Here is a 72,089-nt window from a genome sequence, read left to right as displayed (position 1 = left end):
ACAGAGGACAAGATGAGGCTATTCGATAAAGCTGAGGGAAAAACGCTGAAATACCTGACCTGACAAAAAATGACAAATGAGTTGATGATGCACTGGCATAAAGTGTAAGGAAGTTATCTTAATTAAAGAAGTAGACAATAGACCTCTCCGCGCCTAGAGCCAAGAGATGGACGAAAAGACTACGTCCACATGATGGATATCGCGATGGCCCGTCTGACACTCCTGCTCTGTATTTCCCCTTTTCTTTTTTTCCTTTCAATATCTGTGTCCTTCTCCTCTCTGCACACACACACACACACACACACACACACACACACACACACACACACACACACACACACACTTGAGGAGAGGAAGGTCGTTAGGCACACTTGAGGAAGTTTGTGGAGGTCGGAGCTTCTTAACTTACATCTTGTCTGTGCTATCCTCCATTATCTTTTGGCAAAAGACTGAGGCTAATGTCAAAAATAACTCATGGTCCCTGTAAGCCATGCTGTTCGTTAAACACCCAGTGCTTGATATATGCTTCGTAGCCATGTCATGGAGACAGTATTTTACACTGTAACAGTGCTCGTCGCTCGATGACTACACTTTCTTTTGCTACATCATTAAATCATACTTTTGTCCTTCTCGCAAGGACTCTGAATTGAAAGCTCGGTCAGGAGTAATAGACGGACAAATGAAGGTTGAATAAAAACCTGAAAAAAAAGGGTCTGGTAATAGGAATGTCTTATGGGTGCCTCTCTCATTCAGGCTGGCTTGTCCTTATTGGCTGTCCGCTGCTTGGACAGACTGCACAGTGCACAGGTCAACAACTGCTCCCCCCCCCCCCCCCCCCCCCCTTCTTCCCATTCCAGCCAATCACTCTGGCTGGGGCTCTTCAACAGTCACGTGTACAGTGGTCTGTGTTTGTCTTTACACCACGATCTTATGCTTACAACCCTGTCAACACAAGTGACATGCATACCCCGTCCCTCCTTTTCCTCTCTCTCTCTCTCTCTCTCTCCCTCTCTCTCTCACTTATGTAGGACAGAGAGCATATATAGATAGATATTTCCAGTGTCTCGGTCCCCAGGACGATTCACTGGGAAACTTCCAAGGAACAGACCGCCCCACTTTTGCGCCACTAAACTGGAGCGGCCAATTTCTCTCTCTCTCTCTCTCTTACACACTCTTTCTCTATCTCTCTCTCTCTCTGTTACACATGATTCTACAAAGTGGCAGAGGTTAAAGGTGTTTTTTGGCACTACATGTAGCGTATGGCATGTGTGTGTCTGTGTGTGAGTCACCTTCACCTCAATTGGTCTCCCCACTCCAGGCCTTTTCTACCAAAACAAAAACTCAAAACCGACCGACCAACACCGCAGTTCTGACCATGCGGGTGAAATAGATTGACAGATACCAAAGATACCAGTCAGGAATACGGACATCCATGTTATTGTGTCTCAACATGTGACCAGAGAGAAGCACTCAGCACACTCACTAGACTCCCAGAGACCCTCATCATCTGAGCAAGCACACCCAGTAGGGAACTGACCCGAGGTGGCGCGAGCTAAGGCACTGGCAAATACTGAGCTGAGAGATAGCGAGCTCCATTTGCATTTTAAGATCACACTGGCGTAAGGACTCTTAGAGAGACCACATGGGGTAGATGGAAATGATGAATGGATTTGTGCTATTGGTCTCCCTGAAGCCCTGACTAAACACGCGGCGATAATAGCGGCCACTGTATTGCGGCTTATTCAATTTCCATTTACAACGGACAGAGCCAGCCATTTGTGTTTGTGTCTGTCTGTGTGTTCAAAGAGCCTTCATTCAAAGAGCCTTTCAAAAGCGGAGGGAATGAAGGGTCCAGCCAATATGGACTTCACTGCTGTGATTCTTTGTGGCCTTCCAATGCTGAGCAAAACGGTGGAGACCAACAGGGTCTGGCAGCGGGGCCTTGTAGTTTAGTGGGCCTTCAGAAAATGCCAGAAACCCAGACCCCAGGGAGTGGGATTGGCGAGCACAAAGAATGAATCCATGACGCCTTGCAGTTTAGTGGGCCTTCACAAAATGAAACAAGCGAGTCGGCTGTGATAAGAAGCCGCCACAGCGCACGTTTCAGAAAATTCAAAATTGATTATTTTGTCGTTTGTTTAATTGCTTAATCTACACTGATTCGTTTACACCTCAAATCTGACATGCTTCAGTGACGTTCTCAAAGGTATTCCAGGGAAGCACGGCAGGAAATCTGAAATACTATGCTGACTGACTACAGTCACTGACACAGCTACAGTTTCCTACAGTGGTTTCATCCACCAAAAACTAAGATATGGCTAGCAGGAACCACTGGATGATCCATATTACAGTAGCATCTATTTATAACACAGGATATGTGAAAGATTTAAAAGTAAATCACGCAAGTAGACAGTGGACCAGAGCTCCATTTTATACCTCCATTACCTAAAAGTAGAAATATGATAGAAGCGTCACCACACCCATCTCTATCATTAACTGTGCTCTCCTAATCTATGTGAAGGAGAAGCCTTCAAACAGAGTTTTTGTTGTGTTGGTTGAAATGCTTTTCATACCATACAAGTGCATTTTTAATGGGCTTTGCTAGTACAAAGGCAGACAATCCACTGCTATTACAAAGTCTTGCATCTTCACCACTGTGACAGGTGGACAAGGGAAGAACACAACGTTCATGCAATTGTTAAATCATTTTACATTTCCTCTCTGGGGTTTGCAGGTCCGCTTCTAATACTTTCCACATTGCGAGTAAGACGCACGCAGCAGTACTTTCAACTCTGGCAGTTGTAGTGTTGCGTAACAGGAGTTAGTTGCATGTCTTTTTGGAGTGACAAGACCTCATTTAAAGAGGCGCAGCCACTGCTTTTAAAATGTCCGGCAGGGAATAATGACATCACGGCCCTCCTTGGCGGAATGGGCCATTAGGCAGCAGCGGATGGACCCTGCTCATGAATATTTAATGTGGGAGTTGCTGTAGGGGGCGGAGACTGAGCATACGAGAGCGCTGAAATATTTAAGGGCAGTGCTGCTCAACCGCCCCAGGCAGTGTCAGCCATGTGATTCTCTCTCTCGCTCTTTCCCATTCCCATATTCTCCTTTCTCCTTCTCCTCTCCCGCTCAGTTCTCTTATAAGTTTCCCGATTCGCCTCAAGTTCTACAGGAGCCTTCTGGAGTCCCTGCCAGCCCAGCGTTCTGAGAGAAAAGACAGCATTTCATCTTGATTTTCCCCTAAGAGCTTGCAGGTGCTAACGATGAGATGAGTTTATATATAGGCAGGAGGATAATTTCCTCTATGTACCTGACCGACGTTTGGGAATACTTTTTTGCGGGGGAAGGGGGGGTGGGGGGGGGGGCGAATCATCCACACATCATAAAAATAGGGACAAAAAGGCTTAATGTATATCATGTGTCCTTAGTACAATAAAGCTGATAGGTGTGTATTCAACAATACTAGGTCGTTAGATGATATGTTTCTCTATTGTTTCTTGTTAATAAACACATTCCTCGACCTAAAGCTAACCATAATGCAGAAGATCTTTGTAATGACACCTTAGTGTTACATAGGTACATAGGACGTACAGACAAAATAGACAATTTATTTGATGATTGCCATCACTTGGTTCACCGGACATTGTAATGGAGAAAATCTATTATATGATTTTCCATTAGCCAATGTAGGAACAACATGTCACGAGACTACTACAGTCCTGACAGGCTCAAGCCGAATGCTGACATTTGGAGTGTTTTGGTACGCTTTATCTAGTCATGCTTCACATGTCTCTTTGTGTTGATTTCAGTGCACATTTAACACTCCTCAACTGCACTTGTCACTGTGAGAGCAACATTATTACAGAGGGCTTAGATCATGGCTATGACTAATCCTGGGCAAGGACTGAATTTCATTTTAAACTGAAGATCCCTAATCTTTATCTCAGTGTCTGTCCCAAAAAGATTAAAACCAGATCCCGTTAGATTAGATTAAACCGGAGACAGAGAAATTATACTATATGAGCTTGGAACTTTTGACCTGACTTTTACTTTCTGTAACATTTCAACACATGACCTCTGATTGTGTTTGGGGGGTGCCACGGCTGCACTAGCCTGGATACCAGCCTGAACTCCGCCCACAACATTTTTGGTCTGGGAGATTCAGTCTGGAATCGAGCTAGTTGGGAGAGATTTAACGTTTCAAAAAGGTTGAGAAAGCAATCTAAACCAATCAAATTGTAAGGGCGGGCTTTATACGTTGATGGACAGATATAGATAGAATATACCGGAATATACATCGAACAAAGATGGCGCCGTCTCGGGAGCTTAGTGGGACATATTTTATATGATTTAAGCTATCTACATGACTTTTTTATGTCTACATTGACTCGGTTAGTTGTGTATACGCAAAACGAGTGTTGCCGAGGATTTTAGGTCCTAACTAAAGCACTCTAGACCATTATTGATCGGTTATGCTAACGCGTTGGCCAAAAAAATCATTGAAACTAATGGTAGCTTCTAGCCTTGAGTGCTAATTAAGTAACGTGAGCAGGCATATCTCAACAGATATTGACAGCGCATTCATTTTGAAAGAGGAACAGAGAAACGCGATCAAGGCATTTGTCGATTGAAAAGATGTTTTTGCCGTCCTTCCTACGGGATCAGGTAAAAGTTTAATATGTCAGATGGTAATACTACGTTGCTCTGATTGGTTCTAGGTATCCAATTCAGCGAAGAGGAATTTTCTTTCCTGGTTCGTTGAAACACGCCCCATAATCACAGCTCAAGAGTTCGGTCTCAGACTCATATTCTGACTAGAATTATGAGTATGACATCGTCAGGCTACGGCTGCACATGAATAGTTCAGAATTAGGCCTCGCAAATTAGTTTGTTCTGTTTTGTGTGTCTCATTGATTTTGTATTGAAGTATTTCATGTGTAGTCATTTTCAGTTGTATGCTTTACATTTTATTAAATGACAAAGAGTCCCAAAAATACTAATATATCCTCTACTGTCAGGCTAATGGCTGAAACATACTCAGATGTGTGGTTGCCTTGACAGGAACAACTGACAATTACTGCATCCAGAGTCAGAGAATATTACTGCTCATTTTTACTTGTATAGTGCTGACTGAATGTAAGCCCTGGGGGTTCCGTTCCTTTGGAATAGATCTGCGCTGTGGAGACAGTGGTGGAAACTGAATTTTCTCAGCTCACTATCAGACAAAATTGTTAACGTCAGGGAGGGTATATTTGATAGCAGCAGCAGCTCTTTCGCTGGGATATTGCTTTTTTAAGGTTGGCTGGCACTCACACTAGTCTGAGAGGGAGAGACACAGTTGGTTGGAGCAGCGGTTTGGAGAAGGAGAAGGGAAGACAAGTATCTTGAGTCCAGGCGGTGAAGAAGTGACAGACCTAAGTGAAGCTGAGGTGGTTCCCTCAGGTATGGACCAGGGTTGATTCTGCACTATGTGACAGGAGCTCAGCACTGCCCCCCCCCCCCCCCCCCCCCCCCCCCCATCACAGGGCCCCTGAATGGGTCTCATTTGGTTTGTGTGTGTGTGTGTGTGTGTGTGTGTGTGTGTGTGTGTATGTGTGTGTCTTTGGTTGAGTGTGAATATGTGTTGTGTCCGAGAAAAAGAAGCCTCGGAGAGAGTACATACATGAAAGCCAGTGTTTCATACAGGAGGTAGTTACATTATGGCATAAAAGTATGTGCATGTGAGTACACGTGCTCTCACATTTGTACACCCATGCATGTCTGTGTCACTGCGACGACAGTTATGTAAAACAAATGCAGTAGGATACGCTCTTTCATCATCTTTGACCTGATTGTAGTGCGAATAGATCACCAAATTACACGCATTTGTGTAACTCAGTCTAATAGTCTCCCCATCTTCCATATAATGAAGCCCACTCCGTAGAGCCATAATGATAACCTAAAACTGTCATCTCCATTAAGCTAATTATTTTCCCAACATATTTAGGCTGGTTTGTTTGTAAATGTAGTGACTATTAAGAAACCTACTGTATTACGCAAGGCTCAGAAATGAAAAGCAGTCGTTTGATGTCTATTAACGCAGATAATTCATCATCAGTGATAACTTTGTCTGCCATCGGGCAGTGGATTGAACGTGTCTGATGCTGTGGCAGGGCGCCAGGGTTTCTTGTTCGTTTTGGTTTGTTAGATAAGTGACGTGAGGAAATCAAGAGAGGGACTGGAAGCCATAGATCGTATCTGCCTTAATGCATGCAAACTGTGGATGACAGAGGAAGAGATGAGGAGGGTTTTTCTCATTGTCTTAATCTATTCTATGTAGGCCAATCAATATGGCTCCACTTCAAACAGCTTTTTCACCCATCCCTTCCTCTCTTTCTCTCCCTCTACCCCTTTCTCCTTCTACTCCTGATTTCTCTCCCCTATCTCAACCGCTTATATCTGCACTTCTATTTTCCCCTTACTACCCCCCCCCCCCCCCACCCCACACACACACTCTTTTTTAACCTCATTACCATCGCACTGCACCAGTGAACCCTCTCCAACATTTTACATTAACTTCCCTGTCTTCCCTTTGCTCTCCTCCCAAACCCTTCCTCCCCACTCCCTAACTTCTTTAGCCCCCACCTCATGACCCCCCTCCCCATGTTACATGCACTTCACCTCTTAATTGTGTTTGTGTTTTAAATAATTCAGCGTGCTGGGAGAGCGGAAAAGACACTCAAGCTGTTTTTTTCCGCCTTGCTGGATTATGACTCCAGAGAGGCGGGCATATGAACCACTTGCTGCAAAAGCTACAAGGCGCTCCCATACGCGTTTGAGATCTCTTGGCACCATTTGACAGCAAGAAGGAGCTGCCATTTCCTACAGTAGCTCTTGAACAAAAAAGGGAATGTATAGGACCACTTGGCTCCGGTGTTGTATGCCAATGGCGTACGGTTTGAAGCTTTGCTGAGAATATCAAAATTGGAACTCTGAGTAGGGCACCCTAAATAAATCGAAGGGGTCATCGTTTTTAGATTAAATCATTTTAGTGGTGTCAAAAAGGAGAGGGTTGAGAAACGGCACTTAGCAGGTCTCAAGTAGCAGATTGACGATGCTGACCTCTGCCAGGAGACACTATGAGCTTTATCTTACTTACACAAAAGGCCTAGAAGTGCATATAGCACACTTCACAAGACACTGGACACATTGAGTGATGATATACAGTATTCATGCAGTAAAATTTACTTCTTACATCAGATTAAAAATTATGCTTTATTTTATGCATGCACATTCATATTTTTTGCTATCCACTTAAAATACTGTATACTGTGATCATAGTATGTTTGGACATGCCTTTTTAAGAAACTATTTCAGAATTGTTTTCCAAAGAATCTCTGAATGAAATGTATTTGCAGAAGTTGAACTTCTGAGACCTCCACCTTAGCTAGTTTACAGAGAAAGTTTTAGAAAGAGAGGCTGGGGAGGGAGGGAGGGAGGAAGAGAGAGATTTGAACCTGTCAGGATGATGAAAAGAAACCAGGTTCCAGCCAAGAAAAAGTCTGAGGTAAACTTCCTGTCTCATTCAAACATGTTTTGCATCTATTTCCACAATTCTGGAGACATGAGAGCAGGCAGAACCGTGCCATTTGAGAATTAAATATAAATCCAGGCTTTGAATAAAACATACACTCAGAGAGAAGACTCGGTCCCTCAGTCACAGCCAGAGAACGTCAGCTTCTTTATGAGGTGTGGGCTTTCAACAGCCCAGAGCAGCCATTAAGCATCACCCTTGGTCAATGCAGACAAAACTGGCACATCCTGTGAAAAGAGATTATGTTGTGTTTCTTTATGTTTGAATAACTGTCTCTTTTTTTCTTTGTCTCTGACTTGCTTTTGCCCTGTCAGTGTGTGTATGAGTTAGGTTTGCCTTTGTTTGGTATTAATCAGTGTGTCATCCTCCTAACTAAGTTGAAAGTAGAAAAGGCATTAATGAAACGGGTTTGTGCACTGGGGTATAAATGAATGGTTTAGATGTCTCAACTGAGGTACGGTCATAGTAGTAGAGATAAAATGCATATGAGTGTTGTGAGGTACGTAAACAATGCTTTTTATGTATATGAGTGTGTGTGTGTGTGTATGTTTACATCCTCTGGCCATGCTGAAACAAGGCATTATGTGGGAGATAAAAAAAGGAAGGTGTATGAGTGTGTGTGCATACAGAGGTGAATCTATTTGTGTGTGTGTGTGTGTGTGTGTGGACACAGGATACCTGTGTGATATCCTCAGGACAAGTTATTGCAGAACGTATGCGGGAGACAAAAGAGGACAGTGTGTGTTTTGGTAATGTGTGTGTGTCAAATAGTAAAGGCATGTATGTCTCTGTGTGTAAGATGTCATAAATAATGAGTGTGATGTAAGTGCAAGTTTCTGTGTATTTATGTCTCCATCTATGTGTGTGTGTATGACGTGTAAGCAAGGGCATGTGTGTGTATGGACTGTAGCTATGTGTGTGTGTGTGTGTGTGTGTTTGTTATAAGTTTGCATGTGTCTGTTTATATGAGTGTGTGTTTGTGAGCATGCGAGCATGTGCACCCAAACACTGGGGCACACGTTGCCCTCTGTTTCCCTGCAGCTGTTAGTCACAGCGGGAGCGAAGGCGGTAGAAGGGCGGGGGGGGGGGGGGGGGGGGGCGGAGCATCCGCCCTGCACTTCCTGCCTGGCCTGGTGGAGGAGCATCGATCATACATCATCTCTCCCATTCACAGCAGCGCCAGCTCGCCTCCCTGTTGCTATAAATACAGCCAGCACGCTGGCGCTCCATCATTAATGCGGCACGCCACCGCGGTCAATCCCGCCAGCTCACTGGCTCAACCGCTGACTGCTATCAGCTAACCCCGGCTCCTTCCAGGCTCCCGCTGGGTCCATAGCCAGCTGCTGTTGCCCTGAGCCAACCTTGCCAAGGACATCGGATGAGGAGTCATAGGATGGAGGGAAGCACACCAGTACAGATTAGGGGGACCGGATGCAAAAAGACCAAATGTGTGAGGAGTAGTAAACTTGTGTGGGACGATGTGGGACATGTAACTAATGCTGCGAGGTAACCTAAAACTTTGATATAATGTCTCACCGAATAAGAAACATTTGTATTCTGCCACCTGTGTAAGTTGGGACGTATTAGAGGATTTTACTGGCCCACAGTCTGCACAGTTTGATTGACAGCTGTCACAGCCTCTTATTAACGGCTCTCTTATCACTGCTCTCTTCTCAGCCATTGGATGACAGCCAGGCTTTCTTGAGAAGCTTGGCTATGTTGCATTCAGATGAGCCAGACTGCTGCTTTCTGACATAGCGCTATTAAATAAAGTAGAAACATAAGCAGCTCTTGTGCCAGGCGGGGAAAAGAACACATCCATGTGTTCCTATTTCTGACTATTTAAAACCAAACGGCCAATGAAAATGTGGGACATTATCTCAGTATTCGAAATGCGAGGTCAAAGGCTGAAAGTGCTGTTCAGTACAACATGAAGCGGGACACCTGGTCACCCTTGTACAGGCAGAAGGGTGCCTGGATAAGTGATGGAAGAGCTGACATGCTGGGATAAAGCCATGGAGAAAGCCACACTAAGCCCACCAAGGCTGGATCTTAGTTTCAAGTGGTAGATAAGTCATGCCTATCTGGACAGAGGCGGGGGGGGGGGGGGCAAGGGGTCCATGAAGCCCATATTTAGACCCAAACCCAGCGGAGAGGAGAGTAGGGGTGGCTGGGTAATTAAATAAGGCCTGACGTGATTGACAAAGGGCAGAGAAGCAGGTGTGACTGGCATCAAGCCCATATTATCCTTTGAATCACTCATTAAAATCACTGAGTAGTGTTATTGCGTCAGAAACACAAACGCCCTCGAGAAGAAGAGATAGCCATCACCAGCTTTTCAAAAGCAACACCCTCAGTGCTCAGGAGACATTTGCTACAGATATTACATTAAGGACAAAATAGAGCAGCATGATCATATAAAGAAGAAAGCACAGGGAATCCAGTACAGAAGCACTGTTAATTGTTTTTTTTTTATTATTATTAGGATTATTGTTATTTATTGCTTTTTGTAGCCACAAAAAAATTAAACGAGTAGGTCTTAAGAGTACAGGCTGCAGAGCATGTGCGTACAGACTTTTTCTACTTGCCTGTACCTGTACCTCTTATGTCAAAGACCGTAAGAACTCTCTCTCTCTCTTTCTGTCTGAAACTCTGTTCAGCATTGTCTGGCCCTCTGAGACTGAAACAGCCGTGTTACCTGTCGGGGTCAGCACTGTGACAGATATCCGTGGTGCTTAGCATTCACACGGATCATGCTGGCCTGGGCCCAGACGGATCTCCACGGGAGCTGACATGAAAGCATACTTCCACCGCCGAGCCCAGCATGGGAAAGAGAGACATTTAGATAAGTCTGAGCCACCGAGATGGCCTCTGATGACCCGGTCATTATTCAGCATAATGATTTAATCAACATCAAAAGCTCCAAATTGACCTCAGTTTGCTTACCGTCTTCAAGTGTCGTTTTTCTTGGAACAGTTTTTACCTTTTAAGCTGTTTTAGTGAGATGCCAGAAAACTGTTTTAAACATCAGGACCATGTTCCCCCTGAGCGATCCTATGGCAACAGTGTCCAGGGAAACTCTGGCACGCTACCCAGCCAGGACCATCCGTGTGTTTCAGAGCACTGAGCAGTCATGATAAAGAGTCAAAGTTAACGGCCAGTCATTGATCATGTGGCTCGGCCCTGTTGTCATTCTGTTTAGCACGTTGAACGGGCTAAAAAGGGCACGGTAATTAGTCCGGTTATGGCCGAGAATGTGAGAAGGGTTTAGCTAACCGTCAATGATTGATATCCTTCTTGCAGGTGTGCTTTCTGTTCGGCTTCAGCTGAGGCGACATTGATTGACCATTCTTGCGGAGGCACCCCTGATTTACTGGCTGGTTTTAAATGCATAACAGGGAGAGAGAGAGAGGGATGTGTGGGAAAAGGAGGGAGAAAGATAAGAAAGGGAGACATTCCAAGTCGATCGACCGGTCTTTGCTGTCGCAGCCCCTGCTGTGTTCCACTGACCACATGGTGTGTGTGTGTGTGTTTGTGTGAGCGTTTTGGGGAAGGGAAGTGGCCACCCGTCCGGCGCAGGACTGGCACAGAGATTTATGGACTGCTGGGCCAGCAGCCTCGTGGACTGCAGAGACCTCCCTCTGCCTCCCACGCTCGAAGCCCCTGCCAACGCAGCAGACACAGGCAAACACATCCAGTAGAGGCATACGTCCACAGAGCCATGCAGAGCCTCGAGGAATCCCCTTACTCATCTTGACAGTAGGAGATCAATGGCAGAGATAGCCACTGGCCAGTGCAGCTGTATCTTGAGGGCTTTCCCTGGATGTCTAGCGGCCAGATTCACATAACTAGAATAAACTGAGGTCTCTGCCAATGTGATGTTAGCATTTCTTGCTAACTTCCACCAGACGCAGCCACACTAGGAGCCCAACCACCCCCTTCAGTGTTTGCACTTAACACAAAATAATTGGCAAGATGAGATGTCTGTCTCTTTGGAAGCTTCCTAATTAGTAGAGAAGTTGGGGGGAGTTGAAATTTAACTGCTTACTGCAGAGGTCAGCAAAGTATCAGACCATTTATCTCTCAAATCACATCTCCCTTTGTGAGAGCTATTAGAACATAACGCCAGCTAGCTTTAGCCATATATATATACATATATATATATATATATATATATATATAAGAAAATGCTTACAGTAGCTCTAACAGTTGATTTGAAATCAGCTCTCTAGTGGTTAGCCCCAGTCTTGAGCATCATGAAGCAAGCAGCATCCCTTGCCCAGGATCAGTTGTAAGGGCCATTAAGTGCTGGCACACGCTCATGCTTCCCTGCCTAGGCCAGCCAACTCCCTTGCTGAGCATCTGTTTCTAAAAATAGCCCTTCTTTGATGGTGCACTGGTGACTGCTGGGAGACTTTGCATCCCATTCCCTCTCTCTCTCCCTCCTTGCTCTCTCTCCTTCTACCTCTCTCTTCTCAATGGCACAATTAGCACTAATAAAGTCGGTTGCAGTCCACAGGAGCTCAGGAGGCACGGGCCAATCCTTCACTCTAATTAACATAAATGAGATCATTGCCATGCACCACACGTGCCATGATGTGTGTCTCTGTGAGCGTGTGTATGTGTGTGTGTGTTGGGGGGAGCTAGAGGGTGGATGAGCTTCTCTCTTGCAGTAGAAGAGGGAGAGGAGGGGGAATATGAGAAGCTCTATATAGGAGTGGGGGGGCTTGAGTAGATGGGGGAAATGCCGGTGCCAATGCTGCTGGTTTTGGAAGATATCAACCACACACCCCCCTACACATACATACACACACACACACACACACACACACACACACACACACACACACACACACACACACACACACACACACACACCTGCTGTGACAAATCCCCATGGCCTGTCATCTCTGGGGCTGACACCATCATGCTGTTTCCGAGCCCGAGATATCAGTGCTAGACTCATCACTCACTCCTGGGTTGAACCACACTCCCAACATCCTCATCATGTTTGCACATGAGTCAGAGGCAGCCGCTGGGAATGGTGGTCTGGCACAGGCTGACCCCACCACCTGGCTCGTCTAATCAAAATCTCACACTCATCATTTGACAGCCATGTGCACAGTCACATAACTGACGGGCGCACAAAAACGCGATTCAGGATGTTTTGGGCTCACCAAAAAACACCCTCTATCAGGGCTGGAAGAAGTATTCAGATCCTTTACTTAAGAAAAACTACCAATACAGCAAAAGTCCTGCATGAGAAATCCAACTGAGTCATATTTGCAGCAAAATATTGTTATAAGTAAATAATGCAGTAAAAGTACTGGTTTGGTATAGTGATATATTATTACATTAAATTGTTCATACTGAAGCATCAATGTAACTGCTGGAGGTGGAGCTAGTTTGAATAATTTTATAAACAGTTATATATACAGGGACAGGGGTGTTCAGTATTCTGACTTTTCTGTAATCTTTGATTTTTGGTGAGATATTGGATCATTCGAACATTTATTGAAATTAAACCAAGTGAGAAGTTTAGAGAAAAATCCCCGTTTGGTGGAGCTGTTAACTAATAGACATTTGAAATGTGACCCTGCCTACACACTGATTTTTGTATTTTAAAAGTTTGTTTTTGTGTAAAATCTTCATCTTAAAAGTAACTACTAACTAAAGCTGTCAAATAAATGTAGTAGAGTAGAAAGTACAATATTTCCCTCTGAGATGTAGTGGAGAGGAAGTATGAAGTAGCATAAAACGGATATACTCAAGGAAAGTACAAGAACATCAAAACTGTACTTAAGTACAGAAATTGAGTAGGGATACCCAAATCTGAATACGTTATCTGGGAAAGCACAAATAATGCAATAGAAGCACAATTTATGAATGGACACAAGATAAGAATGCAACATAGGACTTTGCAACATAGGACTTTGATTTCACTAACTTTTCGTTTCATTTTACTACTTTAGTCAAGTATAAGTACCTTAAACACAGTACTTGAGTAAACCCACTTACTCTCCACCACTGCCTCTATGTGTTACAACAGCAAGTGTGATGGTGATTCTGAATTGTTACTCTGACTGTCCTGCAAAGGTGAGTTGAAGGTACCCTTGATTTGAGACGGTTGTACAAAATTGAGGCAATTAAGCTCACAAGTGATCATCGTTCAATCACTGGTGCAAAAACTGTTGTCAGAAAAGGATGGTGTCATGTCCCCAGACCCCTACACCCCCCAACAACCATTCTATCACAGGGACAGAGAGCAACACAGACTGAGGGCATGAGAGTAGAAGAGACAGATGGAAAGGAAATAGGAAAGAGAGAGAGAGAGAGGGAGAAAGAGAGAGAAAGGACAATGTTGAAGTAGGCCAGAGCGCAAGGGAGGCCGTCTGTCCCAGATCAGTCGTTTACCGCGGGCAGAATGAGTGAGAGATTTTTCTTTAAAGGAGGGATGGAGAAAGAGAGAGGGAAAAGTGAGCAATGGAGGAAGAACATTAAATGTGTGGGCTAAATATGTAAAACTATAGAACCCCCCAACCCCCCCCACCCCCCCCCCCCCCCTCATGAGCCAACACAGAAGCAAATACTGGCGGAGACTAATTCCAACATCTCCTAGTCTTCTGTAAGGACACATGAGGCCAATTAAGACATAGAATCCCAGTCTCAGCGAGAGAAAGACATGCAGCTCCATGGCAAACCGCCGATCTCCAATTAATAACATTAAAAATTCAAACTGACAGAAAGGAGAGAGGGAGACAGAGGGAGGACAGATGGACATACTCCCTCTCGCTATCTCTCTGTGACACTCTCTCTCTCTCTGATGCTCTCTCTCTCTCTCTCTTTCACTATTCATTAAGAACCACATTAGGCCTATAGCAGTCCACAGCATATCAACCTTATTGAAGTGGATCCATTTATATTGATGCAGTCAAGCTAAGGACCAGCAAGACCACTGATTGCTCCCAGTCTGGCATTTAAAGTTAAGTCATTAGGTCGAAGCAATGTCTACACCATATCCATTCAGCTGCAGTTTGACGGCAAGGATCATGTAACACTCAGTTGAACATACATATAACATATCATACATTGAAAAGTGAGTGTTATCTGGTGCAGGAGTCATGCAAATAGGCTTTATGCAAACAATTCTCCAAAGACATCTGGTATCTGGGTGGAATTTCTAGCCACACATTTACATGTGAAAATTACAATGTGCAAATTACAGTGTTTCAGTGAAATTTAAATTATGACATTTCCAGTGTTCACAGGAAGTCAGACCCTTTCTTAACGCTTAAAGGTAGACGTGTGATAAAGTCACATGAATTTCACACCTAACACAGCGTATTACAGCAAGCTCAGCTGTCTATCAATCTGCCCAAGTCATACAATCAACACGTCAATCAAACTGCCAATGTGTAATATACACTGCATCTGATTGACATCTAATCATGTGGTGGGACTTAAATGATATGGCTGGTGGTCTCCATCAAAAAGAGCTTGCCTGCGCCAGTCCATACCGGCCAATTATATCACTATGAAATCCTCTGGCTGGCCTGTCATTGAAATCACCACGTATGGATGTGGCTGCTGAAAGATCTGCCTCCCACACGTTCCTGGTGCTTTGAATGTGGTGTCTGTGCCTTTTTCTGTACCGAAGAAGAATAACTCATCCGTGGAGTACAGTCAGCAGATCGGTGGAAGTTTCAATCCATCAGTGTCTGAAGGTGACCTGCTTCAAACGGCGCATTCAAAGCATATCAAGAGCACCAACTCATGATGCTTTGAGAGCGAGTCGCAACCGAGAGCTGGAGTGGGGGGGGGGGGGGACTGTTCACAAGTACGCCAAACAACCGGGCATGCAATACCAAGACAGGGCACAGGTGAGGGAGGCATTTCTGAAAGAATTGAATGGTATTGGCTGCTTTCTCAAGGCATAGACACTGCATTCAAAGCCAGACTAGTGTGTGGGAGTAAGGGCTTCCAGCAGAATCCATTAACGCTTGTCACAATGATGGTGTAATAGGAATTTTTGAAAAGTGAATTGTGCGGACAAAACTTCATATGGAGAGTTTCGAGTTCTTAGTTTACCAGTTTACTCTTACTGTTTTATTTTGTACTGGAACATTTCACAGTCGAGGGATTAGGTGATCAAACGAGACAGATGCTTCCCCTCCCTTTTTCCTCACAGTCTGGGTTGAGACTTCTCTCTTCGTCTTGGACAAGCTAAGTAATGTATGTCCTTGAGCAACTCTGCTACCCAGTTGCTGTCTTATACCAACAGGCCTCAACACCCAGCGGTAACTTTTCACTGAAAGCAGGTTTTCAGCGCCATTTCAACAGGCTGGTGCTAAACAAATCTGAAGCGATTATAAGGATCTGACCTGCAAGTCAGGACACAAGACCATCTATACCTGAAGCTCTCATAACACTCTGGCCAGCCAGTTAGAACACAACACCATCTATACCTGAAGTTATCATAATGATCTGACCTCCAAGACCACAGACTGTGGCAAGATGGCAGCTCGTACCTGTTATGGGGCAGCCGTGGCCTACTGGTTAGGGTTTCGGGCTGGAAGCCGTAGGGTGGCCGGTTTGAACCTTGACCAGTAGGAAAAATGTGAGCGGGGGAAGTGGTAGACCACTGCTCTCCCATGCCCACATCCACGGCTGAAGTGCCCTTGAGCAAGGCACCTAACCCCAATCACTGCTCCCCGGGCGCAGCCAAAGGCAGCTCAATGCTCCGGGTTAGTGTGCTTCACTGTGTATCACTACCCTGGATGGGTAAAATGCAGAGATAGAATTCAGAGTGTGTGTGTGTCACTATCTCTGCCATAAACATAGTCACTAGGGCTCATTTCCATTTCCATTTTATAAAGAGAAACAGAGCAAGTGGTCGCGGCAGTGGACAGGGCTACTGGAAGTGGCAGCATAGTACTGGAGGGGAGACCCTCTGCCGCTGACTGGTTAGGTTCCAGTGGTCATGTGCCGTGCGTGCCGTCGCTGAAGGATTCATGGTTGGCCTATTTGACTAGTCGCCCGTTGTGCTGCACGTTCAGGCCATGCCATCTCACGTTCCTCATTACAGCAGCCTTCAAACATGCCCTATAATAAAACAGAAGTGAAGCTTTTAAATAAGGGGAGCAGAATACTTCGTGACGATGCATTTCTATGAGAGTGAATAGGGGACCGTCACGGTCTCCATCAAGAAGGATTTCTGCCCCAACCCCACCCCACGTCTTGTGATCTGGGTTCCAGAAGTGAATTGTAGTGAAGTGTCTAGCTCTGCTTATGTAAAATCTTTGCTAAATTTTAATTACAGGAAATGTAAGAAGGCAGCATCAACAAGGAAAGTGACTATAATGTGATGATATGACATGGATTGGCTACAGCTGTTGGATTTCCAAGGTTGTCCATATTCCAGCCTGTGCCTTCATTCAACCCTAGATTAAGTTTGATGCTAAAACCACTTATATCTCTCATAACTCTCATATATACATTTTTGATTGGTCACGTGACAGTGTTGCACAGTGGTTTCTGATACACCAAGTGTTGTCCGGAAAAGGCTGTAGGCCCAGTTGAATAAAATCAGGCAGCACTATGGCCTAGTGCAGCACTAAAGCGACCAGTCGAATTCGGCCTTCACCTCTGTGCAGAAAGTGCTACACCGGGCTTTACACAGAAAGTGTGTTTAGACCCACTTTGGTCCAGTGCAGCACTCAAGCGTCCAGATAAATGCTAAATGTAACATTAGGCTTTGTTCTCCCGCTGAGACGCAAACATACAGTCGGACAGCCTCATAGTTCGACTCTAGTCAACCGTCATGAGAGAAATTAGCTTGGAGGCACATATCACTACTGTGCTAGATAGCTTTTGCAGCTGTCCCTCAGCCTCCCTTAGATCTCATGTGCATCTGTCCCCTTTTATTTCTTTCCCACTGTGAGAAGGTTCAGTCACACTATCCAGAGAGGAGCTAAATCTGGCCCAGCGGTGGTCCTGATTGGGTTCCCATTGAGAGGGAGTGCATGCACGAACAATCCATTTTCCGTATCACTGCACCCCGTAAATACAGGAACAGGAACCTGAAGCACAAATACAAATATACCTCCATCTAGCAAAAGTAGCAAGCACCCAACCTTGTTTCGTCGCAATGACAAAAATATGTGTGAAATGTGTACGTTTGCCATTGGGAAAAAAAACGGAATAAGATTATGAGAGTATATTCTATAGAATCCATTGCTGTATGAAAAATGTCAGCGTTCCAGTTTTCTGATTTGTCAATCGCTTCCTCATTGTGGCTAATTTTAGGTCTCCCTTTGTGAGCCACTGTCTGATTATCTACTCTGTCATTCTCTCCCTACATTCCCCTGGAGCCAGTGAACTCATATCTTTGTGTGTGTGTGTGTGTGTGTGTGTGTGATAGAGAGTGTGTGTGTGTGTGTGTGAGAGAGAAAGAGTGTGTGTGTGTGTGTGTGTGTTTAAAATATGTGTGTGTAACATATTTCATTTTAACTGCTTTGGGAACAATGTAGCACAGTTCCTCAGTCACAGCAATAACAAATAATTGAGTTTGCAACATGAAGAGAGAAGTGATAGAGAGAATAAAGGACAGAAATCTCAGAAAGATAGACAGACAGAGAGATGGTTGGACAGACAGACAGACAGTCAGTCAATCAGACAGACAGATAGATAGATAGTGTAGCAAGTTTAAGCAGGCACACTGGATCAGTTCAATTATTCTCAGCTGAGCTACTGTACGCTACAAATCCTCCATTGCTGCTACACGATATCAGATCAGAGTGTGTGATTGCTCCTCGATTCATCCTGCACGTTTTTTTGTCTTCTCTACTAACAGCTAAAGCAAGCCTAACTTTCTTTTCTGTTTGTCCACACGTAATCCCCCTCCTCCTCCTCCTCTCTCCATCATAATAGCATTCTTAGTGTATAATTACGTGTTCCTGCCGGCTGATGTGGTCACCCCCATGCACCCTCTGTCTCTCTGTGGGCGATGTTCTCTGCAGAGAGAGAGGGGGCAGAGGGACGGGGAAAGACGAAGCGAGGCGAACCGAAGCCAGGCAAGGCTGTTCGTGAATAGCTAGAGCTGAGTAAAAGCAGGGCAGTAGTAGGGGGGTTTGGCCCGACCCACAGTGACGTGCGACCTCTCCCAGAGACGACCTTTGCACTTCTTATGTGGGCCACCTTCCAACCTGTTCAGTGTCAGTCCATGGTGAAACAAAAATGACTAAAACAAAACAAAATAAAACAAGCAAAAAATGAACGCTGAAGTGGGCTTAGTGAGTATGTGCCAGTCAGTGAATGAAGACTGGCACATACGCTCACTACATTATCTGAGAGCGTGCGTTTCAATGATAATCAGGTACACATGGTAGTTGTGTGTGCCTTTGTGGATGGATGGGCACGTGAGCCTCAGCAGAGTGAGGGAACTGATGCGTTTGATTTGCATTTGAATGCACATCTGTAGCCGTGCATGTTCATTTGCTTGCCAGTGAGCCTTAGCTAAGCCACTGCATGTGAGCTAGGTGTGCTTTGATGCATGTGTGAATATGTGAAAGTGAATGCATGTGCTGTGTGTGGATAACAAGGGGTACATGCAGGACTTTGGCATGAAGAGTTAATGTAAAAATGATGTTCTATGCATGTAAAAGCAAGTGAGAGGAATAGAGTGTGTGTGTGTGTGTGTGAGAGAGAGAGAGAGAAAGAGAGAGTGCATCAGGGCTGCATGGTGTACCAAAATCACTCGCTCTGGTTGCTGGATGGGTGAGCCTACATGCATGCCAATGTATGTGGGTGGGTGTGCTTCAAAGTGTGACAGGATATGGAATGCCAAGCCCCTCACCAAATTAATTTCTCTCAACCCCCTTTTGTCTTTCCACTCTCCGTCTCATTCCTATCACTCTCTCACTCTGTCACTCCCTGTTTGAAGAATGCCACTGTTCATGATAGATCATGCAATTAAAATGGTATTGACATCATAGCCTCAATATCCCCCTGTCATTCCTTGACTTCTCTGCCTGTCTGTGTCTGTGTCTGTCATGCAGGTACATTCACTCCTCCATTCTCTCTCTCTCAATTAACATAAAGCACTTTGCTTTTGTTGGAAGGGCTCTTCAAGCGCTCCATGCCATTCTCCGTGCCACCTCCTACTCCTCCTCTATCTTTCTCTCTCTCTCTCTCCATCTGACTTTACCCCATCCATCGTGTGTTTCAGGTTGCAGTGAGGGCAGCAGCAGCAGCTGTGCGGTGGCGCTCCGTGCCGGTTTCTCTGTGGGACAGCGACGGCACGCAACGGCACATGACCACTGGAACTTAACCAGCGGCAGAGGGTCTCCCCTCCAGTACTATGCTGCCACTTCCAGTAGCCCTGTCCACCGCCGCGACCACTCGCTCTGTTTCTCTCTTTCTCTCCATCTCTCTAGCCCTCTCATCCCAGAAGCTCTACCCCCCATTGGACACATATCCTTGCAGAAGAAAGGCGAGACATAAGAAAAGAGAAAAGAGGGGGATGCCTACTTACTGTCTTCCCTTTTAATCACTCTGTGCAGATCCCTCCTTGGTAAAATGGAGAGGATGTCTGTGGAAGTATTCGCGAGAGAAAATCCAACAGCCCGCCGAAAAATAAAGAAAAAACAAAGAAAGAAAAAAATAGGGGGAGGAGAAAGAGGAGAGACAGATAAAATAAAAAAATGAGGGGGAAAAAATCACCACGGCAACAGTCAGGCCCTTTTGAATATCACATTTTACAGTGTGTCCGACGATCCGAGTGGCACGGGGAGTTGGTGCATATCCTGGACAGCCAGGCGGTGTTCCAGTGGCTACTTAGTAGTAACACTTCTATTTCCTTTGCTGCCGACAATCGGTCTCTCTCTCTATCTATCTCTCTCTCTCCCTTCCTTCCTCCCTCCCTCTCTCTCCCTCCCTCCTCTTGTACCACGTTCAAACAGCCCTGATCTCTCTCTCTCTTTCAGCTGGTTGGTCGCTTTCTTTCACCCTCGTCCTCTCATCTCCCTCCCTCCATACCTGGCTTTCTCAACAGAGCTATCGCCCCTCCCCCTCCTTTCCCCATCTCTCTCTCTCCTTCCTCTCCATTAGCCTTCACATAGAGCACACCCTCCCTCCCTCTCTCCGTCTTGCGCTCTCCATTTCTTTGATGGTTTGAGGAGTTTTAGACTCTTAGCTGAGGAGAGGAGATGCTTTTTGACATGAGACTACAGCAGAGAGCAGCAGGAGAGCATTACAGCGTGAAACAGCCGAGCATCATTTGTTACACACACCCAAGAACATGAATGACAGAAAAACGACACTGGTACTGTGCACTCCCATTGCAAATAAATGGAGCAAGTATGCAAGCCATGGAGCAACACATACCATTGCAGTTTTTAAATGATGAAGCCATTAGCTCTCTCACTCTCTTTCATACAAACCCAACCGCTTGATGCACGCTGCAGAGTGCACACAAAGCCAAACTGCCTTAAATATGAATTAAGAATGAGGGAGCTGTGTGCGAGAGGACGGGAGGAAGTACAGCTGCAATGCTTATTAGCATACAGAGGGAAGGAGAGGCGGGAGGAGAGAGAGAGAGACGGAGAGAGAGAGAGAGAGAGAAACAGAAAACAAAAGGGCAAGAGGAGAAAATAAAGCACCAGTAAGAGAATACATGCATAAGACAAACACAGATTGAGTTAGATAGATAGATGAGAGAGCAAGAGAATGGAAGGACAGGGAAATGGCAAAAGAGCACCAGGGCAAGCTAATGAACAATGTACACCAATTACCATCATCTTGATCTGCTACTGACAGCTGCTCAAAAAGGCCTCCCTCTAGCCGACACGCCCCTTTAATGGATGCTAACGTATAAACCTATAAAGCTGGTATCCCAGCATGCGGTTGGATGAGTGTGTTTTTGCGTGCATGTCTGCAAACAACAGGGAGCCGCATTCAGCCACTGTGTCTCTGGACTTGCATGCATGAATTATGATGTTCATACAAACAGTTGTGCTCTGCAGGAGCGAGCGTGTGTTAGTATCAGTGGCAGTGACTGACTGCGAATGAATAGATGTCACATGCATGGTTTCTCATAGGAGCAGGGACTTGGGCAGAGGAATGTCTCTATGTGCATGAGTGAGAGGGAGCCAAATTGCACTAGGCTTGTGTGCGAACTGCAGTTATATAACAAAATCAGCGAGAAGTGATGGCGTGTGTCTAATGTGTCAGTTTGCATGGCTTTGCATACAGGAGTGACTGTGTGAGGTGTGTGTGTGTGTGTGTGTGTGTGTGTGTGTGCATGGATTTGTGGGTGAACAAATGGACGACTGTCAGCCTGGATCTGTGCTGGGAACCCCCCACGGTGCAACGGAATAAAAATCCTAGCGGCACAATCATGCAAAAAAAATAAGACCACGGGTAGGATCACGGTAAATGAAGTGACTCGCCATGCATTAATGCCAGTGGCAGTGTCTTGGGTGCTAAAATATTTCAGACTGACACTTAAACTTCATGTAATAAAGCAAAAGTAAGATCCATCCCTCCCCAATTTGGATCAATTTTATTTTGTCTGACTGATTTAATGTAGCCATGTTGACATATCGACTATGTTCAGTGGACATGGTGCTCACAAACAGTGCTGATTCACACCCATACCCACACCTTTTCACATCGCTCTTTGTTCTCAATCCATCATCTAGTCCCTCTTCCACCTTTCAGCTAATTTATTTGCTCTCTCCACCCTGCTTGCTACACTCATCCTTCAGCACTTTGCAGTCTCAGTCTCCCTCTCCTTACACTGCACTCGTTTCTCAGTGTTATGAATGGTCATGTCTTCCCTCACATTCCCATGGCTGTTTGGACTCTGCATCAGACGATCTGACAGGTGGCATCACAAACACCGCTCTCCACTTCTCCCTCGGTACATCACCCTGACCAGTCATCTGTTTCAAATCAGTGTTCTCCTTCAGGTGCTGTTGCCGCTCTGAAGAGTCAGGATTGTGGCCTATTCCAGCAACATTCAGAAACTATTTGCACACCACAAACATAGAAGAATATAAAGTCAATCATAAGCATAAATGATGTTTATGGCTGTATCGCAACAGAGTTAATTATCGGACGACTTGTGTTATTGGCAAACGTTCGAGTTGTCATGTTAACCCATTATTAAACTGAGCATATTGATTGTTAATCCATTATTAAACTTTTGATTGTTAAACAGAATGGCCGATGTTTGACACTGTCCAATAACTGACATAGCTAAGAGGTGGACCAGGTGATTACCTCCTTCATGTTTTTGGAAGTGTGCACCATGAAACAATGGCCCTTTGACGTTTGATCCATCACCACAAACACTCACACTCCATTGTGTGAGGTAGGGCGAAGAGGATGTTTGGGAATGTATCCAAAATGTGTGAAGACTTCAGCACCCATTATTGTACTTCTTGGGCTGAATTTGGTAGCATAGCAAAGGCCACTGAAGTTAATGGGCCTGGGTAATCCATCCCTCTCTCCAGGGTTGTATAATCACTCCATGGATCAAACAGTTGTCAGAAGAACGGCTCCAAGCAGTTCCAATCCCAACATCCACAAAAGTGCAATCTTAGAAACCTATTTGAGTTAGAGATACAAGAGGGAAGCCTCAAAGTGTCACCCACGACCCACGGAGCTATAAGCCTCCATATGGGTGTGAATTTAAAAAAAAAAAAAAAAAATGTAAAGGGTAAGGATCATTTTCCAGAAGTGGCTTAAATTACAGTTTTCTACACTAAAATCAATCACATTGTATCCCCAAGTATGTGTACTGTGACCTTTAGTTCAATTCATACATTTCAAATGTACCTTGATATTTCCGATTTTTTTTTAATGGAATTCATAGAATCACACATTGTTATGATAAAATCTAATCTAAGATGGCTCAACTCAGTAGATGCTCACACTTGAATCACATGCTACTGGTCCACTCATACTGCTTCACCACTACAAAGAGGCTCTCGCATGGTAAATGCATCCTTTTGATCTTGCATCCACTGCTGGGGATGGATGAATGTGCCTTGTAGGCATGCAGGGAGAGGTTTTGTCAATGCAAACCTTAAGAGCCAAATGGCATTGTTATGTGCCAAGCGGTAGGAGGAAATACTGGTAAGGTGGGAAGAGGGATTACTGAACAATGTAAAGACAAGAAAAGGAATGCAGGGCACAGAGGACTCCAACCACTAAAAGTGAGTGCCAATATAGTTGTTGCCAAAATGCGAGGACATCACCTCACGCTAAGAAGCTCTTGTTAAGAAGTAGGCTAAGCATGTTGAGGTGCTAGCTGTTGATTTCTTCTTTCTTTCTTTCTTGAAGGGATCTGGGGAGAAAGTAAGCCCTGACAGACACCAGTCCCTGAGTGTTTCTTTATCAGCTCCCAAGACAACCAAAGTATTGGACATGTGCCAGTCGCTTTGGCACTGAGCTACTCTCAGCTTGAGCTGATGCCAGGGTCAGCAGTATTAACATGTAATGTTGACAGGGGTAACATCATTGGTCAGGTAAGTGTTTGACCCAGTTTTGACTAAAGCCTTCAGAGCAGCACTTGATTGCTGGTTCAATTGTTCCAGCAGGCTAGCCCGGTAGCGTTTGTGTAAACAACACAGTGAGCGCTGCAAGCACTCGCAGGTATTGGTTAGGATTGGCGTGGGACTGGCATCTGAGGGCCTGAGGTGCCATAATAGTCTTCCAAGCCATGCCTTAGCAGCCTGAAACTCAGGATGATTTCTTGAGCTGCTGGTACACTGCCTGTGTCCTCATTATATATATATATATATATATAAAAGCCTGTTCCACTTGGATTCACACTTAACCCTTCACTTTCCGCAGACAAGGCCGCAAAGTAGGTCATGGGTTGCCACAGAGTGTACGAGCGGAGGCAAATGAGGTTGGGAGCAGGGCAAGCATGAGAAGAAGGGCGTGAGTGATGGTAAAGAGAGACAAGGAGGGTATGAAGTAGGATTAGCACAGGGGAGAGACAGAGGGTGGGCTGGGTATAGGGAGGCATCTAAGGGGGTTAAAGAGAGAGAATGATACAGGAAGGGGTACTGGAGGGGTAAGGGGGGTAAATGTCAAGAAATTGGCCACACTAAAGATACCGTAGCAGTGGAAGAGAGCTGCCGCACGGAGATCCCAGGAGCTGAGAATCGAGGTAAAAAGAATGACGCAAGTACAGGAGGAAAAAAGAGGATTTAGAGCGGGGGAGAATGTGTAGCCACAAAAGACAAAGAGGCCATAAAAGGAGAAATCAGGGACAGACATGCTTCATAATAGGGATAAAACCAGTGACAGCGTAACACGGATCACATACAACATGCAGAGATAATTATGGTTCGCAGAGATAAGCACATGGACTTGACGATGCAGTCCACGATTCGGTTTTGTGAAAGGTTGATGTTTGAGCTCAACAGCTCATCAAATGACACCCACCCTTCCATGCTGCTGAAGCAACATCTTGATTGGCTGGGACTGTTTATGTGTCTACGAACACCAAAGGTTTTGACCGCAAACACTAAACAGACAGTAAGATGGGTGAGGAGCAATTTGATGAATTAGACAAAAGAATGTATGGGATCAGAATCGCAGACTCCACCAACACTGAATATGTGCTCATAAGGAAGTGCGGTTGACACATAAGGTTTTGAATATCATCCTGTACTTTCGGACATCTGCATGAGCTCTAACCATTCTACCTAAGGATTTATTTCATGTGTGAGTTAGGTCTTTATAAACCGTAGACAACAATGTCATTTGGTGACTCATTTATCAAACATTCATATAATGTCTACGTTGTGTATCCCTCTATATGGAGCGCAGTTAAGAAATCTGTCAAATCAATTTAAAAGTGCTCATTAAATGAGTGGAAGTTAATAAGGGTCAGCCTGGGGTGGCGGCTATCCTTTCCCCCTTATTTGACCTTTGTAAAAAAGTGAGTCATAATAATTACACTAGAATCTTATACGTTATATCTTGCCACAGCAATACTAAAACACTTTCTGTATAATAAAGGTTTCATGTGGAAAACTTTGCAGGTAAAAATCAGCTAAATTTAACTTTACAATCTACAATAAAGGTAGAAAAAGTGGAAGTGGAAGGACAAATGTTTGATATAATCTGATGATTTCTGTGGTTGCATGCGGTATATGGGTAATCTCTGCTAATCTGTATTAAATTGAAAATACATTTCACTTATAGACAAAGGTTTTTTTTTTTTTTTAGCAAATACGATTTAATATGTACATTTTTACATTCTTACAGCAGAACAGCTTTTTTTCTATTAATATATATAAAATAACCAACTGATTCCCAAACATTAGGATGGAATATCCTGAAACTGATTAGATTTCAACTTCATGTTTTTCCAAAAAAGTACAGAATTGTCTTTCACTTTCCTTTGTTAAAAAACAGTAAAATCACTTGTGTACAATCAATACATATATTAATTTATGAAAGCACCATATTAGGAGAGATATTAACAGCTAACTTATTTAAATAAATATTACATTGGTCATGTTTTATTCTGTACACTTAGGAAAAACAAAAAAGACAAACAAACAAACACACACACACGCTCCACCTGACATTCAAGCACACACACAACTGCACTGCACATGTAGTGCTCTGCAGTAGATTCTGGACAGGGTGAGAAGCGAAATGAAAGACATTATGCCTACATCTTCAACATAACTGACCTTGCGTTGAATCTGACAGCAAAACAAATAATTCAGAGCAATCTCAAGATCCACTCTCCAGCATGTTATGGCGCAATTACAACTCTTGACCTTCTGACAGTGAAATACAAATCATAACTGTGCTTTATTCTTTCCATTTATTGTCTGTTACGCTCAACAATAAAGATCTGTGTTGCAAAACATTGTGGCGCTTTTAAAGCACTAACTATGGGCTTTCACCCAGGTCAAAACCATTCTGTACTCTCAAAAGTGAACATGTGAAGTATCTCTGTATGCAACTTACAAAAACATTTGCAAAAACATTAGACAATAATTACAAAAAGCCTCAAGAACACACCTAGATTCTGCTCAATTTCACCGTTATGTACAAGATTTCCTTAAGTGCCACAAACTGTGATAAACAATTCTCATGAAGCAAAGCAAGAGCACCAAAACATATCCTGAAACCGACCTACAAAGGAGCATCATATTTAAGATTCTTTCATTTAACAACAAAAGAAAACAACCTTATAGGGCACTCATTTGAAGAAGTGATTTATTGAAAACGACTCAATATCTTAAACTGCAGTCTCAAGGTATAACCTATTGCAATCAATCTACTCACTTCATTCAGCCTGTAATGAATCTGGCTTGCCAAAAAGTAGTCCAGAATTATTTCGGCTGCCCGGTGAATTATTTGAAATCTTTGACATTATGTACATTGGGAAATGTACCGAGCGTAGTACTCGGGTGATTTTCACAATTTAATGAGAACAGGGAGTTGAAACCCTAGGTGCCAGCTGACAACACATTCATTCAGAACCTGAACACACAGCTACAGGATGGGAGTTAAGTGTGATCTCAGAGAATCAGCTGTTCAGAGTTACAGTTCAACAAGCAAACTCTTGGTGGACTTGCCTTCGAACCTGAAAGATGTTCTACGCTTACAGGGTTTTTGAGTGTGATGAATGCAAAATACACGCACGCACATGTACGCACAAACAACCTTTGATGAACAGTCCCCACAATATTCTGAAATGAATTCAATGTATTGGAAAGATAGAGTGCAACCCCACCCTGTGGCAAGAGGCAGCTATGACAGCCTTCAGTTAGGAACATTAGGTCTGGATAGAACTGGGGGATTTGAATAGAAATTAAATACTTGTTACAATCCCATACAAAAAAGCATCACAACCAATATTTTGTTCAAACCAGAAAGATATTCAACCAGTGAGTAACAAACCTGGAGCTTTACAGTGTAATATTACATGACCGTAGCCATTTATAACGTATTCCTCTTAAATATGTTAACTGTTGATTAAAAACATTAAAATAATAATTAGATACCCAAAAAGCTTATTTCGTTTTTGTTTTGTTTTTTTTAAGAAAAGAAAAAGATATTGACCAGACATTAGAAAAAGATTGTAAAAACATCCAAATGAACATGTATAATTATTTTAAATGACCTTTTTTGCAAGACAGGCATGAACATTAATAAATAACATTAAAAAAGTCAGAAGCATCGATGGCCTCCAGATGAACCAGCATCAGTCAGTGTAATGGAGGTCCAGGTCCACAGTACCATCAGTGACCACAAGTCTGAGCCTTTTAGGCTTACGATCTGACAGAGAGGTTCCAAGAGAATGAGAAGAGGTTGAAAAGTGGTGGGAAACAAAAGGGCGGCTCCCAGGCTGTTCTTGCTGCTGAGGGTCCTTCCTTGTCTGTTCACCTTGGCCCTTTGATCCTGAAAAGCCACCCACAGAGGGAGAAGATGAGTAATTGTTTGAGGAAAGGCCACAAGGCTCTAGAACCAACCTGCCCTGGGTTCCAGAAGGATCCATGAGACAATGATAGGTGTAATTTGGGGTTGGAACCCCAGAGTAGTTTAAGCCTTCACTGTCCTCACTGTAGCCCAGCGTCACAGAGTGATCACCAGTGAAGTTAACCACATAAGGAGGATGGACTTGAGTACTAGAGGCCAAAGAGGTTGTCTGAGATTTGTTTGCCTGTCTCTCCTGCTCAGGAATGACCCTTTGGGTAACATTAGGAACGTTCTGCTGAGAAACATCTGTGGAGAATGCTGAACTAAAAGCAAAGTCCACAGGATCACAGTGAGGGTAACCAGGCTGGTGTTTATTAGCAGACAATGAAGATTCACTGCAATTCAGGTGGAGATTCTGAGTGGGTGCCACCATGGCATGGGGTTTGCCATGACTCATGCTTTTGCCAAGAGGTAAACTGTGGCACTGGGGGCTTTGGTTAAAAGTGAATGGTTTCTGTGAGGAAATGTTCTTAGTAAGACAACCGCTGCCTATGTCCTGTGCCTTATTTGAGGTAACATTCTGAAGCACACTGGAGGAGGGCTTGCTTGACGTCACATAGTAAAAGGGATGTACTCGGTCAGCTTGGGAGCTGGATGTGTTTGGACAGTTGTTTGCCTCAAATGTCTTTGAGCCCTTTCCAAGGGTATGGCTGTAATCCCCACCATGATGACTGCCAGCTAGAGAACTTGGAAGGTTGAAGCCTAATTGACTTGAAAAGGGATTAGGACTACTGTGTTTAGTGCTTTGAAACTTCGTGGCAAAATCAGCCCTTTCAGCAGCCATGTTGCCTCTGCAAAAAGGAAGATTTTGTTTGCCACTTTCTATCTTGATTGGATTAGAGCTTTGGAAAAGTGAGGTCTTATCACAAGTGCGATGAAACGCATCTACAGAACCAGTCACCTTGGGTGGGTATATGTTGGACTTACTACCCAAAAGAGGGGAATGGAAAGGCTTCAGAGGCTGACTCAAAGCTCCCAAATTGTACATGCCCGCTACAGATGCCTGGCTTGTACCAACAGATTGATTTCTATTTGCAGTCAGAGAATGAAAAGAGCCCTGGGTTTTCTCCATGGAAAAGGGCTGAACTTTGGCAAATTCTGTCTGAGAGTTAAAACTGCAGCCTGGGATAATGGATTCCACACCATGAGCCTGAGAACTAGTAGCAGGGGGTTGTGAGTGCCTGTCAGATGAAGTGGCGCTGAACATAAATGAATCTTTGTGGTTCCACTGAGTTTTATCTGATTCCATGAGATGCTCGGGTTTTGGAACGTCCTTAGTGGTTGGAGCTTTAGCCATGGTGAAATCAAAGGAGAACTGAGCTCCTTCCGCATCTTTAGGGGAGAAGTTAAAACCAGTGCTGCTTAACGTCTTTTCTTTGGAAGACAAGTCAGGTCCACTAAGGAGAGTTATATTTTTGGTGAGATTGAGGTCAGGGAAAACAAAATCATTAGGGGGGCTAAAACTACCGCAGGGACTTGGAGAGCCAAGATAAGGGGTCTCTGGGTTCCATGTTTCGGATGGGCTTTGGGAAAAGGGGCTACTAAATGATCCTGTGTTAGGAGGTTCCCCTTGGCAAAAATCTGAGAAGGAGTTAGGAAGGTTGCTTTGAGAATTATCAGGATAATACCCCTCCAGATTTAAGCACTCTATCAACTCATCAGCATTACCAAAACCAAAATCTGAGCAGGGGGACTTGTCTGGAAAAATAAGCAATGGAGACTGGGGTTTCTGTTGGCCTTGACAGGAGACCGTTTCACTGTTGTCAAATAAAGCAGTTTTGTCCATTTCATTTAACGCTTGGAGTTTGGAAAGACTTTTGTTAATCTGGAACAGGTTTTGACTGAGACAGGTGTTTTGTGTTGGGTCAAACTCGTTTTTCATGCCTAGGTCCTTTTTTGGCCTTTTCTTGCTCACGACTTCTGCCACCCTTCTCTCTCCTAATATTTCCTTCACATTGGGGTAACTACTGAGGCAGATATCCTCAGCTGCAACCTCAGAATACGGTGAATTGAGAGAAAGGGGTGAAAGTGACAGGGAAAGAGGAACATTTTCTGAACTGGAAGATTTCACCCTCCTTGACATGTTACAGCATGATTCCTTGAACTGCTGGCATGGAGACTGAAATTCCTCTTTAACTTTATGTAAAAAAGGCACTTCATTGATTAGAGACTCTGAGGAGGCTGGGGGACGTTGTGTTGCCCAGTGACTTTTGGACCGCCTTAATGGCCCTCTCCTCTTCCTGCCTTTACGCAACCGTTTTCCCATGCCATCTACTATCCCCCAGCCTTTAGTTTTTCTACACAGACGTATGGGAGCAAGGGGTTGTGCATCGCTGTCAACTGGCTCAACCTTGACATCAGCCGTCTGTTCCATTAGCCACTGCTCCATCTCATCAAAAAACCTTTTGTCTTTCAACATTTTGCTAGAATAATCCATAAAATCTCCTTTTGGCTGTGCATTACTTTCCATGACATCAGAGGTTTCCTTGCTCTTCAGTTTGGGGTGGACATTCTTTGTTGTACAGATTTCCCATGCAGCTTGACCTGCCTTTGCAGTTTGCTCTAATTGAAGACACTTTTCCGCCTCCTGTGGACCCCGCTCTCCTTTCGACATCTCTACATTTAAAACTGAAACAGAATCCAATATGGCTTTAAAGGGGTCTGCGAGTAATGAATCAGGTGGTGAATCAGATGGTTTTGTTTCAATCTCTGTTGCACCCTCTAACTCTGTCGTCTCCATCACCCACCCCCGTCCTCTCTTTCTCTTGAGACGAATTCTCAAGTTGTTTTCCTGTTCTTCTTTAACATGATCCTCTTTCTTGAGAATGTTTTCTTGGACGGAAGGTTCATTCTGAGTTACCCCTGTACTTTGCTGGGGACTCTCTAGTGAGTCCTCTTTCTGTTCAAAAGCTGAACATTTTGTGTGAGTGTCTTTAGGTCTTTCTCCTTCATTCCTCACCTCCTCTAAAACTGGCTGTGCAGCTTTGTAGCCACGCTCACCTTCAAACTCCGTTGTTTGTTTATCATTTAGTTTCTCCTCAACTATGTTCACTGTTGCATCTTCCTCCATCATGGGCTTTTGCCCACTTTTAAACTCATCTTGTTTGTTATCTGGTGGAAAATCTCTTTTGTTTTCTTTTGTACAAACTTTTTTGAGAACTTTTTTCTGTATTTGTGCATTCATGCTCTCGGGGCCTCTGTCCTCAGAACTCTCACACCCTGCTTTTGAACTTGAGCAGGAAACTGTCTGCTGCACTTCTGTTCTATCTTCCATCCGTTTCCATAAGGGCTCCTTAGGTTGCACGGGTGCTGTGACGTTCACTTCTGGCTCGGTTTCAGTTGACTCTCTGAACATCCTTTTCTTCAAAGGAATATTAGTTTGTATTTGAGTTAGAGGGGAGTGATCCTTTGTTGACACTACAGGAGCTGAGCGCAGCGGGAGCAATTCAGAGGATCCTTGTTTTGCCGTAGAGGTTTCATTTGGGTGTTTTGGTGAGGTATTTTGGTCTGAACCACTGGTTATACAAACTGGAGTTAAGACATTTCGGCAATCCACCTCAGCTTTAGTTGACTCCGTGTCTTTATCTTTCTTTTCTTCTTCACTTTTTTCCTTATCAAGTGCTATCAATTTCTGAATGTGTTCTTTAATCATTTTTTGTCGCTGCAGGCGCCTCTGTTTGTTGAAGTGTGGTCTTCTTCTCAGTGCACTTCTCTTCAATTCATCTTTCAAGCTCTTAAAAGCATCAGACAAGGTAACCCTCATATCTCTGATGGCAAATGCACTGCTTCCATTACTCGAAGGAAAATGTATCTTCTGCTCTCGATCATTAATTTGAGTATGAAGTCCTTCCTGTCTCCTATTATCCAACTTGTCATGCTTGTCTGTGGCTTTAAGACTGTCTTTTCCCTTGTCAGCTGCTCCGTCTGCCTTCATGTTGTCATCAGCAGCTGTTGTTTTACTCCCCTCATTAGACCTGGTCTCAATTTGTTTAATCATACCTAGTCTCTTCCCAACTACCTCGGTTACTACTTTATTTTCTATTCCCATTACCTTTTCAACTTTCTTTACATTTGTATTCATCTTTGTAACACTCTCATCAGCCTTCAGGTTTGTATCATTTGCCTTCACTTTCCCTCCTTTCTCAGCCTTCTCAATGTCTGAAATCTTACCCACTTTCCTTTCTTTTGATAAATTAATATCCGTTTTCTGATCCTTAATTGCCTCAGTGTCGGTTTTCTCTTCTGCTTTGTTTACACTGCCTTTCTTCTCAGCCTTCACGTTGTTTTCACTATTTGTCAGTTTATCTCCAGTTTTAACACTCCTCTCAATGTGTTGAATGGTATGTACTGCCCTTTCCTCGGCTATATTCATGTCTGCTTTAACATCTTTTATTTCCTTTGCAATGTTGCGGTCTGCTTCCAAATCTGTAACAACGTCACTCTCAGTGACTGTTTTCACCATTGATTTCTTTACATTTGTCATACCTGTAACTTTATCAGCCTTCACATTGCTACCAATAACTGTAACCTCATCTCCATTCTTAGTTTTGTCTGGAATATCTGGAACCGCACCTACTCCCAGATTCACATCTGCCACAGAATCTTTAACTACTTTACTCTCAATGTCTGTTTTGCCCTCAGCTTTTTTAATGTTGCCCCTACGTTTAGAAGCTCTCTTATTGGACTTATGGCTTGCTGTTGCCACTTCAGTGAGTAGCTTATCAGTAGCCTCAACCTGCTCCTTGACCTGTGGTAACACAATGTTTTTCATGTTTGTCTCTGCACTGTCAGTTAAATTAAACATCACTTTCAAAGCTTTATCTACACCTCCTACAGTTATAGGAGAAAAATACAGCTCCCTCACCCCTTTCTTACCTTCTGCTGTGTTGATATCACTGCCATCTGTCCTTTTTGTGATGTGGGAAGACATTGCCACCCTCTCTCCCTGTTTCTCTGCCTCTGTCTCTGTCTCTGTCTGACTCTCCCTCCCTGCTCCCTCTTTTCCACCAGTTCTCACCCTAACCAGACGGACGGTTGGGTAATATCTCAGCCCTGCTTTCAGAGACAGGCCATGGTCGACAGGTGGAGGATGACCAGTATGGCTGCCGTTATGTCCATGCTCCTTGGAGTTCCCGGAGGGCTTTGGGGCAATATGACACCTTTCATTGCTATGGCTCTCGTTGCCCACAAGATTAGTTTCATTGCAAAGAGGAGCCTCACTACTTGGTAATGAATCACTGATATCAGGAACCTCACAACTCGTACCCGCCTCCGATCGTATGGGTAGTCCATTTGCCTTTGATAAAGCTCTTTTCTTCAGCCTCAGTTTGGAGAAAACGCTGATACTTCTGTGACGCTTGTTGGGTACCCTCCTGGTCCTTGAAGAGATGGAAGGATGGGACTCCTTCATTCCGGTTTTGGGCTGATCGCCTACATCTTCCTCTGTTACCTGCTGCTCATGTTTATCAGTAGAAAGCATGGAAATAGATTCTGAAGTGTGCTGCTCCTGGTTTGAAGTGTCCGCCAGGTTTGCCTCCTGTGTGCGGTGGCTCTCCAATGCATCTCTCTCGTTATCATCATCCATCTCTGTCCGTGTGGTCCTTGTGGGAATTGACCGATTTTCCTTCTCTCCTTCCTGATGGGTCGGTTTAATCCTTTCAATCTGGTCCAATATAGCCCTCTCTTTGCCACCAGGGTCCTTACAGCTTAGCAGAAATTCAACGTTGTGCTGGTACAGGTGGACTCTGAGGTCCTTGAGCTTGATGTGAGAGAGAGAGTGCAGCAACAGGTTATTCTCACTCAGGGAACCTCCCCTCTTGTCTTGCCTCTGTCGCTCCACCCTGCTTGTCTTTGTCAGTCTCCTGCTTAGCGCTGTTGCATCTCTCTTCATCCGCTGGGACAAAGAATTCCTCAAGGGGAGAGCTTAGAGACAGAAAGACAGGATGTTAGAAGGGTAACAAAAGAAGAAAAAACAGAGAGACACAGGTTATAGTGTCATTAGAAGAAAATAATGGTTTTCATTAATGTAATGCCATTTGGATGTGTCTCTTATTCTGTATTCATGAGTCAGTTACCTAAATGAAACCACTGTGGTGTATTTACCTGTATTTGTTGCAGCTGGAATAGGCTTGGGAGTGCTGTTGCATTTCTCTCGACTGAGACGTAAATCAGTCTCTCTGAATTTGTACTTTTGCCCTGCTGGATCGCTGGGGTCGTCAAGCTCTTGTAATGTTTCTCTGTGCCTGAATGATCCTTCGCCTCTCCTAAGATATAAATGAACATAGCAAAGTTATAGGGAATAACATCTGACTCAGCAAACACAGCGTTCTTGGGATGCTTTCCAAAATGTCACACACAATTCTTGTTGCAGAGTTTTATCTGATGTTAACATGTTGTGCACATAACTACTACTGATGAACTCAGGACCATTCAACCATGGGATTTTGATTCAGTTAACATTTACTACTTATGCGATCTGTAATCCACATTGATTCAAAAGGTTTGACAGTCATGTTGTGCCTGGTTAACAAATTGTCTTGAACATTTGAATCTCCCAAATTTTGAGAGCTTGAGCTCCATTCTGATTATGGGGAGATGGCGACTTATTTATTGGTTGTAAACAAAGATTCTCGCAATCCCCCCCCAAATGGTCTGTTTTATAGAGATGGACATGTTAAAAAACTATTTACCCTCCAAAACCAAAATTAAGATTAAACCAAATCACACCTAAGCAGGACCAATTTCAGCAGGAACAGTGATGCTTTCCCCCACACACACTCAATTTTCATTAATGCAAATGCAATCATTTGGAAAACACAGTATGTTCTTGTTTTAACTCAATACTAGGTTACAAGAGCAATATCAAAACAGTGTAGCTTCCAACAGTAAATCCAAGAAGTCAAAAGGTCCTATGTCAAGGTATAATTTAATGAACAACAAAGCACAACCCCCCGAAACAGCAAACAGTATTTTAAGGTTTGGGAGTGTTAGTGTTGATGTAATTAATGAGCTGTCAAAAGACCTTTGGCTCTGGCCTTCAGCCGTAAGTGGTAAGCCGTAAGTGGTAGGCTAGGTTTCTGAACGTTATTAGTGTTATTGCGCATGCTGTCCACTACTGCCCTTCTTAAGTTATCCACTTCTGCCCTTCTTAAGTTCTATTAGTGTGATTGCTCAAGCTATTAATCATCTTAAGTTTTATTCTTTTATTCATTTATTTTATTCTTTTATTAATTTATTCTCATACCACCCGTTTTTTGGCGCCCTCCTCCTCCTCGCACTTTTGAGATATCAACACTGCTCCAACTCTGACACTGTCTGTCTGTCCTAATCCCATGTAGTGCTTGTGTAAAAATGATGCCACTACACCCTCATTTTTTTCTAAGCATTGTTTTTTCATACTTCTTTTTTTTTCTGCATTGAAATGCATGGTCGAACGCAGGCCTACTGTGACGTTTCTCTGTCTGCCCGCTGTAGAGCAGGGCCATCTAGACCAATGCTTTTAGAGCACGAAGCCATTCTATAACAGTCTATATTTCACCCAGTGTCAGCATTACCTTAACGCATCTGTCAGGTTAACCATTAAGACCAAAGAGCCCTAGTGGACAGAGCACTCTATAATCTTCATTTGTAAACAAGTCATTAATAACACTCTATATTTCACCCCATGTCAGTGTTTCGTGAAAACATTTGAACCATGGTTTTCCCAAACTGCTTAAGCCACGCCATTAATATATAAACACTAATGGCAGCTGACATTGCTGGCGACTTTACCGATGTAAGTCAAGATACAAACGCATCTGCCAACCTTTAAGGAGACGGATTGTTTTTGTACCGGGGCAAGCAGGAAACGGAGCCATCCATTCATCTTACTGCTCATCTGCATTTATTTTCAAATAAATTAATATACCACCACCAATGAAAATTAATAACCTATATACCTATACATTTATATTTCAGATTACTTTTTGTCTTCAATACTTCACACCTTCAACTTAATTATAGACAGATGATAAAATATATTGCCTTGATCAGGGACGTTTTGTAGCTTATTGCACAAAGCAAATAAACAGTAAACTAATTTTGAATACTGTTTTATTAATCATATAGCCTACTGTGTGCTGTATGCTCATGTGATAGGGCTGTATAATCGGTCATTTGCTGGGCCAGGGTTAGCAAACCTCTGCTGCTGTAGAGCAATCATTCAAAACGCATCTCAAGTTTTTTTATTATTGAGTTCTACTAAAAGCTATTTGGGCCTTTTTAAATGGAAGATTACAGCAAAAGCCAAAGTGACTTTCCATATCTAAACTGTCAGTGATTCCAGTTTTAATGGCCTTTTGCAATCCTGAGAAATGAACCCGATCAAATAGGCCTTACATTAGGCTACAGGGTATTTGATAAATGGGTTCACACTTTCATCAAAAATAAATAGAAAATAAATTAGCAGTGTAGGCTAATGGCCTATGTGACTAACTGCAACCACAAAAAAAAAAATTCTCTCTTATGCACAATTTGTAGCATCTTATTTTAGCATAATTGCAGTCCAAATAGATGTGGCTTTAGTTAAAAATATGAGCTTGCGCTGGCCTCACTTCTTCAGACTATTGGGCAATAGAGCATCTATTTGTATCATATTTACCCAAATGTATCATATGTATCAATGCATCATAACCTCAAGGCCAGGCCTTGCTACACAAGCTGCCTCCCTCTTTAGGAAACAGGCTTTCATGTTCCTGGATATCCAGAATCTCTTGGGATATTGTGTAATTTTGTAATGTACTCACATCAAGGGTTTTAAAAGGGAGCATGCAACTGTGTTAATGATTGGCCAGGCATCACATCTCATGCTGATTCACTTTTCCAACCAAGCCCTGAAATACTTTCAGCAATTCTTTAAAGCAAGTTAGCCTTACCTTTCACATGTGAAGCATTCACACATCTCGTTGTTCTCGCCAAAAAAGCTATCACCGTAGTAACAGGTTATCTCCACCCCAGGAGAGATGGGTCGGACCACTTTCACGCACGCCCCGTTCTTCTCACCAGGGACAAACTTCACAGACACAGAAAGGTCAAGAGGGGATAAGGTGTTAAACTCAGCACTCTACAGTAGGTGACAGACAGCCTTCAGGGGATTTCCTTACATTAGCTCAGACTGAGTGTGGCACGAAAACAACAAAAGGCAACAGATGTGTGAATATAACACTTTAAACACTAATTGTTCAACAAGATTATAATACCACTGAAACAACAAAACAACACAACATAGGCTTAAGAACCACTGTGAATGACAACAGTTTCACATAACACAGAAGCCTTGTACGGGATGACACGACACATAGATGGTGCCAAGAGAAAAGCAAAACAGTTGGCACAGAGCCAGACATCATAAGAGATTTCTTACCTTACAATTTGGTCTACAGTCTTCTCCCCCCCAAAAAAGAAGAAAGAAATACAAAATTAGTGAAAACAAAGACAACAGATTCAGCTTTTTATTTACTCCTAAGTAAGTCTGAACAGAGCGCCTTGTTTGCACTGGACATCTGGCTATACTGCTCCCTTCTCATTGGGGACAATGGCTGATGCAACTGTCAACATACTGGCAGCCCCATCGGAGCTCTGGTCTAAAATACACCAGGGAACATCAATTTAGAGTTAACAAAGACAACAGACAGTGGCAATAGTGTTAATATGACAAATTGGCATCTCCAAACAGGTTAAAATCAGATCAATGGTCAATAAATTACACTGACAGATGGTTTAATGAATATCATTAAGGAATGATAGACCAGCATCTAGACGTCATCCTTTCTAGTGTTGCGAGCAGATAATAAATATTATGGAAATACAATAAACAATTAAAGTGAAACTTGAGGAGAATACACTGTATATAATAAGTGTCTTCCGTGGGCCATGCACAGACACAGGCGAATACTGTGTGTGTGCATGGACCATTTCATTTAAAACAATACACCCTCACTCTGTCGTCATTCTCTCACCGTGATTAATGAAGGCAGCCGGACCCAGCCAGAGTTGAGCGCAGCGCTTGCGAGTGGAGTACATCACACTGAAGTCATTGACGCCGGCTCTCAGCACAGCGCTGTCAGACGGACTGAGCTCTGCTATGCAGCCCTGCAGCACCTCCATACGCTCACCCACAGACCTGTGTGGCAAAAGAGAGGGCGTGGGCCTTAGGGCTACAATTACTCACTTCACAAAATACCAGCAAAGTAGTGAGAGGGAGGGGATCGATTAGTGCTTTATTTCACTGTTACATGCTGAAAATACAATTTTTTGTACATGTATAAAAGCTCCTCCTAACTGGGGCTTTGTAGTGTTCGGCTAAGCAAAAAAACACACACACACACACACACACACTTTAATAATAAGTACATTAGCTTATTCATGTCCATGGAGTTCTGTTTTAATATTGCGAATTCAATTTGGACATTTGCTTGTCAGCATGCCAACTGAAATACATATTTGTTAGGTGGGTGAGGCCAGATGTTTTCCTTGACACTGGGGGTCTTTTGAGTAAATCCTATACCATGTACTACAGTGCTACTGATAACAAAGCAACCACACACACACACACAAAATTAAGCTTTACAGAACACTAGTTAAGAACAAAGCTTAACTTTGTTACCTCATCCAACCCCACCCTTAATTTTTAAAGCATGTGAAAAGTTATATGCTCTCACAAAAAGTACTAAGGACACGTCCTCAGTTGTCATGGGGAAACAAACGAAATACACTCTACATGGTGTATTTAATATACTTTTGTTGCGGCCGAAGTGCATGTATAAGTACTTTTTCATGTTGAGCAGCAGATGTGATCTCGTGGTCAAGAGCATATGGGGACCATTAGAGCGAAAACAGAGCAGATAAAATAAAAACTTCAAAGCCTGATCTAGGGTGTTTTAATTAGGGACTGACCGTTGGTTAATTTGGTCCCCAAATAACTCTAAATCTATCTGTCTGTCTATCCATCCATCCATCCATCCATCCATCTATTGTAAGATTCATGATCAAGCAGGTGCTGTGACCACCAAAAGTTGGCCAGCAGAATATCCAAAATGGTTATCTTATCATGGTCACAAAGGAAAGGCCCCCACACTGGATTTACTCAGACACCTGGGATCAAGAAGCAAACTGAGGTGTGAGTGACTGCAATTAATCATAGTATGGGAATGGGGGAGGCCATTGAGAACCATCTCAGACAGAGAACCCAGATTAACATACAGAACAACAAAAGGTTGCCAGACCTGTTTGCATTACAAGCCTAGCTCATTTACATTAGAAGCCTGGGAGGGGTCTTAAAACAGTATATATGGCTAGAATTGTAGATGCTTGTGGTTCAGTCCTACACCGCTGAATCCGGAGTATGCTGCTTCGTCACTGCACTTTACTGGAATAAAGATTGCTGCATCAGAAACAAATACATTTCCTTCATTTTTTACACTATTCCTCCATGTCTATTTATGCATCTAGAAAAACACAAAACCAAAAGGTGGGGCACCAGTTTCGTCACTGCCTAGCAACAGTGGTACACAGCTGCAGTGGGCAGCTGCAATCTTAGCAACTTCAACTCAGGGAGCAAAGCGTTTATGCCATTATCCAATGGTTTTAGCGATAAAGGAAAACGGACGGAATTCGCGGAATGGACCATTTGAAACGGAATAGACCATTTAAAAAGGAATTGCAACATTTCAACGGAAACATAATTTTGTGCATCAAAATCGCCCAAAATCCCCCCTGTATTTTACTCTGTTAGACTGAATTTCTTTCAAATAAATACAACAACGATCGCAACGATGAACAAACATTAATTGAAGAACAAAAGCAGTCAGGAAATTTCACATCTGCGCTGAACACTGCTCCGGCCACGCCCCCCTTTTCAACGGTTGACACACACAAACACCTTGCTACAGCCACATTCAGTCACATTAATTTGCTCGTCTTTCCAATCGCATTTAAAACAAAAAATGTTACGTTTTCTGTTCTGTTGATAGCTGGCAAACAACAATCTAAGAAGGGCACGTATTATTCACTCATTTTAAGCTATCAATGTACCTCAGGGTGAACAAAATGACCTGAAACGGAAAAAAAACGGAATTTACCAAAAGTGAAACGTAAAATGCATTTTTTTGAAACGGAAAACTATTGGCCCTAAATACGGTCTAGGATAGATTAAACCTTTGCAGCCCAAACTGGAAATGACAAGCTAAATGCTTTCAAAGGGGTCTTTCATGCAATTTCTTAAACAGTTGTAACTCTACAGTGGTAAATCTGAGCATCGATATCAAATCAAATCAAACTGTATTTATATAGTGCATTTCATACAAAGAGGCAACACAATGCGCTTCGCAGAAGGAAATCAGTTCCAGCATAAAGTCCAGGAAAAATTACAACGTGAAGGTCGACTGTTATCTTACCAGTGTCGTGTGGACGTAATCTTGGCCCCATTTGTTTCTGACGAGTAGCGATCGCAAGACTCAATCTGAACTCCACTGTCCAGCAGGAAGGACTTCAGATAGCGGTAGACCTGTGAAACATGAGAAGAGTGATCAATGACCACAAGGTTAGACTTGCACTAAACAAACTAACTTGACCAGTACAGAGCAACAAAAAACATGGCAGAGGAAGATAAATTGTATGAGGGGAGAGGGGGTTTGTGTGTGGGGGGAGGGGCAGGTGTATAATAAGCTATTAATCAGGTCTCCAGGTTTAAAAACTGAAGGGGCAAGGAACTGTTTGCAGGACCTACAACCACACATTGGCTGCAGCCTGGGTGGGGAAAGAGGAAGGGACAGAGAGAGAGAGCACGCATTGTCCAGTTCAGGTAACAGGAAGGGGAAAAAACACAGTCCATGGGATTTGTGGTTGGGAAATTCTACATGAGCACCTATAGTTGTCACGATGGCATACACTTCTCGTCTGTGAACCTCTGTGCTGGAGCTCCCTGTTGCCATAATTTGTTTATTTAGAACAGAGGGTGCACTGTGCGAGTAGGCAGCTCTACTGGAATACCCTAACCTAAGTTTTGGCCTGCGCTTTATGCCAAGCCCAGCATGTCGTGTTGCAGAACATAAAATACCATCTTCCCCCTGAATTTAGGTTCACCATTAGTGCACACAAGTAGGCTTGCCAAAAACTCCAGTCAGAAGCTGAACTAAGAGGACATCAACGCTCATTAAATACTTTTGAGCAACAGTTGGGGGCATTGTTACAGTAAGAGCCACTGAAGGTTACTGCCAATTAGCTGGTTAAGCTACCATACTTTCACTTTTGACTGGTGAAATGTTTCCTTGTTCAAGAACCTAAATAGACCATCTGGCTGACATGAGCAAACTTGCAGACAGTGCAGTGCGCACTGCATCCATAATTTAGCAGGCCACTGCTTTCCATTGACATGGCTTTGAATATTAGATTCCTAATGGTCAGACACGGAATGTACAGTAGCAAACTGCAGTTGCAAGCTACAGATATAATGGCCAACCAGATCAGAATAAAAACATAAGAAAGCTGGTGACCCCTAACAAGTGTCAAGAAACCAACAGATTTTAGAATAACACACAAAACTGGATCAATACTGCGCATCTTTAAATTGAAAGCTGCCCACTTCCTTTCGTTCAACTGCTCCGTGGCAGGGGCTAGTGAGGCATGTTTTTCCTCCCTCTCAAAGAAAGGTCCAGTTCTATCAGCGACAGCAATAGCTTTGAAGCTTTATCTATACAAATCTGTACTCTGAACCCTTTTCCCCACAAAGGCAGAGGCAAAGGAGGGGCTACTCACGTGCTGCCTCAGGAGCTCCAGCCGGTGTGGTCCCAGGCCAGTGAAGTAGCCACTTGCCCAGTCCCCGACCAGCAGGGCCTCGAAGGTCGGCTGGAAGTCCTGCGTGCGGGCGAACCGAAGCAACGTCTCCTTGAGGTAGCCCCAGCGCCTGATCTCTGGAGGCTGACTACAGAGCAGGAAAGACAGGAAGAAGAAAGGATGTTAAGGCCAATAAAGGGCATGTGAAATGAGGTGTGCATGTGTATGGGGGGGGGGGGGGGGTACAATGTGTTAAAAATCACTGATCAGGAAAGACATGTGTGAACTCAGAGGGCTATGAGGACTGCCAAGAACAAGAACAAGCTGCCGCTGTAAAAGGCCCTATATACTGTATGTGTTTTCAACAGCTTTGCCATTTTATCTGAGGACTTAAAATACAAAGGCGGATTCTCTCAAGGTCATGCAGCATCACATTAAAACAATGACTGGGGTTCCTTTACATTCTGTGAATGTTGCCATTTTCACGGAGGCCTTGCTTTTGCATTTCAGTAATCAAGAGGGTTGTGAAAAAAAGAACTGCAAACGTGAGCAGCAAGTTATGGAAGACCCAATAAAAGTCAACCGTCTTATTTTTCTAAATTAAACAGCCAGTTATGGCTGTCATAGAGGACCTCTAAACATGGTGCAAGTGGTTTTGTGACAGACTTGGATAAGTTAACTCACAGTAGGTCCGAAAAAGAGAGGATGGAGAATGAAGTGCTATCAAAGTCTGGTGAATGCAAGGTGGAGACACAGTAAAATGAGGAACGTAACTGGAGAGTACTGTGTGAAGCTTATCTCTAGTGTGGACAGGATGTGTAAACGTACCTGATGTTCATCTTGTGGGTGCTGAACCCCAGTAAGGGATCCAGCACCAGACTAGTGGCCAAGTCATCGGTTTCGCACAACTCTCTCACATTCATTCTATAGGATCCCTCCATCGTTTGCTACTATCCGCATACTGTAAAGGGAGAGGGATTTAAACAGTCAAAGAGAAAAACAACCACCGGCATTGTCAACAACACAACCAACGTGTAGTTCAAATAAAAGTTCGTGACCAACTGTCAGGGGTAGACGTGGTTTAACATTGCATCCCGCTCGAAAGTGAGACGAAGATTCAGTTACAGATAGATTACATACACATAGATTACAGCACTTTTATTTTACACAACCAAGGTTGAACATGCCCACTCAACCTAACCGTTACAAGAAGTAATTCTAACGTACTGTTATCGACCATGCCTAAAGAGTTTGACGAGCTCAAATAGCGTAACGTTAGACGTGAACAAAGTGCTTGAGGATTTCCCACCTCAACCCGTGGGAAACTAAACACATGACTGCTTGATTTTAACATTCTATTGGGCTAACGTTAACAAGCCCGCGCAAAGGCGGATTTGTCTGCAACGTTCCACCAGGACACATATATAGTTAATTTATATGCATCACGTTAGTACAGCCTAATGCTTCCTTTCAAGCTGTACTTGCACAAAACTATTCCTGGCTAATGTAACGTTATTTATCTAACTTGCTAGCGTTACACAGTAAATGTTAATTCCAAACTTTACCCTTTTGCGAACGGCTAAAACAGTTGACTCAATGATGGCACCAGATGAACACAAATGACTAACTTGGCTAGCGTTAACCAAGTTAGTTGATGTTAATGTTAGTTAGCCAGCCAGCTAGCTTCGCTAACGCTACACAGAAATATAGTGATCAAGCAAGCTAGCTAACATTACTCTTAACGACGACAACAAACTGCTATTTACCACTCAACGGTAAAGGGTAGCTAACATACATTAGCTAACCGATAACGTTAGCCTCCTATCACTGAAACTGTGTAAGCAGAGTGGCTATGCCAAGTAAACTGCATAACTGTCGCAAGCTGTTCAAATACTAACAGTTACATACTCATCACAGACGTATGAAGACAATGTTTACCTGACGAGCTTTGCTGCAGCCAAATTCCTTATTAGCTTGTTCCGTCAGCAGCTAATAGTGGCCAACTGGCTAGCTAGCCAGTGGCTAACTAGCGAAAAAGCAGCTGCTTCAAAGTAAGGATTGTTTCGGTCCTCAGATTCAGAGGACAAACTTCTTTTTCATGTCCCTCGATAGGAAGAAAATAACAAATTGCGTTTAAACACCAGTGAACAAACAGTGTATTTTCCGTTTGACGAATCTTCTGAACCCAGAAGTTGCTCTCAGATTCCAGACAACCTAGTAGCAAGAGCTGCTACCACTGTACATACTTCTGTTCTATTGGTTGTTTTCTGCGCTGGGAATATTCGTGACCCGCCATTCATCGCAAGTAGTGCTTCCGATTGGCCGATCTGAAATTCACTTAATTCTCAACGTTCTGGTTGGCTTGTACTGGTACATAATAAACAAGTTCCGAAATCAAGGTGCTCTGAAGGTTCATTTCACTCAATTCAACGAGGGAGAGAGGTATGACTGTATTGTGAATCAGACTTGTTGGTCACAGGATGACTCATAAAAGACATTCCACCTGTGTATGATATAAATAATATTTTTAGAACCTAAATCATCAGGCAACAACATTGTATTTTGGTGTTTGGAGAAAAGGATCGCCCTAACGGAAACAGCCTTTTCATAAATTGGATTGGTTACCCAGATAGCCCAACAGCTGACTCTGTAGCCGACACCTGATCCGCTATACAACCAGCTGCTATTTGGGTAGGATGGCTGTGGAAACAAAAAGCCCATAGACGGCCAAGAGAAGGGACCTCCCAAAATATGAAAAACATTTGCCATCCGACCAAAATCACAAAGCCTTAACGTCTGTGTTTTTATTGGGAAATCCGTCATTCATTCATTCATATTATCGTAATTTCACGGTGCAAAGTCATTTATTTGAATCAAAATACCACTGAATCAAAACCAGTAAAATAACAGGCTAAAACACCAGAATCTGGCCATCAACTGGAATATTAAGATTTTAGGCAGTTATAAATATCAGTGTAAGTTCAGTTTTACAGTGTAAGATCAGTTTTACAGTGTAAATGCACATTTATGACTAAAATAACACAAACTTCTGAACCAGTCTCAAGCTCCATATAGGTCCACCATGAAATCCAAAAAAAAGGAATGTGTTCCTTGCTTGAAAGGGAATTACTTATAAGTGGCATCTGTTCCCAGCTACTTTGTGTATCTGAAAAACATACAGAGCAGCCACTTCGTTAGATTTGCTTCTCGCTGGATTAGCTTTAAGCATGACTCAACAAGCTTCTGAGAACATAGGTGAGAAATTATTGTGTTCCGAGGCAAGATCGCATCACGTTGGTGGTACTAATTAATACAATTCACTTTTCATTCATCAGTTCCATGGCATTCCAAAAAGACACTCCACTGGACTGAGATCTGGTGACAGGAGGAGACAGTTAGAATACACTGGACACATTGTCAGGTTCATGGATCAAGCTTGAGATATGGTCTTCTTTGTGACACACTACATTACTAACATGTAAGCAATTGGTAGGCTGTTACCACAAGAGGATACACACGGTTGGCAACATAAGTACTGTGGCATGTAAGTAGTGCTGCTGATCTGGTATTAATGAGTTTGATGCGTGACAAGAAAAGATTGCCCCTAATCATAACACTACCATAGCAGCCTAAAACATTAAAACTAATATAAATTCTATTATCATCAATGGTCTTGTCATAAATGGTACACACTCGTGTCCTTACAGCTTTCGATGAACTAAAATCAGTGCTATCTAGTCTTTTGGGATAATGTATAGGCCTATCTTTACAGACAAAATGGTAGCAGTTACTGTCCTACATTTTTTCTTTATACTGTACGTGGGGTACTTATTACGTGGGGATTTTGAATAGGCCAGCTTTCAAATTTGCAAGCATTTACAAATACTTCACTTACAGAAATATATATGACCACATGGACCAAAAATGCCCTTCATAAAGCACCATGTATTTCTTTGGTGTTTATTATGCTGGTAGATATACTTACTGAGTGGACTACATAAATCTTCCAAGTTCCAATATGACATTCATGCACAACGAACCCCATATGACTGAATTTACATTTCATTTATTGCAGTTCCAAATTCCTTCTGTCCAATGTCTATCATCTTTAACATTGCTGTTATTTGTTGACCAAAGTATTCAACTTTGTTATTGCAGGAACTTTGCAGGATGACAAAGTTTTTTAAACTTGCGCTGCTTGTTTTTTGTCCAACTCATTTTCACAGAAAATGATATTGAGCTAATGTAACTTTAGATGAATTCTACTATCTTTGATGTGTCTTGTTGTCTGACCACTGGTTGTCTATTTTTCACTGATTCTAATTTCTGTCTGGGTCTGAAGAGTTGCTTAAATTCCAGTATGCAGAATATAAAAGGGCCCCACTTTAGGCTATATTAAATAGTGAAACAAGATATACATATTTCAGGAGTACGGAAGTTTACAGATTACTTATTAATAACTGTCCCTCTTGACTACTAATTATTTCTGTGACTCTTAAATCAACAAGTCCATGCGTTCATTCTGTGATTCACATCTAAAGAGATACGTATGCCTGGATTGACACACACAGGTTTTACAAATAAACTATTTTTATTTTCTACGGTAACGTGAGAAAATTTGTGAATCACTGGAAAACATTAATTAAAAAATAGCATACTTTGAAACTTGCGGTTTCATAAACCTATTAATTGACTTAGTATGTTTGAATTGCATGTGTTCTACCAAGCAACAGCGCATGGAGGAAAAATGTCCCTGATTGGTTGAAATAGTGAAAGAAACAAAAACTCACATTATCTAATAAAATATCATAATTTTCTGTCATGTGAGGACAACCATAACTGGAAGAATGGTCACATAGTAATAGTAATACTAATAATGATAAAGAATTAATATGATTAATAACAATATTTGTTATAAGCTCACACCATATTTGCTTGGTGAGTTTGAGGGAATTCTGAAAAGGTCATCTTAAGAAATGAAATGGCAGACTGTCCAGTAAAAATTAGCATCTTCCTTTCTCTCATTAGAAACGGCCAGAACTAAACAGTATGGCATGACATGCATCTTAAACCTTGAGGTACTGTTGCCCTGCACAGCCACAAGTTTGCAGCAGCCCTCTCTATAACGTATCCATCTGGTGACAATTTGCTGGCTTGGGCCCTACCCTTTGGTTGAGACATGCAATGACCCCAAAAATACCTTATAGAATAAGAAATGCAATTTTTAATGTAATTGATTCAATGACACTTGGAAGAAGTCTGGATGAGCGGAGGTCTGCAGTTTACATGACAGATCAGACAGAGATGTAACTGTTCCTGATTAAAACACAAAGCCAATTTCAACTTATGATTAAAAAAAAAATAAAAAAGTTACAACCATCAGGACACGACTTTCAAGAAAGAATGGTCATTTGCTTGTCTTGAAGAGCCGTTAAGGGGGTGGGTAATTGGTTGCACTTTCAATTCATTTTGGCAAACATTTTTTCTAAGCAGTTTTCAAACAGCTATTCCCCATTCCTTAGCCCATATTCGTTAGAAATTGTTTCAATATTTTCCCAAATTACAAAATGGTAATGAACTCCAGCCATCTTCAGTAATATATTGAGGTACTCCAAGGACATTAATCACAAATGCGGTCACTTAATTTCCTATCAGAGACAGAAAGCACTGAACAGCTGATGTCATCAAGTGTGGGTGTTATGTGGTGGCAGCAGGGGGTGCTACTCTAGCATGTGCTCTAGACATCAACTGTCTGCAACCAGATAACATGATTAACCATGTATCTTGCTCTAGCAGAGGAGTCATCCAAGTGGCAAGACCTACAGCCTGGCTTTAGTTGCCAACAGACAGAGATCTAGCAGATAGTTAAAAAACACTTAGCATCTTCCTGATGACAGTCAACAAAGCCTTAAAATGGAAAAGCCTGATAAAAATGTGAAAAAAAGAAAAATTGAAAGTGGTTTTGAATGTCCAAACCCATTTTTCACAAGGGTCATTACGTATGTATGCAGCCCAGACAGGAATAATAATCAACTAAGAAGAAAAGAAAAAGGAAAAAAATAAAAGAATTGATGGTAGGCAGATAAAGACAAAAAAAAAGAAGAGGGATCTATTGAAAGGATCAAAGGAGGTCTGTTGATGAAGACATAACTGATGAGGGGCTGGCCTTTTATTTACAGTCAGTTCCAGGTAATGAAACTCAGAGAAGGCCAAAGTGATTTTTTTTGGTGGGGGGTACAGTCAGGGGTAGACAGGCAGGAAGTGGTTGTTATTCATCAAAAGATCCCTGCTATTCAACCCTGAAGGGATCTTGAGGCTCCAATGAAACAGCACTCGTTATTCAAAAAGGGAAGAGAGGAGAGGAGGGTAACGAACACAAAAAAAAGCAACAAACTTGGCCAAATAGTATCAGAAAGGTGCAAAGGTGAACTTGACCAGGAACAAGCAGTAAGCAAAGTGGGGCATTTCACCATTTTTTTTTTTTTTTTTTTTAAATAAACAGTTCTCTTTATTTATCATTGAGAAAAAGAAAAAAAATAAGAATTTCACATCCATGATTGCGTTAAAAATCACTGGGTTTCAGAGACCAATACCCCCTTTGTCTGACCCCTTAAGTCGGTCTACACGTGTTGAATTCGGTATCAGTGGTTGAGAGATTGTGTGCATGTGTATAAATGTGTTACAGTACAGACAGGCTGGTCCTCCCTCTGACAACAGGATAAAAGGTTTGTGTTCAGCATTAATACACACGACAGCCTGGACATACATAGCAGTGGCTCCACCCATACTTATGCTCCCTTCTCGACATTTTGTCTACCCCATCCCATTTGACTTTTTTACTTCAAAAACACATCCTTTGTGCCTGGGTGTGCATTCTCACTGCTGCCTTTGAGACCAGACATCTCCCTAAGAGGACTAAGGGGGGAGACAAATTTTAGGGGGGGTTAAAGGGAGGCAGGACGAGCACAAAGAATTTTACAAACCTCGCACACATACATACGGAAACACACGCATACAGCGTCACCCTCATACATCACAAGATATTAATTACAAAAAATGAAAGAAAAACTAAAACAAAAGAAGAAAACAGGAAAAGAAGGGAGGTGGCTAAAACCCTGGGTACAAGTTTTGCTTATGTTGCTGTTTGGTGATGTGGGCGAGAGATGGGCGGGAGGTAGAGAAAGAGGAGGAGAGGGAAAGAAAGGAAATGTCGGGGAGAGGGGGATATCCAGCGGGTGTTATTTCTTGGCTTTTGCACCCTTCGCTGAGTTTCGTGGCGGGGTGACTGGACGGCCTGATCCCATACCTCCTCCTCCACCGTAACTATACAGCTTCTTATCTGCAGGTTTGAGAATCTGCAAACCAGAGACACAGACAGATATTTCAAATACAGAAAAGGTATTCCACTTACTGCATGCAACCATATCATGTTGAACCAGACAGAAATACACTAGGCTAGAGGACGTAAGCGGCTAAGTGCTAACTGAGAGAGCCTCAACCAACACATTTAGGCCAAAATAATGTAAATTAATGAAGGCACTCTCCTGTAAACACGTCATAGCTCATTTGAGAGTACAGAACAGTAGCACTGAACTAATAATCAACAGATCGCAGTCAATCATGTAAAAGTATGTAAAAGTATGTTTGCATGGTGTTGAGCTCACCTGGAAGGAGCACATGAGCGTCTCGTCCACACTCATCATGGCTCCAGCATTGTCAAACTCTCCACAATAGTTGGGCGCCGAGAAAAGTGTGACAAGCTGTCTCTTGGCAAAGAACTCGTAACCGTCTTCTACCACCTGAGAGAGAGAGAGAGAGACACACACAAAGATTAGGAATGAGAAATCAGCAGTGTTCTGTGCACTAGAAAAAAGACTTACACATGCCACAAATTAAAGTGTGATATATCTCCAGTATACCACAATTCATTGCAAGGTCAACAGACTGAAGACATTCGTAAGTTTACATGTCATTCACCATTCCACCACAAATGATTTCGATTTAATGTTAATTTTATTTTCTATAGGCTTAATTTGTGTACAGTAGGAACACAAGAAAAGGAAAACAATCTTGTTAAGTGAACATGGCAAATATAGTCTGCAGTTTAGCTAAATATCACAATATTATTCTTTTTACCAAAGGTAAGTCGTTTAGCTGTTCCACGTTAGCATTACTATGTTGCAAAGTTACCAAAATAGAATGTTTTCGAAAGTAGTGCCAGAAACCTGCCGTTGTTTTGACATATGATTCCCACATAGTGAACTGAGACTTTTCTACATAGGCCATAGTGAGTAAGTGGATATTCTGAATACAACTATAGAACCAACTGAATTTGAGGAACATTGCATATGCCTGTTTGACTCCTTCCATGTCCAAAACGTAATACTTTGCCAGGACCTCACCGATTAAGAGCACAAAAATATCTAATACCTATAATTTAACGGTCACAAAATGGCCACTACAGAATAAAACTAGTCATTAATGCCCCCATTGGTTAACCAACTTCCTATTCCATGTCTGACAGAGAACAAATAATTGGGAATAAGAATGCCCCCTTCACGTCTCTTCCAGCCCCAGTGCTTACCTGATGTGCCCTGCATATAAGGTCCATGTCGTGTTTGTGCAGGAACTTGGCCACCACGTCTGCACCAAACGTGAAGGAGACGCCACGGTCGTTCTCGCCCCAGCCCAACACATCCTTGTCTGGGTCAGCCCACAGCAGATCGCACAGAAGGCCCTGGTCGGGCACGTCTGTGGGACGCATCACACGACGAATCTGCTCCATAGACTGCAGATCAGGAGAGAGTCCTGCAGACAGGGTAAAACAGTCAGGAGTTAGGTCATACACAAACACACACAGGGCACATCTTTTAACTGTGCACAAAACACTCAAGATCACACCACAGACACAATGTAAGCCGAAACACATTCAATGGAATGGTTCACATGCAGAGCATATTGACGGCTTCGCAAAAAAAAACCCCACTGATTTTGCGATGTAACTGAAAGCACTTACCACCATGGCAACAGAAGATCTTCTCATCTACAATGGCAGCAACAGGTAAACAGTTGAAGCAGTCTGTGAAGGTCTTCCAAAGCTTGATATTATACCGCCTCTTGCCTAAAGGAGCAAAGCGCACAAACAACAGCATTAGATGAACAGCTAAGTGGATACGATACAAAACCAAATCTGTTGTGTGGATTTCCTGCACACTGTAGCAGACATACTTCGAGAGGGGGGGGGGGGCTGTTCTATGTGCACACAGCAAGGTGGCCATTTTGTGGTCAAACAGGAAGTTGGACTGTGTGTCTTTAAAATGTCTACATGTCTGCTCTGTTATTGAGGCATTTCACCAAACGTTAAATGCACATGAAATAAATGTGCTGGCTCAACACCTTGTAACCTCGTACGACACAGAGGCCACATACGCAAGCGGGCACATATATGGCCATCAATAGGATTAGGCCCTGATTCTGTGGGCCGATGTGTGTGTGTTTTGAGTACATGGGCCTGCATGTTCCTGCCATAAATAGGATTAGGCCTGCATTGTCGTTTCCATAAAAGTGTTTGTTTTGCATGTGGGTTTGCTGTAGCTGCCTCTCAAGCCACTCACAAATCAATATTTGGTGCGTGTTAGTCAGTTTGCGATTCAACCTTAAGAGCTGAGCCTATGAATAAGTCATGGTTTTATAGCCACAAGACTTTTACAAGTTGTGGTTTATGTCTAAAAAGAGCTTTGAGGTTTACATTAATTAGTAAACACCGCTTGTTCATGCTCTGTGCAGGACATGACTACATGCGTACGCTTTGTGAATGTATTTCCTGATAAAAGACACAGATCTCAGCTTTGCTTCTTCCATTATGTCAAGCTAAACTGTGGAGGTTTTTTGGTGCACAAAAATGACTGGGGGGTGGGTTACAAGAGCACAGATATCCAATTAGCAAAATATCCAAATCCAAAATATCTGGCAAAGGCTCAAACATATCTAATAAGCTTCATCTTTGAGATCTGATGCAGTCTATTCTCTCACACAAATCAATCTTGTTGCAGAAAATTATCTTTGTGTGTGTTTGAAAAAGAGTATGTAGCAACAGGCATGGGTTACTCACACTCATCATAGAAGCCATAGATGCGGTTGATGGAGGCGCACTCATGGTTGCCGCGCAGCAGGAAGAAGTTCTCGGGGTATTTCACCTTGTAGGCCAGCAGCAGACATATGGTCTCCAAGGACTGCTTGCCTCTGTCCACGTAGTCGCCCAGGAACAGGTAGTTGCTCTCGGGAGGAAAGCCACCGTACTCGAAGAGCCGCAGCAGGTCATAGTACTGGCCGTGTACATCACCTGCACACACCATGAAATGCCTTCAGAACACATGCAAACTGAGGGACGGTAGGGTGGGGTTCAAATCTCACATCCAAAAAGTGATGCCAGCTAAAATGAGGTGACCTAGTTAAGCTGACACTGAGGGTGTACACACTGGCTGTGGAGTGGCGCAGTGCTCATACATACGCGTTCAAAATATTCTGAGGCTAATGAGCAATGTCCACTTTTACAATGGATCATACAAATGAATAACATGCAGAAGGGGCATAGGAACTGTTGGAGCTAGTGATCAACGGACATGAGGACAGATAGTACTTTCATAGGTGTGGCTCTTGATAAGGGTTCTATGAGAACCGATAGTGGTCTATAGGACAGATACTGCCACAGCAACAATTGCCATTGCACCGGCAGATAATCTTATCAGCATGTGACAAGCTCTATGACCTCGGCTTGGGAAGATTTACTGCTGTGCACACACTATTCAAGCACAGACACCAAAAACAAACAAACAACAAAAACAAAAAAAGAAACAGGACCCAGAGGTGCTGCTGATGGCGTTAATGCAGCCAATGGGACTCACCGCAGATCTTGAGTGGCGCCTCGAGCTCCAGCAGGATTGGCTGGCTGAGGAAGATTTCCCGGGACTTGAGGCAAAGGCCACGGATCTCATTCTCTGTCAGCTGCACATTCTTGCCTGGTCGAGAGCCTTTCACTGGAGAGACAGACATGGAGGATTTAGATAGATCAGACAAAGGCCCCCCTCCACACACACACACACACACACACACAAATAGAGAATACTGAACCAACACATCAAACATCAATTAAGGACAAAAATGTTTCAAAATGTCAAACTATGTTGGCCAAAAAGAATGGCAGTGCATCAAAATGTACCGAGCCTGAGTAGCACTTCAAAGCAGGTCTCAGGGCTAAATCCTATTTAGACACAAAGGAACACTGAGGCCTCAGTGAAAGGACAATTATGAGGGTACACTTTGATCTGTGTGTGTGCGCACGTGTGTGTCTTCATCTGTCTGTTCACAGGATAGGCATCTCCCTCAGTAGAGACTATATATGACAGAAAACAAGACCCTGTGCAAAACATGGGGCCAGACACACCCACATGCCAAACATTGAGGCATGAACAGACATGGACACACACAAACACACACGCTGCACCAAGAGCACGTGAGACGCAAAGCCTGAGTGGTGATGTAACTACAACAGAGCCACTGCAATGAGGCAGACTGAGCGAACGAGGGAGAGAGAGAGAAAAGAGGGCAAGTTTTTCATGAAAGGACAGAAGAGGGCCGAGCGGGGAAACACAGCTGATAAATGGTAAAACAAAAGGGTGTATACCAGGGACAGCAAGCAAGTGAGAAAATAAGATGATGAGAGTAAGGCCGCAATGTGGAGCTGCTGAGCCGGAGTCAAGAGAAGAGAGATTTTAAAATGGCTAATGACCTAGAGGATGCTCAAGGGTAAGACTTGAGAAGGAGAGAAATGGAGGTCAGAGAGAAAGGGAGGGAGAGAGCATGCGACAGAAATGCAAGGCATGTGCAAGCAACTAAAATAAAAACTAAAAAAAAAAAACCCTCGCCCTTTGCTTGTTGGCAACACTGCAGTAGAGCGTTGGCTGGCTTGTACAGCGGAAGCTTAATAGAAGCGACAGCTACAAGATGGAGGTTAGAAACCTAAATGAATGTATGATTTCCTGCAGTGTGCACTCAGCCTCCATCACACAAGAATAATATAGGTCAGGCACACACTCCCCTTTGAGATTATCAACAGGCTAATATACAGAATTGCATGTTGCAATTACGCAATGAGGACACTAGATGAGAAAATGTCTCCTCACTCAATCTGTCCATTTTCTTGGATCGCATTTCAGCAATGTGACTCAAATCATATTTCTCCTTCCTGAGTAGACATGTTCATTTTTAAGACTTTGCTGACAGCCAACCCAGAACAACCATATTAATCATGCAGAAAAACAGTTGACTTTCTTGTTTACATTACATTCTGTTATTTCTTATAAATGGGAGAGTGTAAAATGCTTTTGGTCTGATGGCCTCATTAATTTCTTTCCAACTCGCCAAGTGGGCAGGGCCTATTGTAGATTTTCGGACACTTCAAAGACCTATTATTGGGTTTTCCAGTTATAAGGCGGCTTCAATAGTTTATGAAAAGTGAATTAAAATCCACATATCCAACATTTTTTAAATGCTGTTCCCCTGGTTCTTGGTTATAAGCTAATCATTTTGCATATAATGGCTTTAAACACGTTGGCCCCCTTTGTTCTGGACACAAATTTTAGGGATATGGTGACTTGTGCAGTATTACAAGTGGCCTTGGCCCTCTGCTGTCCTTCCAGTCCTACCAGCAGCCCGCAACAACCAACTTCCAGCCTACCTGGCTGTATTATTCATAGCAGACACTCACAGGCAGGGAATCACATTAGGGCACACTTGTTTCCTGTGCCACTCTGCGGTGTGCGTGAGCCTTTCCTCACTCGTTGTGTGTGTGTGTGTGTGTGTGTGTGTGTCCAGGTACTCTGTTACCTCAAAACACTGGGATCAAAAGCAATCCTCAAACATGGCCTATTCGACTCTACTACCTGCCCTGGGCCAAAACAGAACACAGAGCAGCAGGGTGGAGGGTAGAGTCAAGCTACCACATGACAGACTGAAAACAGATGAGGGTTGGAGTGTATGGGCGTAGCAGGGCAGGGCAGGGTAAAAACATGCCGTGCAGAGAAAAGGGGAAATAGGGGAGAGAGGAAGCGCAAGGGACAGAGGGGAGCTTGCGTGGCACTGACGTGCGTTGTGGGTCAATGACAAGTTGGTGCAGAATCTGAGCAGAAATATCCCACACAGTTGCTCTCTTCTTAGAGAACTGCCTGCATTTCATAGATATCTCATCAGCATGATAAATTATTACCGTTTGTACCATTTAATAGAGTTCCCCGTTTCTTCTTGGTTGAAAAAGAAAAAGTTAATTTGTGCTACATAAGCTTCTGGTTGTGTGTCTGTACTTACTGTGCACTGTGAAACACAAGGTACCATGACAGCACTCAGCAATGTAACAAAAACAACCTTTAAGCCTGAACACTTTTTTTATTACCAAATTGTCTACAAAATGCATTACCCTACCAGAACAAACTGCACACTTAACCTTTTTAAAAGACACACCAGTCATAGGCTAGTCTGGGAAGTCCCGCCCCACTTCTTCCGGCCAAATTGATTTTGCCTCAGAACTGGGTCTGGCCAAGTATGGATACCCGTTCATTTCAAGATTTCCACAATCCTTGGAGCCAATCACAAACTGGCTTTTGGCTACCTGGCGCGCCATTGGCGGATTTAAAATAACCACGTCTACGTAGCAAACGCGACGGCCAAGAAGGTTTGAAAACATTGGACATGGAGGCCGCCAAACCTCAGCAAAACTTCGATACTGCTCTCGCGGCTGTCTTGGATGATTTCAAAGGCAAGTTTTCTTTGAAAACAGAACAGAAACTTGCCCTGGAACAATTCATACATAAAAAGATGTGTTTGCTTTATTACCGATCGTTGTATCGTTGTGTAGTATCGTTGGTCTGATTGGTTAAAGGCGTGTCCAATTACGTGAGTGAAGTGGATCGCTGATGATAGTTGGCCAGACTAACTGAGCAAATGCAATGCAGTGAAGGGGCAGGGAATTCCCAGACAAGTCATAGGCACCTCTGACTGACCCAAACACCACTCTTAACACCAGGATATGAAAACAGATCAACACTACAATATGCAAGACTGTCTGAACGTTAACACCACAACCACCATTCTCAACATCTACACCTGCTCTGAGATGGCGTTTGGGTTAACTTTGTTGGTTTGAGGACATGGTGGGTGACCTGAACAGGTCTGTGTTCTTGGGGCCCAGCGAGTGAGGTGCAGGAGGCCCCTGGTCGGTGGAAGCTCTTGAGCCGAGCGTGGGGGAAAGTGAGTATTAATAGGACTGCGCTGCTTGTCACTTTAAACCAGGATTAAAACCGACTAAAGCCCTGACAGCGCTTACTCTAAACTTAGCCACTGGGGCCAATAAGCAACAGTGAGCTTAGTAAAGAGGGTGCTGAGAGAGTTGTGCTCAAAAGGTTTTCTGAGAAAACATACAAACAAACAGTGAAGGGTTAGACGATCACATCGCATTGCATTTGACATGCCATTAAAGGGTCTTTTTCTCATAAAAACAATCGCACGCACTCACACACGAGTTGCAACCACAACTGAGACATCCGATTCCCTGTTGGTCAGGGTGCTGAGGGTAATCCTTAATGATGTGTCACACTGTGACCCCTCTTAATTGGTTTTCCTTGCCCTTCAGACAGTGATCACAAGGCTAACCATGTGTGTGACTCCCTGCCTGCTTTGTCAGGTACTAAGCCAGTGATGTCACATGCGAACAACAGGGGCAATCATGCCTGTATTTGAGTCACACAAGGACTAGTCTAATATTTAAATAATCAAAACAGATAAATGCACAGAGTTAACTGCAATGTATGAATTTGTCACCTTGAGGTAGCTGCTTTTCTGGAGCTAGAGTTGGTTTCTGATGCTTTGACAAACTACTTGCAGTTTGCTGGGCCTTTCCTGAGTGCTGGTAGCTACGCTAAAGCATTCTTGCAGAACAGAAACAAAACAACTGCAAAGATTTTGCCTGCTAAAAAGAAGACTTCAGGCAACATGAACCAACTGTCACTTTCAGACTTTAAATTTAACAGAGCTCTACAAAATTTTCTGGAACATTTTTAAATGCAGGGTAAAAGAGGCTTCTGGCACAGCATTTTTTGTGGGACTAATATCTGATGAAAAATCCTTTCAGAATTAGCCCTGCATTAGCATTACGTTACAAGGGAAGATGAACAACAACCACCCAGGAACACCCAGACCCAGCTCATGATTATCATGGTCAAGGCTTGCAGAGGCTTAGTGATGTAATAGCTCTGACTAAACCCTATTCTGTGTGCACTCACATATGGACTCTGTAGTACAGGCTTCAGTCGAGTAGCCACAGCTCACTGTTGCATGCAACACTCCAGCAATGTCTAAAGCCTTCACAAAGGCCCAGTGTCTTCATCAAAAACTCAAGACACCATATCGTTTTTAGAAGACGCCATAGCAAGAACCTAAATTCTGTTCCCCCTTTTATGTTCCTGTTTGCATTCGTGCATAGCTTGGAGTGCTTTTTAGGAATCAAAGCTTTCATTTATATTATCAGACTGCCATGCAGCACTTGCCAGCCAGGAACCGTAAATGAGCTGCAGTATAAATCCTTTTGTTTGGTCTGGCGTTGGATGCGCCTGCGGCTGGCCTGGATGCTGGGTGAGAAGCGGATCACTTCTGAACCGCTTTAAACCCAAAGGGCCCATCATCTGGTGTGTACTTTCTTCAGCAGAGGGACAAAGTCACAGTGGCATAGCTACACGCCAAATCCACCTTCAATGCCTTAAGCCTGGTTTATGCCTCATCAGAACTGATACCAAACGACACAGACTAGTCAGTGAGAATGAACTGCCTCTGGGTGTTCAACCAAGAAACCTGAGAAACGCAAGGAGGCAGATGGGTTGTAACGATAACAAAAATACCCCCCCTCTCCCTCTCAAAGGAAAAAAAAAAAAAAAGCAAATCACAAGGGCCCTGCAGATGCACATTAAAATTTACACATATACATGAGGTCTATTGTCATTTGCGGACCGCAATTTCGGAACAGTTACAATTTAAAGAGTGCCGTTACTTGGCACTTCATACTGATCAGAAACAAAAAAAAAACCTTTCATAGTATGCATTTTCCAATGGAAGCATGAATCAATCCATCAAAAAAAAAAAAATGGAACTTAAATATTTCCCTAACTGACTGCTGAGAAACTATCTGTGTCTTCAAATGGATAAAACCCAACTTAACTTCCTTCAGTTAATTTCCGCTAGGTGTTTTTTTATTAGCCTGTGGTTGATCCAGGGTGTCTGCAGGTTTTAACAAGTGCAATTTTAGACTTTTTTAGACCTTTTTTAGACCATCATGGGTTCAATTTAAGACCTTCACGGCGTATCAAAAAAAAGAAATAACAAAGCCAGACTGCGGTCAATTGACATTTATTGTCAATGAAACAAACATACAGCCGCAGAAAAAATTAAGAGACCACTTCAAAATTATCAGTTTCTCTGGTTTTACTATTTATTGGTATGTGTTAAAGTAAAACGTACATTTTTGTTTTATTCTATAACCTACTGGCAACATTCCTACCAAATTTCAAATAAAAATATTGTCATTTAGATCATTTATTTGCAGAAAAATGACAATTGGTCAAAATAGCATGGAAACTGATAATTTTGAAGTGGTCTCTTAATTTTTTCCGCAGCTGTATAAACATCCATTATTTTACATGCTTCTAAGCTGTGCACTTTTGGTGGCAATTTCATCCTCCAGAACCTTAAGCTGGGAGAGTTTGTCTTTAGCAGCCCTCCTCAGAGCATTGGATTTTGAGAGGAGCTCTGCCATTTTGCTGCCAGCCTTGCCCATAGTGTCAGATGAGCCCAATTGTTCGCGAATGCTGGACGCAGCACTAGAACTAGTACTACCGGTAGAGCTATTATTTATGCTAGCTGCAGAACAAAACTGGGCTATACCATGCGAATTTCGCGCCGCATTTGCTGAGTCCTGGTGCTTACTTGACTTTGTGTGCGATTCCAGTGCCTTAATGCCCAGGGTGACGAGTTTTAGAGTTCTTTTGCAGAGAATGCAGTAAGCCTCACTGTCGTCGGGAACGCGTTTCAACCAGTCCGAAAATTCCAGTCGCGAGAGCCAGTTATCATTGAATTTGCATTTCCCCATCTTCTTCTGCCATTTAGTTGTCTTCTACTTCATAACTTCCCGCCTTGCTCGCACACAGGGAATCAAAATACTTGCTACTGCAAGTGACGAGAGTACATTTCCGTTTCACATCCGTAGTTTTCTTATTACGTTCCACTAACAGCAACATGTCATGTAGAACTACACGGACCATAACTGCGCCCATTACAGGAAAAGAAAAAACAGAACGGCGTGGAAAAGGACGTAAAAAAATATATTTTTTGGGTCGATATTTTGCATTGAAACGTAGGTCTTAAATTACTCCAACTCAATTTTAGACATATAGTGCAAAAAAAAAAATCGCTATATTTTAGACTTTTTAAGGCCTAAAATGGAAAATGTGTAATTTTAGACTTTTTAAGACCCCGCGGACACCCTGTTGATCAATGTACATCGCAGACGCTATATTTATGACAGATGGCACCTTCAGAGGAACCTTGGCACGTGCTCCGAGACGCACTGAAAAACAAAGGACAGGAGTGGAAAAAAAGGTCGCCATGATTACATAAGGGGATATAAATACCATCATTATTAAGCCTGTTTATTTTGTCCCGCATGGGATGGGAAACTTCATGTCCCTTGTCTGGGTTTGCCGTGCCATACAAAGTGTTTTTGCAAAGCACCCAAAGGCAAATGAACACAACACACATTTGCAGAGAATGGCAGCTTAATGAACGCAACAACTAGAGAGACCGTTCAATCTCAAAACAGGCAGCCTTCTGCAATTGTTTGCATGTGTAGTTCCGTTTAGACAGTTAACATGTTACGTCATGTCAGTTGTTTGTGAGTGTTGTGAGAGGGTGCTGGTGCAGCACTCCCCACCCAATACTTCAGAACAACGGCACCTGAACTCACACCAGTTAAAATTTTATGAGGCACGTAAAATGTCAGCAGGTGGATTGCCTGTAAACTGAAAGCCTTCAGCCAGTCATCCATTCACTTCAATATCATCCCAGTTAACAAATATAGTATTAGACAAAGGTTGTGGAATTTTAAAGTTCTTAAAATGTCAGTGACCGCCACCAGAATTATACAACATAATGAACATGGTACTTTTGACTAATTTCTAGCTGTGTATTACATTAATTATTATTAGTTTAGTTAACAATATACAGAAGACTAGCTTCCTGAGCTGTGAGCCAGTTTAATATAAATAAGAGATACAACATAATGTACCTCTTGTTGACAATGCATAAACTAGCTTGCATCACTTTTGTGTCTGGCCTGGAAAATTGCCTGATTAAATTGGTGAGTTAAGCAGGAACGCAGTTTATCGTGCTTATGCATAGCTACTTCTTTAATTGGCTGTGACCACTTAATGACAAGACACTAACATTTTTCACCATGGTCTAATGATCACCTGGTCACCTCAATATTACTGTCCTGAAAAAGCACTGAATGATCTATAGAGTGCTTTATGCTAAATTACTTTTAAGGCTCAAAGTGAGTAAGAATATCTTTATAATTAATCAATAATCTAACATGGTTTAAGCAAGTCGGAGCCCTTAACACTAGTTCTTTTTTTTTTAGTATCCCTTCCTAGTTACACGAAGCCTGCAATAGTAATTGTTTTTATAGCTAGCTCACAAATATTTAGACCATGACCCATACCCAAGCTCATGTGCTTTAAGGCTTCAGACAATAATGTTATTGATTCATGCAGAAATGCTTATTCGTACAGAAACGTATGACATAACAACCACATTAATTCCCCTCCCTGTCGAGCCCAGACCCCAACAGCAGCTAAGCCATCTGAAAGAACAGGGACAAAACCCTGCATGTGAAACTGTATACAAAACACACACTGACAACAGCGGCAACCATCCAAGTCAAACTGCAGAGGTTAAGGAAGTGTGTGTGTGTGTGTGTGTGTGTGTGTGTGGGGGGGGGGGGGGGGGGGGGTTGGCGAGAGTGAGAACTATCCGTCACAGACACCTGTTAGGTCCACACAATGGTTCCAGGTCTAATTTTTATCAGAGGCCCTCTCTTGCCTTCAGCTTTGGGTTTTTAAATAGCCCAATTGCAGTAGGTGCAAAGGAACCATGACAACAGGTTGTCACACTATCTAGGGGAATTTATGGTAAACACTTACCATTAATATTTCATAGCTGCACTTCCTCAATAAGTAGGGCCATCCAGTTAGGTAAAGGCCGCTTTACTTGCTTCTTCATGGCAATTTAGCCGAAACTAGGAAGCCACTTAACACTTGAAAGAACATTAAATTCTAACCAACAAGAGCATAGCCTTTGGGAAAGCCACAAACATAGCATCTCCAACCACAGAATAAATGGCATGCATTTTTCCGGGAAAGGGCTAGAAAGGGTTACTAGCACATCAAACCGTTCCCGAGCGTTGTCTTACGCAACACACACTTGTCATGCGGATCAAACATCATTACCTGCTCCCTCTTTCTACTGGGATGTCTGGCATACAGACACAGATTTGCATTCCACAGTGCCTGTTTATCTGACGATTGATACGAAGACTGCATTTGGAAAAGAAAATAGAAATTGTCACCAGGCTTTGGCATGCTAATGCTGACAGTGTAAAAAAAAGTGCTAAAGTGCAATAGAAAGAAAAAAAAGAAGAAAAAAACTGTGATGAGGCAATGTCCAAGGAAGAGGGTGCAGTCAAATGCTTGAGGCATAACAAGCTGCTTCTTATCACTCTGTACTACCTGCACACCCCTGAGTTAGCTTACAGCATACAGCAGTCAAACAGACCAGCAGCCATAGCCAGTTAGCCTAGGCATCTATCTGAAGTCTTCCATCAGGGATTCAACACACATTATGAACAGGGTGTTTATGGCAAAACCCAGTGCTTAAATCTCATCTCCAGGACATGACAAAACGGCTCTGCGTGGTCTTAAACCCTATTTTATACAAACACAGGGCCACAGACCAGACCTCTGTAACAGTTTGGTGTGACATGTATCCAATAGAATGGGACACTGTATTTGATGCAGATTGCAATGAATTAGTTATTGTCTTGTTCCATGCCATCCCATCAGTCATCTGCCTCTTCCTACATGGCCTAAATTTAAATTTAGCACAACCCTGAACCCAAAAGCACTGCTTAGCGAACAGGCCCATTCCTCTAGCTTCTTTGCAGAGGGAGATTCACTGTGTCAGGCATCGTGCAACCTCTTTTCTTTTCTGCCAGCAACAGGCCCAAGCGGTTTTGGTTATCCAATCAACTGGTCCCTAATATTAAGATAAACATTTCAAATGAACACAAACAATTAGGTGTTTTAGAGTTAAGGATTATAATCTTGAGACTCACAATGCAAAAGAGGTAGTCTGTTCAACGTTTTAGACAGCCAATTCACAAGATGTATTTTCATTTTAAGTCCAACAATGACAACATGGTTGCCATTACTGACAACTTTTTAACCGATCTTGTAACAGGTAACATGAACAGTCGTGCAAACCTGACGAGCATAGCAGAGCATAAGACAAACTCTTTGGGTTTGAGGAGTTTGAGTAATGAAGTCTTAGTATTCCCCTGCTGTGACCTGCTCATTCTTTGTAACATACGCTAGGTGGTGATCTAGTGGCTTTCAGTATAACTAATATTATTCTATATCACAAAAACCCCATGGGATCCAATGACATTTATTTGAAACTGTTTAACTTCAACATGATTATGATACTGCTCACTTCTGTAAATGGAAAGGGAAGCTGTGATCCCAATTAGTGTGCAATTAGTGAACACCACCTCTGAAAATACATCTCAGTTGGGTCAGGCATGCCTGAAGTTCGGCCCCGCCATCCAAGAAAAGTACGGCCCCAAGAAAAGTACACTGTATAAATGGCCCATGGGCTTGCTCATAAAATGCATTGTGCTCATAAAATGCATGGTGGCAGCACGGCGGTCAATCGATAATGAACCAACACTGTTAGCTAGCTAGACAGCATCAATATTTGAACGCAATAGTTTTCAAGACGTTAGATGCTTACAATTACAGATTAAAAATATCAGTGATCAGAAGCAACTTCACCTTGCTTGATCAGTGCCATCCATCCAGGGTCAAAAAAAGAGAACACCACAAATGTATTTTGGGAGACACAGGTACAGGTGGGCAAGGTAGATATCGCCCAGCCTTCCTCAGTTGGCAGCACCACAAACATGCCAGTTAACCAGATTTGATCAAAAGAGGAAGTTATTGAGGGTGTTGGGAGGCATACAGCTGTAAAAGTAACATCTCATTCCATTTCTGCCCAAACAGGCCGTTCTCTAAATATCCTTACCACTTGCTAAAAGTGATATCAACCACCTTGCACTTCACTGTAAAAGGGACAACTGGCAGGGTAAGTGCTATTATTTTCTCATCTACAAAATTAACAGTTTAATAACTACTGATTAATAAGAAGTAGTAGAGATGGCAAGTTCCGTCAAAACCCGTATTCTGCATGTTACTTTAACAGCTAAATGGCATTCCGAGTTTTATCTCTGATTACACTAAAAAGTCCCAGAGGTCAAAAAAGAGATGTGGAGGTGTTTGGGATACTTGTGATTTACATCTATGCTATGCTGTAGCAGAGAAGGTGGATTTTGTGAATTGTTCTGAGCAAGGTGCCTTTGAATGTGTCATTCGAATAAGGCTAAATGAAATTAGAAATACCTATAAGAATTTGCACTTGAGGTATAGAAACCACAATGAGGAATGGTAGAAACTGAAGGCAGATTTATGGTTGTCTGTTTTCGGAGAGACAGAGAGCGCTCTCAAACCCTCTCCGAGAACCTCTTTGTGGCCTGACGTGCAACTCCCAAATTTTGTAACTATCGACTCCGTCAATCCGTCAACACATCGTTGTTTCCCTTTGGGGTAGTACTATGCCAACATTAGATAGCAGGCTCAGACACCTCGCAAATCCCCATAGATGTATTTTTCAGTTACAATAATGGGGTTTTTAAATTGCACAATGTCTATTTCTCTGTAACTTTTAAAAGATCTAAGCGAGAAAAAAAAGTCAAACAAACCACTTTTATGTACAAATACGACCATCTACGGAGTTTGGTCATCCTTCACCTTTTGCTATCTACTTTACATTCCTAAAACCAAACCATTGATTTATAAGCCCTGCAAATTCACTAAGTTAATATCCAACAATCCATTTTCACTTGGGAAAATTTGATGGTGTTATGTGGGATGAGAGGTTTTAATGGTAGAGCTATCAAAAACACAATAGGATAAGACCCCACATAGAACAGCAGCTAACACTAACAGAAACCTTTGCATTAATCCCATTACTATCATAACCTTTGTTTGCCGTTTTAATGGTACAGTTAGCCCCCCCCCCCCCAAAAAACGGGAAAGGATCCCATACCAAGATACAAATAGGATGGAATGAAATCTAGCATGAACAGAAACCCTTGCATTAATACCATAAAAGTATCCCAAGATTTGCTACATACAGACACATGGATTATTAAGTCACTGTGTGTAACTCATCTTCCCTGACAGAAACCAAATATTAAAAAAGACACAAGAGCCAAATGTAATCTAAATAGATCTAAATCTTGGCACAGTTTATTTATTAACGTAAGATAATACTGCTGCAAGTGTTTTAAAATGTCAGTAAATGCCTCAATCTTGAACATTAGAAGGATAAGACGTGTTGTAATCTTCACTTAAGTCTTGAGTTCTGACCTGCTACTAAACTAGATTTCAAATATACATCTTTGATTAGAGATCTAGAAGTTCAATACTACAATACTAATAGCTAGTGCCATCAGGGTACATTTCCTTCTTAGTCTGATTGCCAAGACGGCCTCTGTTCGCTTGAGAAAAGTTAATGTAGGCACTAAAAATATGGTATCAAAAGACATTGGTAAAATTCAAGTCAAGGAGGGTAATTGTTAGCTAGGTGTTTAAGTCAAAACATGAAGTCTGTTGTTCCTACTCCACAAGTTAACATCTTGTCACCTGATGCCACACAAGGTGACTTTGCTAACGCAGTGTTAGCTAGCGAGCTCTAAAACTCTTAGCCATTTTACCCAACTAACCCAACCAGCAAGCCTGTTGTGTAGTTAAGGGGCTTACTGTTCGCGTTGCATCAGAAACAGTAGCAAACGTTAGTTTCCGTGCTATCATCTAACTAGTCTTTGCCAGTTAAGCTAGCTAGCTAATACATTATGCTAGCATAGGCGAGATGTGAGACTTGGTCACTATAATCAATAACCAAATTATTTATCGTCAAAAGATTAAACATGTGTATGCGTAAGGTTACTGCGTTGTTTTACATACAGGCTTATTTAAACTTAATGTGAGCTAGCTCTCTGATTGATAGGGTTTAGCTAGAAATGCTAGGCTAGCTAGCTAGCTATCTACCCTACGCTAAGTGCATTTATCCTGGTAGCCATCTAGCTAGCATCCTCCCGAAAGAAAACTAGTGTTACCCGAAAAACAAATGATTCATATTATGTTAAATTGTGGCATGTACAACTAATAACAAACAATATTACTCAATACATTTTGTATTTTAAAACACATTTAAGTGCAATGAAAGAAAGAGCATTCAAGCTACTTCATTCCTCACCTTCCAGAAGACGCTGTATTATGGAGTCGATGTTTAATTTGTCCGGCTCCGCCATTTTAATTAATTTTTGAAGATTTTTTCAGGCAGTCAGGCTTTTCGCTTGGTATAATTTCGCAGGTTAGTCAAAAGTAGCTAAGGCCCCAACCCACAGCGGGCGAAAGATACAAAAAGGATATTTTCGTTTAAGTCTAGTTTGCTGGCTTTATTTCCTTTGTCGTTTGGTTATTATGCTAGCTGCCTTGCTGTCTGTCTGTTCGCAGCTAGCACGCCAAAATAGCTTGATGGCTAGCAGTTAGCTACCCGTATAATCGATATATATCCTTTAATATATATCTTCATAAAATACAAAAATATATATATATGTTCAACAAATATTTTCCATCCGACTGATTTCTTCCGTTTATATGGACCAGAGACCTGTCCCCTAAAGTTCCTATCCTTTTCTTCTCTTTCAGGTCTCCCTTCCCCTTTCCCCTTCGGAACTTTAAAAAGGCCGTATTACTCAGAGATAGCTAAAGGGGGAAGGTACATTCTACGTTCTCTAGCTTTTCTGCACAGTGATTGGGTTTCACAAATCTTTCAAACCGAGGTAGAAGATTGTCATTGGTCCAATTTCATGTCTCTATCGCGTTGAAGTCCCACCCCAAAGCTGTGTGTAAAGTGACGTAATAGATTTGAAAGGGGATGAGGCGATTCGAGGTGATCAAAAAATACTGCGGTAGCTTTTATCGAAGCATTGCACTTTCTTTCAGAACATTGATTATGTGACTAGTCCATAACTGAGGTTACTTTTCGTTCTATGTTATGTTATTTTATGAGAAGTTGTAGGTCCATTGAATTTCCGGCACACATAACTACATCAGATCAGTGCCATCATCAGGATATAGACAGAACTCCAAACTAGCATGCCAACAGACAATGGCTACAGAAAGTAAAACAAAAAAATAGGGAGAGTCCCCCACTCCCCCTATCTGAACGTAAATGGTGCTCCCTGACAGGAAATGTAGGCCATGGAGTAGGCCTACAAGACTTCCAAAGAAGACCAAAGGGCGCCCTCAAGAGTTGAGATCTAAACGACATTATATTTTCCACCCCACTCAGGCCACCTTGCATGTTCGTAATCATTTCACATCAAACCTAAATCCATCCTTTTGGAAATAGGACTGCTTTTTAAACATTGATATTAGATGTGAAACATTGATATTAGATGTGCTTTATTTCTATGTGGCCTCTTTTAGTATTTCCATCTCGTATTTAAGCAAGTGTGTTTGTCAGCCACTTACCTCAGTTGAGAGGAAAATATCTACCAAATGTTAATGCAAAATTATTAAAAATCACTTAATGTAGTAGCACCCCATTGGCTGAACAACTGAGCCTTTGAGTTTTGTTTAATGACAATTCCAAACAGCTGATAGCATATGATCCTCAGATTCTTCATAACCATATTCATCAAGGATCTGGCACAATACCTAATTTCTATGTTTTTGTAAATTCACAGACGTAAACTAACCACTGTGAGCAACATAGCAAATCACGTGATACAAACAACATGTGAAGTCAACATCACATGAATCACAATTCCCTGATGCAAATCTTAACAACACAGCAACCATCGTGGTTCTGTCATGGCATGCAGTCATTCACACACATCTCTATATCCATGACTTTTGCGTCAACATGCCCCTCCCCACATTTGTCGAAACTGTACTGAAAAAAAATAATGTGTGTGTGTGTGTGTGTTGGAACAGAATGTGGATGCCAGGATAAGTAGGCGTTGAGCACCTGAGACAATGACTAATAGTATCTCATATGAGCCATAAAGGTGGAACGATAGGAAAACTGTGGGAGGCAAATAAAGATTTAGGAAATAGCACTGTGTGGAAAGGTAACACTGAGGGGTCTTTTTGAATGGAAGTAGCTAATCTCATAGAGCAACATGCTATTCTAAACCAAGTCACAATGGATGAAAAAAATTTGATGTACTCTGGAATAGGTCACTTGTTTCTCTATGTTCAGCCTCATAGTCCTTAAAAAAAAGCTAAAGCGTGCAACCTGGGAAAACCAAATGTGGGACACTACCCACAAAGAAGATGAAAAAGAGGAATGGGACAAGTTCAGTCTTGCCCCTAACCACGTATTTCTTTCCATGCTTCATCTCTTTGAGACCACACCCAGGGACTAAATTCCGTATAAGACCTTGCCTCATACTCAACATCTTCAGAACAGACTAAATCCTAAATAGTTCAGACAAACAACGACTCCGGAATCAAGTTAAACTCAAAGAAAAAGCGTCTCACTTCAGAACAAGAAAAGAGTACCAATTTTAGAGGTAATTAATCGTGTTAAGTTTCTTTCTTTAACATTTCGGTAAGCATTGGGACCGTAACGTTATTGTTCTGGTAATTATTTGTGACATATATGCAATTTGTTAATGCTGCTGTAACAATGTCCATAAATCAAAAGTAATACCAACTGTAATATGTGATTAGACATCTACATAAGGAATGACAATAACAATAATTTTTGCTGAGGAGACAAAGCATTTTTTTTTTATATTGTTGATACTTGAGTAATGAAAAACCGTAATTACTTTGACTTTTTAATCATTACTTACTATTTTAGCTTATTGAGAAAAATAAATAAGGGTGTTTCTCTTTGATTTGAAGTCTCAACTGAACGGTTATTTGTCTGTTTTTTTTTCATGCCATATAATGAATTTGTTTGCCTCGCAGAAAATAGAGATGTTTTTCAGTGAAATAGTGATTTCATGAAGGAAAACTATCACACAGTCTCAAGTTTACTGAATAAATATGAATGTAAGGTTGAAACTCTCAGCAAATCTCAGCCAGTTTTTCAAAGCCTGGCATAAAAACGAATAATTGCTTTCAAAATCACAGATGGACCAGAATGGTAGAGCGTTAGTCATACAGAAAACTGTCAAGCGACTTGCCATTGTCTAAAAACAGCAACAATTGCTGTTAGTCATTTGGTCTGTGCCCACTCACCTCCTGCCTCCAAATCTCTATGGCCTTATGCGAGGCTTTCTCCAGTGCACTTACCTTTTCATGAAAGCAAATGAGGACTTCTGAATGCACATTTGTGTTTAGAGGGTCAGTGCTCCCACCTGGCTGTTGAATGAATGCATCATGCAGAAGTTACTTGAGTTTGTTTTGCTATGAAGAGCAACTTCTATTCTCAGAGCGGGATATTGGAGTATGAGTTTTTGAAGTTAAGGTGACTGTGAAAGATACAGAGTTCTCTTGAGTAAATTGGATTAAATTGGATTACAAGGGAAGATTTAACAGAGCCAAGATCACATAAATGTATTCTGTATAAAATAGGGTTAGCTGTGCTGATCCTGAAAAGTAGACTCCTGGGAGTGGCAGTCTATCAGTATGCAATAACAGGAGATGTGGGAGCCATTTTGGGCCTGTCCAGACACGAGTGAGACTTTAAGTTGATGTTTGGTGGGACTTTATTTGCAAGAGCTGCTCTTGGCTATAGAGTCATGCACAGGCCTGTCACAGGCAAACTCTGTGCCATGTAGTATCCTCCTTAAGAGACATTCATGAATGCGCCATGACATATGTGCCTTTCTTGGAAAGGCTCTTCTGAAGAATGTGCACACCTCTGTAGATTGTGACACATCTGTTCAAAATATCATGTAAGCCTCATCATAAACCTCTTGTTCTCTCTCTCAGCATGGGATCCGTTGGTGTGCAGATTGTGTGTGTGGGCTTGGGTATCCTGGGCCTAATTGCTGGGATCGTTACCTGCATTGTTCCAAAATGGAAGGTGTCAGCCTTTGTGGGGAATAACATTGTGACTGCTCAGGTAGAGTACCTCAGAAATTATTATTGTCTTCCTGTAACGAATTAAACATTCTTGAGTTTGTCGTTTTTGACATATAAAAGTGAAACATGGAACATTACATATTCCAATCCAGACAAAATGAAGCTGCAGTTACGGTGCCTGTGTTGGTCAATCTGTTCTACAGGAAAGTGTACACTTCAATTGGCATCATGTAATTTAGGTGCTTTAATCCCCCCACCCCCTCCCCTCCCCCAACAGTCTCAGAATGAGGGCATCTGGATGTCATGCGTGTCGCAGAGCACGGGCCAGCAGCAGTGCAAGCAGTACGACTCCATGCTCATCCTGAGCTCTGACCTGCAAGCGGCCCGTGCCATGACTATCATCTGTGGCCTGGTCCTCATCCTCGCCCTGCTCATCCTCTTCGCCGGCGCCGACTTCACCACCTGTGTGCAGAATGAGGACGCCAAGCCCAAGATGTGCCTGGTGGCTGGAATCATGATGCTGGTGAGCGGTTTTCTCCTGCTTGTGCCCGTCAGCTGGTCGGCCCACACCACCGTGACCAACTTCAACAACCCGCTGGTTGACAGTTCCCAGAAGAGGGAGCTGGGAGCCAGCATCTTCATTGGGTGGGCCGGAGGCATACTACTGCTTCTGGCCGGGGGCCTCCTCTGCTGCTTCAGCCGCGCCTCTGGAGGCTCTGGGTCCGGAAGCACCGCCAAGTACTACAGCAATGGCGCCTCAGCACCCAATTACGTCTAGAGTCATCGGCCTATGGGTGTCAAATATAGGGGGAGCGAGGTTGTTTAGTGTTTGTAGTCGTGTTAATGTGCCTGCGTTTGCTATTAAGAGTGTTACTCGTCAGGGGGAAAACAGATTGGCTAATAAGAAAGGACAGAAGAGGGCATATTTTCTGAGTGCAAATTTTTCTGAGTGCCAGGGGATGTATATTTTCAAAGCTATGAGTTGCTAAAGCAGAATTATCTCAAGAGACCTACATTATATTCAAGTTCTAAGTCAAGATTGGGAGTACATGTTGGGAGGGTTGCTTTTCAAAACTGATGTATAAGGCTGTTTTTAGTATCTGTCTTCTCGGGTCATCAAAGGACAGTGTTGAAAGCTGACTCCTTCTGTGGACAACATGTCCTGAAACATAATGTTGATAGGAACTGTATCAATGCACGATTCTCTGTAGTGTGGTGGGTCCGACTATTCTGGATTTTAACTTGATCAGCTAGATGTAATTGGACAGAATGGTACATACAGGCAAGCTGATGCCCAGTGTTATATTAGCTGATCTTCCTCAGGTATTTTTTTTAATCTCAATAGTCCATAACATTTTCAGTTTAATGCTATGCCCAATCGACTTGCAATTTAGAATTACCAGCTACCAAAGTCCATTTAATTTGGCAGCTGTTCCTTCAGGAATCTGATCTGATGATGTGTGTATATTCATTTTCAAAAGTGTTATGTCTAGTAAGTCAGTAGATATCAGTAAAAAAAACCTTGATAGCATAATAAGTATTAGCAGTAGTGAGCGGTAGAAACTGTTCTGACCATGAAACTAATGCATGTAAAATTCAAACATTTTAAGACAATGACAATTTTAATAAAAAATGTTTCTGAATACACAAAAATTCAACAATTTTATGACAATGACAATTTTAATAAAAAAAAATTCTGAATAAACAAGCATCTCCTGTGAGTCTGTTTATGTCATATAGATTGGAAAGAGTGAATGAACAAATCTGACAAAAAGTCCAAAATAGTCACAAAATTTATTTTGATGTAAAGCATATATTAGAAAAAACAAAAGACCTGATTGCACATGGAGCACTTCCATCTCTCCCTACATCTCACTCTGCATTCAAGCCTCAATATTCTATTTAAAAATCTGTAATCAAATCACTTCACATGATAATTATCTTCCTCTGTTCCCCGTCCTTTTACCTTCCTTGCCCCTGCCCCATTTGCTCCAATTATACACCCCTATTCTATTTCCTTCACTTTAGTTTTTGGTCTCTAATTCGCTCACTCGTTTGGTGAGTTCTTCAATCGTGGCTTTCAGCTCTTTCACCTCGGCCTGCAGGGCCTGAACTCCCTGTCAGAAAGAAGAGAAGTAAAAAAAAAAGGGAGGAAACCATCAATGCCACACAGTGCTTAATTACACCTAATCATTTCTGATGATCATCAAAGAATATCCAGTATTGTCCTTACCGAGTTGTCGCCCTGGGAATGGGGGGAGGTGGAAGCTGTGGTGGCCAACAGGCTCTTGATCACTTTGAACTCTTTGGGCTTGCTGGCCACATACCCATCCTTCAAGGAGATCAAGATTGGTTGGCCATCTTTGCCATTAAACCAATCATCGGCTTCCACAGAGGGCTCTGGACCAATGGTGTCGGGAAACAGATCATCTTGGAACAAGTCAGACTGCAGGGGGTGAAAAATTGTAAGTTTGTTGTACGGATATGGCAAAGAAAGATTATATGAGAAAAACAAGATGGAGAGGGAAGCACTTGAAGACAGAGCCAAGTGACAAACTGAACAACAGCAGCATTAATGCAAAAGGCTGTAATTTTATACCTGCCCAGACTGGCCTGTGAATGTGTACATGAGGCAAACT

General features: G+C 42.6%; 5 protein-coding genes across 5 annotated transcripts in view; 1 reads left to right on the top strand and 4 right to left on the bottom strand.

Annotated features, from left to right (window-relative positions):
- Positions 1-27,745: 27,745 nt before the first annotated feature.
- On the bottom strand, positions 27,746-31,082 carry LOC308379577 (uncharacterized protein). Its single transcript, XM_080856777.1, has one exon. It carries the CDS (start codon positions 30,837-30,839, stop codon positions 27,825-27,827), a length of 3,015 nt encoding a protein of 1,004 aa, XP_080712903.1. The 5' UTR covers positions 30,840-31,082; the 3' UTR covers positions 27,746-27,824.
- Positions 31,083-32,829: 1,747 nt separating this feature from the next.
- LOC308379172 (histone-lysine N-methyltransferase KMT5B-like) lies at positions 32,830-43,950 on the bottom strand (the record flags this gene model as incomplete). Its single annotated transcript, XM_080856230.1, has 10 exons — positions 43,847-43,950; positions 42,737-42,869; positions 41,891-42,056; positions 40,531-40,640; positions 38,095-38,258; positions 37,500-37,519; positions 37,012-37,148; positions 34,202-34,362; positions 33,365-34,021; positions 32,830-32,846 (listed from the first exon to the last, which is right to left on the bottom strand). Exons 2-10 carry the CDS (start codon positions 42,847-42,849, stop codon positions 32,830-32,832), a joined length of 1,545 nt encoding a protein of 514 aa, XP_080712356.1. The 5' UTR covers positions 42,850-42,869; positions 43,847-43,950.
- A 3,165-nt stretch (positions 43,951-47,115) lies between these two features.
- Positions 47,116-66,125, bottom strand: ppp1caa (protein phosphatase 1, catalytic subunit, alpha isozyme a). Its single transcript, XM_080856425.1, has 7 exons — positions 65,657-66,125; positions 52,813-52,944; positions 52,020-52,250; positions 50,925-51,029; positions 50,493-50,716; positions 49,573-49,707; positions 47,116-49,263 (listed from the first exon to the last, which is right to left on the bottom strand). Exons 1-7 carry the CDS (start codon positions 65,709-65,711, stop codon positions 49,147-49,149), a joined length of 999 nt encoding a protein of 332 aa, XP_080712551.1. The 5' UTR covers positions 65,712-66,125; the 3' UTR covers positions 47,116-49,146.
- A 1,764-nt stretch (positions 66,126-67,889) lies between these two features.
- On the top strand, positions 67,890-70,228 carry cldni (claudin i; the record flags this gene model as incomplete). The annotated part of the gene is made up of 3 exons (XM_080855935.1): positions 67,890-67,985; positions 69,358-69,490; positions 69,728-70,228. Exons 2-3 carry the CDS (start codon positions 69,359-69,361, stop codon positions 70,226-70,228), a joined length of 633 nt encoding a protein of 210 aa, XP_080712061.1. The 5' UTR covers positions 67,890-67,985; position 69,358.
- Positions 70,229-71,459: 1,231 nt separating this feature from the next.
- coro1a (coronin, actin binding protein, 1A) overlaps positions 71,460-72,089 on the bottom strand; it is an 8,608-nt gene continuing 7,978 nt past the window's right edge. Inside the window, exons 10-11 of the mRNA XM_080856509.1 lie at positions 71,684-71,896; positions 71,460-71,567 (exon numbers count right to left, since the gene is read on the bottom strand). Of these exons, the coding sequence (XP_080712635.1) occupies positions 71,475-71,567; positions 71,684-71,896 (306 nt within the window). The 3' untranslated portion in view covers positions 71,460-71,474. The remainder of the gene's footprint in view (positions 71,568-71,683; positions 71,897-72,089) is intronic.

Source organism: Sprattus sprattus, assembly GCF_963457725.1.
Source record: "Sprattus sprattus genome assembly, chromosome: 18".
NCBI classification, from domain to species: Eukaryota; Metazoa; Chordata; class Actinopteri; order Clupeiformes; family Clupeidae; genus Sprattus; species Sprattus sprattus.
This window is presented reverse-complemented; position numbering and strand designations above follow the sequence as displayed.

What these genes read in the sequence shown, in the direction of transcription:
- ppp1caa (XM_080856425.1), bottom strand. Translation starts at nt 65,711, where the DNA reads ATGGCGGAGCCGGACAAATTAAACATCGACTCCATAATACAGCGTCTT. An exon ending in AATACAGCGTCTTCTGGAAG is followed by an intron (nt 52,945 to 65,656) that starts GTGAGGAATGAA and finishes CTGTCTCTCCAG; the next exon opens with TGAAAGGCTCTCGACCAGGC. An exon ending in GATCTTCTGTTGCCATGGTG is followed by an intron (nt 50,717 to 50,924) that starts GTAAGTGCTTTC and finishes CCCTGTCTGCAG; the next exon opens with GACTCTCTCCTGATCTGCAG.
- LOC308379577 (XM_080856777.1), bottom strand. Translation starts at nt 30,839, where the DNA reads ATGGAGACGACAGAGTTAGAGGGTGCAACAGAGATTGAAACAAAACCA.